This window comes from Haplochromis burtoni, unplaced genomic scaffold, assembly GCF_018398535.1.
Source record: "Haplochromis burtoni strain Fernald_Lab_line unplaced genomic scaffold, NCSU_Asbu1 Contig_58, whole genome shotgun sequence".
Taxonomy (NCBI): domain Eukaryota; kingdom Metazoa; phylum Chordata; class Actinopteri; order Cichliformes; family Cichlidae; genus Haplochromis; species Haplochromis burtoni.
This window is the reverse complement of record NW_024582419.1, coordinates 818698-890196: the sequence shown is the minus strand read 5'-3', so window position 1 is coordinate 890196 and position 71499 is coordinate 818698. Positions and strand designations below refer to the sequence as shown.

At 40.2% G+C, this 71499-nt stretch overlaps 3 protein-coding genes across 4 annotated transcripts in view; 2 read left to right on the top strand and 1 right to left on the bottom strand.

The window, feature by feature from the left end:
• prpf4bb (pre-mRNA processing factor 4Bb) overlaps positions 1 to 8253 on the bottom strand; it is a 9230-nt gene extending 977 nt beyond the window's left edge. The window contains exons 1-16 of one of the 2 annotated variants that reach the window (XM_014333660.2): positions 8124 to 8253; positions 6851 to 6941; positions 5445 to 6577; positions 4979 to 5152; positions 4582 to 4737; positions 4156 to 4237; positions 3851 to 4052; positions 2120 to 2193; positions 1879 to 1969; positions 1553 to 1700; positions 1315 to 1452; positions 1054 to 1207; positions 848 to 962; positions 607 to 758; positions 392 to 478; positions 1 to 281 (exon numbers count right to left, since the gene is read on the bottom strand). The exon at positions 1 to 281 is cut by the window's left edge and continues 977 nt beyond it. In XM_014333660.2, the coding sequence (XP_014189146.1) occupies positions 78 to 281; positions 392 to 478; positions 607 to 758; positions 848 to 962; positions 1054 to 1207; positions 1315 to 1452; positions 1553 to 1700; positions 1879 to 1969; positions 2120 to 2193; positions 3851 to 4052; positions 4156 to 4237; positions 4582 to 4737; positions 4979 to 5152; positions 5445 to 6577; positions 6851 to 6941; positions 8124 to 8182 (3060 nt within the window). In that variant the 5' untranslated portion in view covers positions 8183 to 8253 and the 3' untranslated portion in view covers positions 1 to 77. The remainder of the gene's footprint in view (positions 282 to 391; positions 479 to 606; positions 759 to 847; positions 963 to 1053; positions 1208 to 1314; positions 1453 to 1552; positions 1701 to 1878; positions 1970 to 2119; positions 2194 to 3850; positions 4053 to 4155; positions 4238 to 4581; positions 4738 to 4978; positions 5153 to 5444; positions 6578 to 6850; positions 6942 to 8123) is intronic. The other variant, XM_005922578.3, reaches the window with a different exon arrangement.
• A 9564-nt stretch (positions 8254 to 17817) lies between these two features.
• pxdc1b (PX domain containing 1b) lies at positions 17818 to 28866 on the top strand. Its single transcript, XM_005922579.3, has 5 exons — positions 17818 to 18407; positions 26271 to 26362; positions 26453 to 26570; positions 26666 to 26777; positions 27285 to 28866. Exons 1-5 carry the CDS (start codon positions 18152 to 18154, stop codon positions 27406 to 27408), a joined length of 702 nt encoding a protein of 233 aa, XP_005922641.1. The 5' UTR covers positions 17818 to 18151; the 3' UTR covers positions 27409 to 28866.
• A 2146-nt stretch (positions 28867 to 31012) lies between these two features.
• On the top strand, positions 31013 to 67268 carry tmx3b (thioredoxin related transmembrane protein 3b). Its single transcript, XM_005922580.3, has 16 exons — positions 31013 to 31122; positions 31388 to 31445; positions 32107 to 32146; positions 35127 to 35250; positions 35771 to 35816; positions 38622 to 38702; positions 39156 to 39255; positions 39456 to 39533; positions 39818 to 39884; positions 45009 to 45107; positions 50361 to 50418; positions 50622 to 50675; positions 54617 to 54673; positions 58753 to 58882; positions 60435 to 60503; positions 65127 to 67268. Exons 1-16 carry the CDS (start codon positions 31089 to 31091, stop codon positions 65388 to 65390), a joined length of 1359 nt encoding a protein of 452 aa, XP_005922642.1. The 5' UTR covers positions 31013 to 31088; the 3' UTR covers positions 65391 to 67268.
• The last annotated feature ends 4231 nt before the right edge of the window (positions 67269 to 71499 follow it).

Below are 71499 nucleotides of genomic sequence, written 5' to 3'. Positions count from 1 at the left end.
CTGCAAAGTTCCCGTCAGAGCAGGTTTAGTGGTTGGCTCTGTCTGTGTTGCTCAGGGAGTGTATGGTGTTCAGCGTTTCAGATCTTCTCCTGGATAAAGGGGTGCTGCAGAGCCTGGTTGATACTGATGCGCTTGGCTGGGTCCAGCATCAGCGTTCCATCCAGCAGGTCCTTCAGCTGCATTACCTTCTTCCTCTGGTCCTCAGGCAGCCGCTGGCCTCCTATCATGTCTGCCAGCAGGTCTTTGGTGGGGTTGATGGTGCTCATCACTGTCACCTTCTCCTAAAGGCGTTGAGCAACAAAAATATAAAACTTTTAAAACTTCCATTAAAATAGAGGGACATGTAAAAAAAAGAAAAAGAATGGTTTAGAGGCAAGAAAGAACACCTTACCCTTTCAGTCACTTTGTCTACTTCAATGTACAAGAAGTTCAAATTCTGATCGAAGTGCTGGTCTTTGAACAATCCTTTACGGATCATCTGTGGAAAGAATCCAAAACATTGCATCAGTCTTCTTGAACAGTGCACAGTAGAGCAACACATCTCCCTTCATCTAGAAAAGGGGAAACAATCACTAAAGGAACTGAAATTATATGATGCAATTTCACCTTGTTGGGCATCTTGCCCTTGAGGTCCATAGCCAGCTTGAGCATGTGATTGTTGGAAGATCCGGGAAGCAGGATTTTGCCTGTGTAAAGCTCGTACAGAGTGCAGCCGACGGACCACATGTCGATGCCATAGTCGTACGGCTTTCCTATGACTGAGGAAGAAATTATGAGCAAACTTCAAATTTAAAACGAGCTGATTAATGGTGAACATTTAAAGAAAAGAATAAGTAGTGGTACTTACTAATTTCTGGAGCCCTGTAAAATCTGCTGACCAGATATGGTGTGATGTCATTGTCAGCAACATGTGACGCCGAACCAAAGTCACACAGCTTCAGGATGGTCTTTGACTCATTCACCTTTTAAAGACATGAATAGAAATCACACGTGGCACACCTACTTTGGTCATTCTGTGAGCCGATTTAAGATGACTGAGCATTTGAGTCATACCAGGATATTATCTGGCTTGATGTCGGCGTGGAGGATGTTGCATCGTTTGAGCAGCTTGAGAGCCAAGAAGAGCTGCTGGCTGTAGGAACGCACAGCTTTGATGTGAAGCCCAACATCTTTACCGTACTTCTTCAGCACCTCTCGCAAATTCATGCTACAAATGAAAAATTTACAAACTCATGAATTATGCTGAGGTAATTAATGAAAAGCACACCTTTCAAAATATGATGAAAATGAATGTGATGTCCTCTCTCTGAGTACCTTAGAGGCTCAAACACCAAACAAAGATGCTGCTTGTGGTAAAAGTGCCTGAAAAGGCGCAGGCAGTGGAACTTGTCATCGGGATCAGCGTCATTCAGCTTCTTGAGGAATTCCAGCTCTTTTAATCCGGTCTTGTGCCTGTTCAAACATACATCTTGTCAGGAGTGAAGCCATTACGGTATTTAAACAGATCAATAACTTTCACATATGAAATGCTGGCATTCATGGGAAGACTCACATGAGCTCGTTGTTTCGGATGATCTTGATTGCCACCTCCTGGCCGGCTCTGGCAGTGTCTCTGGCTCTGATCACATTGCTGAACACACCTTGTCCAGTGTAGCCATACACGTCGTAACGTTTGTCCAGCGTCTCCCCGATGTTCACTCCTAAACAACAACACAATTTACAAATGTGTAAAATGACTGAGACGAAGTCTCTCGTTGCACTTAAAAACAAACTTTGATGTGCGACGAACGCAAACAGGCTACAACCTTCATTCCTGGTGACATTAAACAAGCATAAAATGTCACCTTAACCTACAATTAACAGAAAGGAAACACTTACGGTAGTAACCCTCAGCATCAGTCCAGTTGTCCCTGAGGTTGGGGTTCTCCTTGAAGTCCTTTCCTACACCTGCTGCTCTCATCCTGGCACTCTGCAGAAACAGCATGAACAAAACAGAGGTCAGTAATTCACTGGTGTGCCTCAATAATTTACACTCTTCTGAAGAACGACACAAAGACACAAATTAAAAATAAGTGAAGATTTTAAGATGCCCTACTGAGCTCAGTATTTAAATACTTACGTCAAAGTCTGCAGCAAACATGTCATCTGACTCGGTAAACATGTCTGGAGCTGAAGGCTTCTTCGGGTTAGATCCTGAGACACACAACAACAACAACAACAAATTATACCAGCAAAAGATGAGTTTCTGCTCATTCAGCATGTTGTAAAAAACAGTATATCTGGAACTTGTGTTTGATTCACATACTCTGCAGAGATCAAAACATGCTGCAGGTGGCAGAGACACCAGGCTTTGGATTACAAGCCAGCAACTGAATGAACACATGACAGAAAGAAACAAAATTAAAATCCCTGCATCACAAAACGCTGCATTTCTCACACAAACGAGACACTAAATACCCTTTTAGACATGTGTACTTCCTGTACTGGACGTTTTTTAACATGCCCCTGTGTTAAAATGAAAATACCAAATTGTTCCAAACTGCAGGGAAGCAATATTAATGCAGCGTCCTAGCTCCAATTTCAAGTAATGTAAAAACGCTTTTTAATCACATTTCACATTTATAAACTTGATTTGATTCATTTCTGCTTAACGGACCGTGACAAAACCAAGAGAGGAAAAAAAACAAAACAAAACTGAAAAGTGCCATTTTGCTTTCAACAAAAATCACAGCCAGAAAACTGGGAACAGGCTGTCCAAAAGATTGCCATCTCTGACAGAAGGAGCTTTTAACTGTTAGGTTTCATCTCTCCGCCATGCTCACAGAAGACTGTGCTCTTCAGTGATCAAGTGGGCACAGGCAGCGACTCAAATCTCTTTTCAGAAAAATTTCAAAGGCTTAAGTGAGGGGTGGAAGTAAAGGAAGGACAGCGCAGAACAGTCTGTCGTTACCTGGGTCAAGCTGTCTCCTTTTTGCTAAGATAACACATGAAGGCACGTTTGTATTTGGCCTAAAACTGACCATTTTAAACGAGCTCTGTGTTTGTTATGTGTTTTCAGCGGTCACTGGTATTTAAATTTGGATTCTTCCGCTTCATATGCAAAACAAAAAACAAACAGTCGCAAAGACCAAATGCATCGATTTAAACTGGTGGGAAATGCAATGCATTTCATATGTTAGCTATGGCAGAATCAAAACAATACAGACGGGGTCTCCCACTTTTAATTCATTCATTCCGCCTGTTTAACTTTATAATAAAATTCAGGAGCGCATAAAGGAAGAGAGTATACTTTGTAGGATGTCAGGTCAGTATGCAGTGATGTAGTATGGCCAAGGACACATCAAAGAACACGCTGCTAAAAACAAGTGGCTCTAACACACCCAGACTTCCTGCAGTTCAAGCAATCAGACATTACTGTGTCCTGAATGCATTCACTTCTGTGCTTAAGCTGTCCACTTATGCTCAGATCAGCCAAAACACCTGCCAGTGTCAGGTGCGAAAAAGTAGATTTCAACCTCTGCAGTAGTTCTGGAAATAACATTTCAGCTAAAAAACATAAATAAAATACTAATAACAATTAAAAAAAAAAAAAAACTCTCAAAGGCTTCTGCTTGCTCTTATTGTGACAAGCAGGTAATAGGGTAACATACAAGAGTCTTTAAGAGATTCAAGTCCTTCTCCATGCTAACAAGGAGAAGGAAAAGAACATATCTGCATCCTCCTATAATCCATTAGACTATTTTAAAGAGATCCCCTGAATTTGCAGACAACCAGGATGCTCACAGCTGACAGTGTGGTTCATTCAGTTGGCCTTGTATGCTAACAGTCATCATTCTGACTGAAACATTACCATCTTTCTCCTGGGCGATGAGGTTGTGCTTGGCTTTGATGCTGGCCTCGAAGGTGTTAACGTTCTCGCGCTCGTACTCCTTCACGTCTGCGGCTACTCGCTCCAAGATGTCATCGGGTGAGGGCGAACGGCTACGCGTGCTGCTCTGGGGGCTGCTGGGCTCTGACGTCTGATTGGTGTCCTCGTTCACGATTTTGTACTTCTGTAAAGTGGAAAGAACAGCTGATGTAAGAAGGTCACTCATCAAATCCACTTATAGAAGTTACAAAAATGCCAGACATGAATTAGCGTGGGTATAAACAGACCTGGACGATGGCCATGCGCTGTTGGCGGCGCTGCTCAATGAGAGCTTCTTCATCTATCTCCTCACCATCAAAATCCTCCAAACTGCAAAAACATGCCAGAAATTAAAATTACAAAGGAAACACTTTCCTGTTAACGACTAAGCAACAAATCGTGCCCTGATGCATTAATGTGAAACAGGATATGATATCAGCTACAGATCATGGACGTCCTCAAAGACGAGATGGTAAAAATTGTCTTATTTCTAATCAATATCTACAAATGCTAAGGACTCAACTTTGTTTTGATTCATTAGTGCCAGCATTAATTCACCAAAAGCGGTTGATATGAATGGCTGCAGAGACGTTGTACCACACCGTTTCACAGCAAATTTGAACTCTGTATGGCGAACCCGATCGGATCTTAGTTTTTATATCACTTTTACTTACACTTCTTCCTCTGAGGACTCCTGATCGACTTTCATGCCTTCTGAGAGACTTCCCTTGAACTTGTCTTCATCTCTGTTGCGTCGTCTTCTTTCCCGATCGCGGGACATTGAGCGTCGATACTGTCGGAGTCGACCATATCGGTCTCTCTCCCCAGACCTGTGAGGCACAGACGTGATGACAGGAATCATTATTTACTTCAAAAAGAAAAGAGGGGGGAAAGGTACTAGCAGACAGGGATATAAACAGAATTCATATCTAAACAACTGTTGAACCACCAAAAACTAATTAGAGAAACACAAGAGTTCTCCAGCGACTTTTGAGAACTGCTTTGTTGTGACTTGGGATAATGTCTTCTGTCACATGTAGACAAGTTGAGTGAAAAGTGAGCGGCCATCACCTCCGTCTCAGTGGAGACCTGCTCCGTCTGCGGGGGGAAGAGCGGGAGCGGCGGCGCGGCGATGGGGACCGTCGTCTTAGAGGCGAGCGACTCATCCTGCGGCGAGACGATGATCTCGGACTGGTATCACGCGATCGGTCTCTGCCTGGTCCAACATCTGCCCGAGAGCGCTTCCTGGAAGAACATAAAAAAATAATATTTCAAAATCTGTCATAACTTTACTTTTGTGCCTTCAAGACTTTTTTTTTCTCCGCAACTTTGGATCAGCATTTAAACTAAGTTAAATATATCATTATCTTCCAGTTTAAAAAAAATAAAAAATCTTTAGCTTTTATAAATGAACACTCAAATATTTTACATTTTTGCAAACTCACTTTTATTCATCTGAAACTGAAAGGCAATTCTGTCATCTGTCACAATCAGCTTATTATGGGAAACGTTGGAAAAGCCAGAGGTGTGCACTAACCTCAGTGGTGACTCCTGTCTCTCAGCATCTCGCCTCCTGACCTCTAGTGAGCGGCTACGGCGTCTCTGGGGCGAGAACCTAGTTCTGGATGGAGAGTGGCTCTGTTTTGATATCCTTTCTGAGGCACTAGCCGAAGGGTAGCGGGCATCTCTATGGCGAGGGGAAGCGCTGCGTTTCCTTGCAGGGCTGTGAGCCCCTCGTCTATGAGGGGAGCGGTTTTCCTTTCCTAAAGAAGTGTCCTTGGATGGTGACTTGGCTGGCCGTTTGTCCCGGTCAGCGTCTGAGCGACTTGGCCGTTCTCGTCCAGGCGATCTGGACCGTCGGCTCACTCTTTCCTGGTTGGGTCTGTCATCCCGCTGCGGAGTGGACCGTTTATCAGTGCGGCCGACTTTCTGCTCTCCCCTGAAGCTGGAAGGAGAGTTGGACTTCCTTCTCTCCTTGGACCTATCAGTGCTGTGTGAACCCTTCCTGTCTTTTGACCTGCTCCTTCCTCGCCCTCTGTCTTTTACACCTGTGTCCTTGGTGCTTTTGGTCACCTTGTCCTGCTTAGACTCCTTGGCTAGCTTGTCTGCAGACTTACTCCGACTACGGCGTTTGGAGCTAGACTTACTGCCCTCTGTTGAGTCCCGTCTAGATTTGCCACTTTTCCCTCTGGGTGATATAGGTTTACCTGAGCTGCCCCTTTGTCGTGGTTCTCCATTTCTGAACCTTGCATCTCCATCCTCTTCAGATCCAGAGTTATACCCCTGAAGGATCAAACCCATGCCAGACTGAACTTTTCCCTCCATCAACTGGCTGTCAAGTTCAGCTTTGATCATGGCCCTCTGTTTCTCCAAATCCTCCAGCAAGGCCCTGTCATCCAGACTTGGATTTCCAGAAGAAGGAGAAGATTCAACTTTTCTATGAGTAGAGGAGCCAAAGAGGACAGCGGCAGAGGGAGAGGAGCCCTCTTTGCGTTTGTGTTTCCTATGTTTGTGACGATGCTTGCGTTTGCGGTCCTTGTCCTCATCAGAGGCATGTTTGTGCTTTTTGTGCTTACTGCGATGCTTGTGTTTTTTCCGCTTGTGTTTACCGCTACTGCTGTGATGTTTGGACCCCTCCTCTGTCTTCTCGCCATTAGTTTCAGCCTCCTCCTAGGATGTGAACATACCAGGATAACAATCAATTTAGTTGACAGATGATCTCTGTAATTCTTAGTTATGGTGTAAACAGATATAATCTCGTTTTCTTTGAGTTTTTACCACCTAACCAACCTAGACTGTATTCAGAATGACTGATGTAGACAAAAAGTGTTACTAAATTTTGGTAAAAGTTGATCCTACAGCAAGTTACAGTAGCACAGTTTGGTATAGTCTGAGTTTTGTGTTAAAAGAGATGACACCACTTGATGGCATTTAGGTCCTCACATTGTCAAGCCCTACCTCCTCCTCCTCCTCTTCAGATATGTCGCCGCTGTCCTCATTTCCACTTCGTTCATGGCTTTCCAGATCTTGCTTCCTGTTTCAAAAAAAGAATATTTAATTGCTTTAGTGCTAAATTATTTGGCTGACTGAAGTCAAAAGGAAACAAAGGTCTAAAACATAGACACAACTGTGTCAAATATTGTTTTTGGACTGGTAGTAGGAACACACGGCCATAGCAATGCCTGACCCTGAATGCAACTGATAACATCCCATAAAATGAGACGCACAGAGTTCTGCCATCTGTCCAAAATACTGACAGGTGCTTAAGTTTAAGTGTCTGGGATATAAAACACTATGATAATCAACTAAAAATTTCAGTTACACATCAAATCTTCTTGTGGCACTATTATTTTTTCCCCCTTTAAATCTGGAAAAATAGGAAACTCTGTCCAATTATTATTTCTTTAATACACAATGAAGTGAACACGATTTACAGTAACAAACATCATACAACGTGATCAGTAGTTTTAATTGTAATACATGTACATAAAAAGATCATAAAGATAGCTATTCTTTCCTCGAGGTAACTTGCAGTCATTGTGAACATTTAGTCTAAAAATCAGTTCATAGCTTACACAACATTCATTTCCGAGTTTAACCCATCATCGCCCGAAGTGTACCATTTTAGGTAAGCGTAAGGTGTTTAACATCGGGCATACCGGGATTATATAACGTGGTCAGTTTAGCATGAAGCTGTAGAAACACTGATCAGAATCGCTCGTTGATGAGAGAGTGACACTCGGTAAATCCCCGTGTAACCTTCACTTGCTCCCTCGTTCTCCGAGCGAGACCGCCAAGATGATTTTCACTCATTAGCTCTGACATGCTAACCGTCTTTAGCAAAGTTAGTGCTAAGCAGCTACATCCACTGAATAATTTTTGCTATGCTAACTTACATTACATGATAGCTGCTTGGGAGCGAGTACAAACCTTACACTGCGTGTGGCTTAGCAGGTACACTTTATTGAGGCAAATACACACAAAAGCGGATGAGGTACACTTCTACATGCTATCACCGAAACTTAGTGCTAGCCGCGCTGAAGAACATTAGCTAGCTAGCCAAGAACGTTAGCCTATCGTGAGCATGCCCCGGCAACAACGTGAACTTGCTACTCCGTTAGCCCCGGCAATGATAACACTTCCCTTCGTATTCGACCTGAAAGAGGCCTATAACTTACTGCCACAAACTTTAAGTATCTGTAATTTAATAACTTACACGTGCTCGTTGCCATTATTCATTCTCCTGGACGAGATCTCCATCTCAACGTCGGCCATTTTCCTCAGCTGAGGGGGCTTTTTCTTCTTCGGCTACTTTTCTCCACATGGGTACAATGATATCAAAATACTGACACGTTCCTCTGGTGTTTTGGCGGCGCATCGCAGTCAGAATTTGTGCACTGAAGTCTGTTCTTTGTCCACTAGAGTGTGTGCTTGTGTAACTTGAAATTTTCATATTAGCCACTTACGTCTTGATGCATGCTCAATCATCCAGGTAAGTAACGTTTACCTAAGTAAGTGACTTCTTCGAAACTTGTGACTTCTTCGAAGAAGTCACTTGGATGAGTGACGAAACGTTTCTCCCACAAAACGCTACGTCCAGATGAACAGAATCAACTTTTGGAGATTAGCCACTTACATTACACACAGACACCCCCTGCCCGAACAACTGCCAAATTAAAATTTTTGTAAATTTTTGGTAATTATGTCAAATTTTTCACCTACTAAGTATCTCGAAATTTCAAATTATTTCTGAGTGAAAAAATTGTAATAAGCAATTTGAAATGTAAAATTATTAACCAAAGTTTTTAAGTTGCAAATGTTGAAATTTCGTGTTATTATCTCAAAATGTCGAAATGCTAATGTACAAATGGAAAAATTGCAGAGTAAGATAGTGTTCTGAGATACGCAATTCAAGATATTAAGTCATTAACCAGAAATATTAAGGTGCGTTACTCTAAATTTATATTTAGCCTACTGTTTGTGTACTGTATGTGTTGTCCTGTATGTATATTTAAAGCGAGAGAATAGCTCTTTTAGCCAGTGTGACTGTTTTTAATGTGGCTTTTAATGATCTGGTGTTTTGTATTATTCACACGTTTGTGCTCACTTGTCTGTATGCAATATAGTATTTTACTTGTTATATTATTATGTGTCGTATTAGCTTTTGCTGCCCTATTGGTCAGGCCTTTCTTGGAAATTAGATTTAAATCTCACCTGGATAAACAAAGGATAATAAAGACAAATGTATAATAAATACCCCACGATGTCCTTGATCTTATTTGAATTTTCGTATTTTTTCTGTATAAATAGATGGGCGACCTGAAGACTTGGATACAGGATTTTAAATGACCACATTGGCTATAGAAAGACTGAAAACATAGTCGTGCAAAGGACATGCTGTTGGAGCCTGTTCGGTCTGCTTTTACCACACGATGGCTCACGAGGTTAATTACAGGTGGATCATCTGTAGTGGGTCATGTGGTTGCTGAAAACCCCTCGTGCGCATCATGATTGCGCACCTCAGTGTGCGCCAATATTCAACAGAATGACACATGAATGATTACAGTTTTATCTCCAGTGCAACATTTTAACAGCAATGATTTTGCGGAAGTTACTTAGTATTATTGTGGTAAAAATAGAACAAGTAAAAGCGTGTCACTGTGTGATACTTGAGTTCTTTGCCTGAACTTCATTGCCTTTTATTTACAGTATCCTCAGGTCATTGGTCAGGTTCTTGTACCTTAGAGGAATGTGCTTTTTGTGTGAGCTTGTTAAGCCACTTAACACTGACCTATGAATCATCCAAACATAAAAAGACACATAGTACAAGGGATGAACCAGTATAGTGCCTACACATGACAGACAACTCCATACATCCTAGCAAACAATACAGAAATGTTCAGCGGTTCAACACTTCTACACACTTCTATAAATAGCCTTTTTCTTATGGTAGTCAGCAGACCTGCAAAAACAAGAACAAGTCCAGTATCAGAAAGTGGTAATCCTTCTGAAAAGGGGGAAAAAAACAAGGGAACCCGAAAAAAAAAGTAAAAAAAAACACCAAACACCACATCTGCTTTATCGTGTTGCCTCATACAAAATGCAAAATAAGGTCAGACAGATCTGAGACATCATGTTCGCAACACAAAAAGTTGCGAGCTGTTCGGCGCACAGCTCTGTGAAACCGCATGACTTTCACGGATGCAAGCGCATTCAAGGGCTGGGCATTATCCACTTGTGACAGTTTTATATCAAGCAGTAAATTGTGGTATTGTGAGACACCTGTGGCTGCTCCACAACAGTGACGAAGTAATGGAAGCATGAAGACATAACGGCATTAATGCTGACATCATGGCAGATGGGATGAGATTTTCTGGCAAATGATGATACTGCAGATGGTACTATTATCATCATGTGTTTGATGACATCTTGATTTGTGTATGCTTGAGTACTCTGAGATTTTGTTTACAAGTACAACAAGCATATACCGAAAAATACCCAACGCGACTTGAGTTTTGCTGGAACCCCTCTCACGTAAATCCACACTGTATGTACAGAGTATAAACACACAGAGCCTCGGGATGTAACTCACAGCCTGGGCCTTCTGCCGTGCAGCCTATCTCAGATTTATATGGTAAAGTTGCAAGCTGGAGGTCTCACAACTGATTAAAGTCTCTTTCACAGAGACATTAGATATTCCATTAGTTCACAGCCCCATCCCAGTGTGCCCAGTAAATCATGGCAGCATACAGTACGAGGCAAATGTTGTATACTCCATTCTGCCGTGCAATCTAAAGACCAGTCTGTCTTACATTGTACGATTTATGAGGTGTGTAACTACTTATATTGTGTAAAGCTTGAAGTTCTTGCCTAAAATAATTTCTGACACCTGCGTTTCATCAATATCATTTAACTTTTTTTTTACTGCATTCATTTGACTTAACAAAGCAGCTTAAGAACATTTAGTTTTAAGATACCAGAGTGTCCATAAAACTGTGTTGTCAGGCCTTGTTCAGATGCAGGAAACTTTATTTTAACATTTCCTATTTCCTTATTTTAGGTTAAAAATCTGTTTAAATTTTTACATCTGTACAACTGTAAATCTAGAATAAATCTGACTTTAATGAGAGCATATAGAACATATAATGTACCGTTTCACTGTTTGGCACAAGTGTCGAATAATAGCAGCAGTAAGCTGTAATGCTAGAAGTATAAGTAATGATTATATACTTTGAGAGAAGGTGCTGATCTCAAGATCCTGTTTCAAGTCGAGAAAGTCCGAAGCGTCCTGGCGATTGCTGCTATATTTCGATCCATACCCATAAATGATGAGACCCTTAATCAGAACATTTGTCACAGAGTTGGAGCCAGATTGGATAGGGCTGTGAACATGCCAGCTACCCAGAGGCAAAGCCAAGATATTGTGAATGTTCCCCAGTGGCTAGCTGCAGTATATGTCAAAATCCTAAGAACCTAAGTTGAACCAGTTCATTTATACCAAATTTGTTTTCCTTCATATTTAGTGATTATGTCTTTTAAAGCTTCAGTCTTCATTTTTCTAGGGATGCTTTTGATTAGCATTTTGATGCTATTTGATCAGCATCATTGTGATTACAGAGAACAACATATGCAAAACAAGCTGCTGATGAAAAATGTGTTTCATCTTGTGAGAATACTTGTTTAAAAGGTCATAATGCACATATGGGCTGATCAACCACATACTGATACATGGACGTGTTGTTACCTGTATTATTCTCTGGCTCTCTTCCACAGCCTGTCTTTATCCTGTCTTCCTTCTCTCACTTCAGCCGCTCACAGCAGATGGCCCCCCCCTCCCTGAGCCTGGTTCTGCCGGAGGTTTCTTCCTGTTAAAAGGGAGTTTTTCCTTCCCACTGTCGCCAAAGTGCTGCTCATAGGGGGTCATATGATTGTTGGGTTTTTCTCTGTATGTATTATTGTAGGGTCTACCTTACAATACCTTGAAGCAACTTTTGTGATTTCACGCTGTATAAATAAAATTGAATTGAATTGTTAGCATGGGTAAAAACTGCACCTTTGCACAGTTATACAATCACTGTGCTTTAAGATCTGCAGCCACATTACTGATGAATGGACATTTCACAAATAAAGGCACACTGACACAGTAGATCTGATTCATGACTGCAACTCGCATTTCCCTGAGAAAAAAACCCCAAGCAGACATTAAGTCTACCTTGACTTTTCAGCTCTCTGCTCGTTGGGCTTTACTGGAGACACAATAAGGACGGAGCCATAAAACATGGGGTCCAACAGATGCTCGCTGAAGACAACCACAGTCCATTATAGAGCCTGTTAAAGACACTCAGGCAGTTTGCTAACCCGCTGTCACCCTAGCCTCTGCACTCTTCACTGGGTTTTGTCTGCTGCTGCTGCAGACAAAGATAGAGTTATAGCTCAGAATGACTTCCTCAATGTGAAGCTTAGGCAGCTCTTCTAAATAAAAGAAGAACGCCTGCTCCTATCAAGCAGATGTCATTTGTTGCCTGACAGATGTATCCATATTTTTTCTTTCTCTTGTCTTCTTAACAGTTTTGCTTTACGAGCCTCTGTTGTTTACTTTTCTGAGAGAATAAGGGCTGACATGCAATTTACAAGGGCAAAGAAGTGGGTTTGGGAGTATGAGCTAAGCATATGGCCAGACTCCCTGAATCAGGGGGATTCAGTTGATGTTTGCTTTAAGGAAAGGATGAGAACAACCAGAAAACCTCCTTCTGAAATCAAAAACAGCTCAGACCAGTTGGGGCAATGGACATTAGGTGTGTTCCACTGTGTACTGCAAATGCCTGATCAGTACTGGGATCTGGGAATCTTGGAATCAGATTTTTTGTGCTGTTTTGGGTGGAGTGCCATTTCCATGGTGTGGGGTGCTTACTTTGCAGTGTTTAGGTGGGTGGCACGTGTCAAAAAGACATCCACATGAATACCAGGAGCCTACTGAATTGAAACAGAAGGAACAGTGTTATTCGTCATTGGTTTCATTTTTAGGTTTATACTAATTTAAATTAAAATCAAGAAAGTCTTGTACCTTCAGCCAGACTGGGCGGTGACTTGAAGTTAATTGTGGACGTTAAGACCATCAGTGTGGGTGCAGGGTGTGGCAGAGAGGAGAATGTCTGTGAATGGCTAACAAATTAGAAAACAGGAGTTGCAGAAACCCTTAATTTTACTCCTCTCAAGTGCTTAGTCAAGCATAGCTGTAAAATTGCATATGGGTGACAGTCAAAGCCTGTAATGGCGATATTTAAGCAGTGCTGTAGGTCCAACAGCTGCGTCACAAAATAAACAGTGTAAAACCACCCAGGTTACAAAGTGGAACTAGTGTATTGTATCTTATAATACTGCCTAATTCATGTGAATTATTTTGAACCTAAACTTGTATTTATTGGGTGTGATCATCATTTAAGAAGGTTGCAATCACAAGCTCCTTTTCATTAAGGGCGCGTACACGCATTAGATACAACACAGACATGGTAAAACTAAAGTACACCCTCAGATCAATCGATTACACCATGTCATTATTTATTAAACCAAAACCAAGCCAAATGAAGCAGAGCGTGAAAAATAACGTCTTTGTTCACCTCAGGTTGAAAATAGCTAATTTCAAAGCTTTGACAGTTTTTTATGCCCTCGTTTGCAAAATCTTAGAGCTGACAAATGATGCTCTTTGTTTTTACCGTGTAGTTTTAAACTGTTAAAAACACTGAGATGACCTTGTATAATCATTGCTACTGTCTCCCTAGATCAGACTGGAAGCAAAGAGAAACAGAAAGCCAGGCTTTAACCAGAATTAACATAGTGTGGACAGACTAGTTGATTCCCTATCACTGTTTCCTGGCTCCAGCTATAATTACACTGTGATTATATTTAATGGAGCGATTTCATCTCAATATTCTTGTCTAAATGATTTCAAGAAAGGAAAAATAAAACAGCTTTGTTCAAACCTTTTTGTCCTGTGAGGACACTGAAACACAAACATACCGATGACATGTCATTCATGCATCAGACCAGGGGTCCCCAACTCCAGGCCTCGAGGGCCGGTGTCCTGCAGGTTTTAGATCTCACCCTGGGTCTACACACCTGAATCAAATGATTAGTTCATTACCAGGCTTCTGGAGAACTTCAAGACATGTTGAGGAGGTCATTTAGCCATTTGAATCAGCTGTGTTGGATCAGGGACACATCTAAAAACTGCAGGACATTGGCCCTTGAGGCCTGCAGTTGGGGACCCATGCATCAGACAAACCAAAGCTGATCAATCCCTCCTGCTCTCCTGCTTCTTCTCCTCACAGAGCTTTGGCATTCTCATGACTGTAATGGGAGACAAATGTGCTAGAACGTGGCTTAAACGATCTGTAAGAGTGAGTAGGCAAATATCTATTTTTCCATTTAAAGTTTATGCTTTCAGAGGAATTTCGTATATTGGAGCGAGGTATTGGGGTAGAATGTGCTGACTCTATAAATGTGGCCAAACCACAGATTGAAGCCCTGCTCAAAACAGACGTATCCCATTATTACACAAGGGGAGAAGGGGCTTTCTGATTATACCGAGGTGGTTTATTCAAGTAATATAATCATTCGTGCTTAAAATGAAATATGTAGCTCGTAGCATCTCCACACTTGGCTTATAGCTGAGAAAAGAAACCCCCAAACTCTTTTTCAGTAGGAAACTCTTGACACAATTGCAGCACAGCGAGTTGTTTTCTAACAAATTAAAAGTCTGACATGTTCTGATTTTTAACTTTGGAAATGACTAAAAACAGAAAATGTTTCAATCTTAATAGGTTGGGCTATTTGCTAAGAATATATTTTTAGCTAATTTGCAATAGTAAAAGGCAAAACAGCCCAGTTGAACCTGGTTTAGGTGCTCAACATTCATCCCAAATGAAGTTAAAATGCTAAACTGTGATGAGCATCCTAACTTGCATCTTAGCATATAGGTGTTTTTGCATTTGGATGTGAAAGAACTGCTGGCTTGTCTGCAGACTCTTGTTTTACTGCAACTCACTTTTGGTTTTGTATAGAAGTAATCAAAGCAAAAAATGATAAAAATGATGGACAAAAATATGAAATGGTTTTTAAAAATGGCAAAAAAAAGTTAATATCACTAAACCAACTAATGAAAATGTAAAAAGTGGGTTAACATTCAAGGGGACAGAATGTATCTACTTGAAATACCACCCAGGCTAATAGGTGAAATGTTCCTCTCACCTTTCACCTCTGCTGTCCACTGGTTATCAGCAATGACAACTTGGCTCTTATTGGTTCCTGTGTGTTTTGCATGTGTCATTCTGACACAAGGTAACCCCGTCTGTGGATAGATTTCTGCAACACAATAGTGCTGTAGTCATGCAAAACACAAACTCCCTTCATAATAAAGACTGGGATCTGCTGATGGGTCTGTCCTATGAGCACAGAGTAAAGGAGGCCAAGAGCGTGTGTGTGGGTTTTTTATTTTCTTTATTTTTATTTTTATTTTTTAAATTTCCCTCTGTTTCATGTTTATTTGGTGGGTGAGCGTGAATTTAGACACGTCTGGTTATTTAAACACGATCAGACATTAGAGGTGTGCAACATAACCTTCATATTAATGTCTGGCCTCTAAAAAGCTAAAGAGATGGCTAACTGAGAATGTTACATTTCAGGATGCCTTTGCGAACACTTATAGATGAAACAACATGGCACGCCTCCACGTGACAATTCAACATCCAGTGCTTGTCAGAGCGACTATGATATTAAATGAGTCATTTTCTTTCCACTCTGTAATTTCGGCTACAGCTATGATGCAGGTTAACGGTTGGTACTGTGTGAATAGCAATCTGAGAGAACAGTGTTTTATCCCAGTTCTTGGCGTAAACAACCAGTGAAGCAAGCGATCATCTAATTTTGTATGCCTTGTGCGATCCTCCGTAACATTTCTAATGCTTTCTTTTGGACATGTAATATGTTTCCATACCAGATGTATGGAGGGATGTGCAGTTGTACAAACAAAACAAAGTACTATGAGGATCCAAGTACCCCAAAAAGCATCTGAATCATAGTGGAAAACTGAAATAAGGTTTAAACCAGGTTAGTTTCAGTCTTTATATTATTTTAAACAATATTCTTACAAATCAATAATTGGCCACTTCTATAGGACACTTGTTGGCTACCCAGTATTATACATTATAAGGAGATTACAGCGTCTTTATGACCAGGGACTGTAACTCTGCTACTTACTTTCAAAGAGACGGCTATTCGTATTTGTGGAAATCACTTTCAGTAAGTAGGCTTCAAGATAATAAAACTGTAAATTAGAGGGGAAAAACGTTTCATGGGAAGTGCAAAATGAAATTCTATCTGTGGTTGACAATGTTGGACCTCCAGTGAAGTGGGAATCCCTCGAGTCTTTTTCCATAGCAGCCTTTCTGTGCAGACAGTATGATAATGAAGAGTGCTCACTGGCAGCGAGGAACTATGAAACAGCTTGATATTAAACTGTTAAATATGAAGGGATCCTCTTCGGACAGCTTCAATGTGGCAAATTGAAACTTTATACTTTCACGACTGGCTCGATTTCCTTGTTGGGAGTGCTCGTGTTTGCCATTATGATCCTAAGTCACTCACAAAGGTACAATTGTGAGCAACAAAGGCGGACTCTGCACCAACCACCTGCTCTGTCTCATAAAACGTGATGTGCACATTACACATCTCAGAATTTCTTTCACCAATCTCAACAGAGCAATTCTCATTTTTTCTGTAATGATTCCTGTTACGTGTGCAGGTGCAATTGTGTTCCTGTACTGTAAGGGGTGTTTTACAGCTTGCTTTTACCAGCTATTAACATGCTATTTCCTGCGTGGAATTTTTATGAATTGCTTACCAGAAGTGTTTGCAGACAGTCCTTTCCCCCACTGTCTTTTAGTACAGCTGATTCGCCACTTTTTGACTTCCTGCAAAGCCTCTTTTAACCAGTCTCGCCACTCAGCTAAACATCAGTGAGCAATGCAGAGAAAATCAGCTCTTTAGGTTATTCTCTCCCAAGATCAACATCATGGAGCAGCGCACCATTTTGCTGTGGTTACATATTGGCAAAAAATATCAGTACTTTGTGAAGACGGGAGTTATAAAATAGTTTGAAATGAAGAATCTTGGAGAAGCACAATTTCATTGCCCTCCTGTGTTTTTGCCTGCTTCACTAGATTCAGACAGTAAGGGCTTGTTCTCTATGTAATGTAATCAAATGACTGCAGAGAGGAGCGTAAAATGAAAAGAGACACAAACTTTTTGCAGACAGATGCAAAATGACCACAGAAATACAAACCAGTTCCCCAAAGCCATAACAGGACCTCATGGAGATGCAAAGACCACAAAGACACACAAACAACTGCAAGAAAACACACAAAGTTTCTCACTGCCAAGAACTAGGACCTTTAGTCCATTCAAAAGTTGTTTTTGGACTCCTTTCTGGGCATTTTTCTCCCTGTGGTTCATTCCAAACATCTCATTTCAAGCTTAGAGTGCTGATTTTTATGGAAATACACAGCAGCGACCTCACATGCAGGTCACCAATAACTAGTTGAGAGTGTGCAAAAGAAAATGAATGATTGAACCTGTCGATCCCGATTATACACAAGGAGATGGACAGTTTTGTCCTCACAGCCCTTTGCATTCCCTGCATAATAATAGCCTGTTGTCAAGGAGGGAGGAAGGAAGAAAGGAGGAAGGAGAGGGGAGGAAACTGCGCTGAAAGAAAAGCAACTGCTGATCCAAGTGTGAGGTTAAATGCTCTGGAAGCGCAAAGAGGGAGGGAGCAGTATCTTATTCTGAGAGGTGTGGGTTTAGTGTTGGATCTTTTCTTTTTCTTTTTTCTTTTTTTTTTTTTTTTTTTTTTTGTCAATAATTGACGAAAAAAACCCGCAGTTGGATCAATATTACCAAATCAGTTTTTCAGGGGCGTTATCTCTGGCTCTAAAGTCTATTTTTTTTTTTTTCTAAGTCATGCCACGTTTGAGATTACGCCTGTGATGGGCTGAGCCATCATCCTCCTCTCGCTCACACTCTGCTGCCGCTCAGACTGTGCCGCTCAGACACAGAGGCTGGTCGAAAAGTTACCAAAGTTGCCTTGCCTTCTTTTATTTGTTTATTTATTTGACATTGTCATCGCGAACACCTCATTCTGCTGTTCACCGGGCCCGCCGCAGCATGCTGGACTGACGGCCTGTAGGAATGGCATCGGCTGTGTTTGAAGGGACGTCCCTGGTCAACATGTTCGTCCGGGACTGCTGGGTTAACGGGATCCGGAGACTTATTATCAGTCAGAGCGGAGAGGAAGAGGAGTTTTTCGAGATCAGGACCGAGTGGTCTGACAGGAACATTTTATACTTGCATCGCAGTTACTCTGATCTCGGGCGGCTGTTTAGGAGACTGGTGGAGTCTTTTCCGGAGGACAGACGAGATCTGTCCAAATCTCCACTGATAGAAGGTTGGTGTGACAGCGGATAACATGTGACAGTTACTAATCTACAAGGCAGGAAGCGATGATCGAGCAGTATCAGAAATAACTCATTTCTATTATTATATTCCCGTTCAGGAGCGTAGCTATTGCATTTATACTGTAAGTGTAGGAAGGAAGTTGGACACCCTGTCCTCTTTAGCACTACGAGTTTCAAATTCCAGAAGAGAAATATTTACTCTGAAGTCCCGAAACAAAGAAAACAAACTAATTTTGGCATTTCAAGCAATTAAACTTGCAGATGGCATTTCTATGTAATTAGTCAAATAATTGAAGCTCAGTTTTCTACTATTTACCAGACTTTTGCAGCATTTTTCAGCAATATGAAGCTACCTCGAACTAAATCAGCACTGACCACTTTTTTTTTTTTTAACTAATTGAAAAGTTTGTCTTTGAGTTTGCGGTGGACTCCCTAAAGGAAATCCTCCAGCAGATTATATTCCTGTTTACATTTTGCAAGAGATGGTACAGAAGTTGTTGTCTTTGTGCATTGCAGTCAGATCCAGATCCGCAAATGATCCATTGACACCATAGGGCTGATTAAAGTGCTGGTGATTAACAAAGCAGAATACACGAAGAAAAATATAGAGCTTAATCAGCAAAGGCTTGGTTCTAATTTGAAAGGCTTCAGAGCCTTGGAGGTTAATAATCAACATTGTGCTCTTTAGGATGTCACATCAATAGAACTATCACATAGTCTGTGCTGACAGCATGTTTCTAATCTATGTCAATATTTAGGACCTAAAAGACTGGACACACTATGTGTAAGATTTGTTGCCATGACTCTGTGGGAGCTGGATTCCCTATGGGGATCCTTAAGTACCAACGCAGACTTTCAGTGTGGAAATCTGTTCTTTACATCTTACATCACAAGCTTGCTGCTGGAGCAAGTCTTTTCTGGTAGCTTAAAACTTGGATCAAAGGCCATGGTAAAAATATTTCTATTGCTTATGCACATTTTTTTATTATGAGGGATAAAAATACACAGTTTTGCAGAAGATGGGTGTTGAAATGTAAACTTGTTGAGATATAAACAGTTAGTCCAGATGGTAGCATTTTAGGTTAACATCAGTTATTTGACACACTATTTTATACACACTATTTATTTCTTTTAAAGATATGAAAGTGAAGGTTTTTCCTTCAAAAGCAAGCGGGGTATTCAAGTTAAAGCTTGGCTTTACTGTGTCTGAGCATCCAACCAAAGCATACTGTTTATGTTGTCTTTGACCATGTTGCAATATTTGCCTTTCACAGTCACTTTCAACCACCTGTGTCTGGCTTAATCCAGGGGTCTTTTTAGTGGTTTTCCCGCACTCTTTTCCACTTTCTATTTTTTTTTTTTTTTTAAATGTAAGTGCGGGAGAGCCATCCAGCCACAAACTACTGCAGAAATAACATGTTTGTTTGTTTGTTTGTTTTTAAATTACAGTGGTTCTGGTTTACTTCACTTAATTTTGAATAAATATAAGTAAAACGTTCGTCGGAAACTGAATGTGAAAGATTTTGTGCTACTGATATCAGGTAATTTAAACAGTAAAATATAAGGCAGTGCTTTGCAGAGGGCAGTCTTTTGGTATACTATGTGTGAACCTCCAGCATTCAGGATTTGGATACCCCACAACTGTCACAAATTTGGCAAAGCTCCCAGCCTCTCCTGTGTGAGAGAAGACCCCCCCCCCCCCTCCTTGGCACTTTGCTTTCGTGTCTACTTGCTGAGCTTATACCAGTGTTTTGGAGACATCCCTTTAGCTGGGACTGGAAAGGCTGGCTTCCTGCTCAGGCACTAAAATAGCTGACAGAGTTGTTGACAGCTAGCTGCTTCGCCTCAGCCAGTGCAGTGTGGAATGCATTTTGGGACGACACGTTTTTGATCTCATGACTCACTTTTCACTTCTTTATTCCGTCTGTCACTCTCATGCTGATTATAGCTCAATGATAAATGAAGCTGAAGGAGACATCAGGACCATTTTAGTGTTTGAAACTGGTTTGAGCATTTCATTGACGAATTGTGAGCCACGGGGTTAAAAAAGAATTGAGGAATTCAGGAATTCCTATCCCTTTTTAATATTTCCTTTGCATCCCATCTAATCGCTGCGCTGATTGAAGATCTTGAGGGGGGGAAAAAAAAAAAAAACATAGGTCTGCCCTTTCTCAGTCCATTTTGCCACAATTTCTGGCTCTGGTCATGTTTTCCTGTTTCTGTGCTGCGTCTAGGCAACAAGGAAGGCGTGCAGAGCTTTTCAGACTTATGTCATGATGAGAAAGAGGGCGACTGCGGAGGAGTGGACTTCCCATATTTAGTACCGCTGGTCTGCCAGGGCCTCATCACACTTACCTTACATGTGACCCCATGAGCATACAGACAGCGAGCGATTGCTCACATTCCATGTGAGCTAGATATGATCAAGGAATGTAGACGCAGACAGCGTTGAAATCACTCTTACAAACTGTCAGCTTCTGTTGCCTACTCAAGCAGTTTCTCTATTTTAGGCTTTTTTTTTTTTTTTAAACAGTAATATATGAATGCTAAACAATATAATACAACCTCAATTTTTACTCTGTAGGCAGCAAAGGTGACACTTTGACACTGTGGAGAGACTATTAAATTGGCAGACTACCTATAATGCACTGTATAATAAAAAAGGAATATATGCACATCACTTTCATGCAATTTGACATTTAAAATGGGATGTACATGCATTGTCTGTTCAAAATTTGCATGAGATGAGAGTGAAGAAAATGGGCAATCTGATCATTAATGTGCTCAGAATGGCTACAGACAGAATTCACCTAACCTAGCACCTTTCAAAGGTACACGATCTGCTCTCATGTCATCTGTAAACGTCGCTATTTAACATAGTTGTTTAATCTAATCAAGAAAAATCAATACAAAACAACATTGCTGCATTTATCAATGATCTCGGAGGGGCAGGTGAGCTTTGTGGACGTGCAACACTATCAACATCAAGCATAACTCAAGAAACGAAATTCCTCGAAATGCCAAAGTCTTCCTTTAACTTCCAGCTTAACGACAGCTGAATCAAGCTGAGCCATTTCAGCTTTTCACAAAGCAGCTTTGTGAAACCAAACAAATGGCAGCATACACGTAGCGGCTGCAAATAGAGATTTTACAGGAAATATAGTGTGCATGTGTAAAGATTAAAATGGCCTGCAGCAACAACTTGGTGCAACTTCTTGCTAATAAAAGTAACATCTTCTTTCTGACCATGCCTGGGGCTTGATGACTGAAGTATTCGGGAATAATGTGTTGACAAACTGTGGCATGTTAGTGGTTGAATGATTAAGTACTGTGCTGCTGACTGCAGCTTATCAGATCCCTGCAGAAGATAACTGTGAAATGTGGCTCTTACAACATAGGATGACTAGATAATGTGCATGAGGAAGACGTGGGGACGGCTGAGTTCCTGTTATACACATGCTTCTATTTTTTGTAATATTACAGAGCTTCTCGTCACCATGGCATTTTATAATAAGCTACCTTTATAATGACTACAATTAGTGCTACTGATTACTGATCACATTTTACCAACTAGCAGCCCCAGGTAAATAAACACAGTCACATGTTCTTCTTAAAAATAGAAGTACAGTAATCAAAAGTGAAAGCTACTAAGAGACAACTAAAAAGAGCCAAAATGGCTGGTTGTGAGGTCACTGTAGGGTAAAGTGAAAATAGTTTCACTGTAGAATAATTTGCTCTATACCACCAATGACAGCGTTGTTTAATTATTTATAGTGCATGGACCACTGTAACCAGAAAGTCTAAGCAGAAAAATCAGTTTACAACCATGTAATTCTAGCCGACACAGAAAATTAGACATCCTGGGTTAAACTCATGAGACACATGTCAGTAATCTAGCGAAGCACTCTAATATTGATGTAAAGATTGATGTGTTAGAGTGATTTCCAAAGCTATGGCACAAAATCCGCTCCCAAAAAATCCCCAAACTTTCTTTAATGAATATTTTTTCTCATCCAAAAGTTTTGCTGTGTGATTAAAATGAACATTAATCAGTATTTGTCATCTACAATAACATGCTTACACGACATTGGGCCTTATGACTGATTAACACCGTATGAAGCCAACTGATAGCAGCAGTTGCGTGCTGAAATTTGCACTCTCTAATTAGACACATAATCAAGCTACACACACCAGATTAACAGTGGTTACAACTTGCACAACTGGCAGAAACACACACAAACACTTCTCTTTGGCACAACACACATTTGAGTCTTGGTGTCTTCCACATTATGCAGTGAAAAACTTCCCATCGTTGTCACCCCTACCCACTAGTTCCCACTTTGAAAATATTTATGTGCAAAGACACAGCCAAGATCAGACTCTGAAGAAAAGAACAGCAATTTGTGAGCTTGATCGCTCCAAATCTCTAAGATTAAATGCTTATGATTTATTCCTCATAATTCATTCCTTGATGGACTACGTGCATGCATGCAATAAAGTGTACTTCTTTTCATTTAATTTATAACATTACTGCACTACATTAGTGTACACAAACTTTGAAATCTGTCCCCGAGGATAACAACTAACAAGACAGGGTGTGGTTTGAAGTCTCCGCAGTGACGCTGTCATCCAGGCTTTGTTTCCGTTTAAGATGTTAACTGCTGACTCACACTTGAAACCTCCCGAGGTTTTGAATTAATATGAACAACTGTAACACAACCTAATGAACTTTATGGACACATTTCCAACATTGTGAAGTTTGTCTTGTTTAATCCAAGAGGTTATTTTCTGACTTCAGCTACATATTTTAAACAATTTTTACTTGCTCTCCATACAGCTGCTTTTATTTACTGACACTACTCCCTGATTTTTCTGGTCGAGTGGACCAATCTGTAACACATTTATCTAATTTTTGCATGTTTACAACACTGAATATTGACACAAACCTATCACTAGTTTTAGTAGTAAAACATCTTAAAGTGCCTAAAACACGGGTGTCAAACATAAGGCCCAGGGACCAGAATCAGCCTGTGAAAGACAGCAGTGTTCATTTTGACAGTAAATTTTGATTTATTTTAATCAGACTTTTGACTAAAATATGAATTAGTTTTGGTCCTAATTTAGGGATCTAAATTTGTAATATGTCTATTTGTCTACTTTTAACGTTGACATTTTGTCACGTTTTCATGAGAAACGGGGAGCACGGGAGTTAGCTGAACCCCTGTTCCCGCCCTGTTTCCCGGGGCCAGATCAAATTGCGTGTGTCTAACCTAACTGCATAAGGAGTTTACTTCTGATTGAATCACTTCCAAACTTGCCCCGCCTTTCTACACATCTTAATTAGTTCTGGTTGGATCTTGTCTCTCTTGAACATTATCTACACTTTTGTCAAATAAAAAGAAAAACTTCGTCATTGCTTTTTCCTTGTGCGTTAGTACTTATTTAGGTATCGTCTTGTTTTTATCAAGAACAAAAAAGATCGTTGAAGAAAACTATGAAGAAAATTAGTGAACTAAAATGTGAAGAACACATTTTAACTCTACTTAAAAAGAACACCCCTATGGCCATTCATACCATACCAATGTAACTAAGTGAGAAACAATTAAATGGCCGATGTGTCTATTTACAACAGAAATTTCTGTTTTAGTTTAAAATAACTTTCTGTGAATTAGCAAAAACTTTCTGTTTTATAATCACAAGTCAGGCTGGGCAATGCACTACCAGAATTTTTCTGTATTATTGCACATTTATTTCTTACAATTTGAGTCCAAAGATGCCAGATGACAGATTTTGTTTGCATTTCATTATCGCGAAGAAAAATTGAGACGTAGGATTGAAATTGTACTTCACTTCCTTATATTGAGATATTTCAGAGAATAAATGTGTAATTAAGCTTCTTTACACTAACAGAAACAGGAGTTTCATTACTCAGGATCAAAGTGGGCTGTACGATATAAAATGAGTTTGACATCCTTCGCCTAAAACTCGTACCTGTTCTTGCACCGCGCTCTGGCAAACGGATATCGAAAGGACTTTGCAAGTTAAACAGAAGGAGGGCACAACACAAGCTTCAGATTGGGCACCTAGTCATGATTCAACTGCCACATCACTCTTCACATCCCCCAGGATGTGATGTCATCACTGTGGGTCATTATAAATGGATGAGCCTGTGAGTGTGCATAGAGGTCGTCTTACTCAGTGCTTCCATGTAACCACTGTGTGACTACATTTCATCTGTCCCAGTCAGTTCAGACAGAGCCACATCCCTGTGGCTGCAGTCTTCATCATTATTCTCCTCACCACATCCCTTTGTCAGCAGGCTGGCTGTAAATGATGCTCTGCTGACTTGCTCACTCATATCAGTGGTAGCCTTCTATTACCAAATGTGCTGATTTTACGCTCCCACTGCCTCTTAAATTGCATTCCTAGTTTTATGCAGGATTAGCGTGCTATCACAGACATTGTTCTGCAGCCACTCCACCACCTATTATTACTTTCCTCTGTTATTACTGCTGTTATACAAATGCCAGCAATTGCGGTGGCAGTTTTACAGTGTTAGTGTGCACCCTGCTCTTCCTCTAAGGACAATGGTATGTGGTCTGTTTTTCTCTCCTCCTACGAGAGGTAAATATCATGGGGCATTGTGAGGAAAAAGGTTACCGAAATAAAAAGGACTCTTGCATTTGAGCCAGTCTTTTTCAAGAGTTGGGATGAATTAAAATCTGTCTGGCTTTTGTGTTTTGACCTACAGAAAGCTAACACAGTGATGGCTGTAAAGGTCGTAGAGCTTGCCCTCTTTCATTTTCTAGGTGCAGAAATAGTTACACTTGGCCTTTTCATGGAGGGAAAGTTTCTTTGTACATCCGTCTCTATGTACAAATGATAAGGGCTCACCAAAAACATCTATACTAAAGGCACCGCTGCGTCAAATTTCACTGTGTCTTAGAGTTGTTGCGATACACTTTTTACAACATTAAAAAGACTGACAGGTGAAGTGAGTAACATTGAATAGGTCATAATAATGTAATGCTTTTAAGGAAAATGTTTGACCCCAAAGGAAGCTCAAAGGCTAAAAGCAAGACTATTTATCATCCAGGGCTCTTGAACTGTCATGGTTCTGTGTCATTTTGACCCAGTATTTTCAGTTTCTTGTATTTTGGTGTTTTTTCTGTATTATGATTTGTTTTCTGATTCTTTAGTTGTCCTGTTTTGAATATTATAATCCTAAGTTTCAGTGTTATTCTGGTTAAGAGTTTGTTCTTAGGTTTAGTTCAGTGTCTAGTCTGTACCTGTCATGTTTCCTGTTTTACTTTGAAGGTCCGTGTCTCATGTTAGTGTGTCCGGTGTAATTCTCCCCTGTGTTGTCATTATGTTTCATTCGAGTCAGCTGTGTCCTCATGTGTCTCCACTTCTCCTGATCACCTCATGTGTGTATTTAAGTCCTCAGTCTTCCTGTGTTCAGCGTCGTGTTGTCTGTGTTTCTTACCCCATGTCTGATCATAGTTTATTGTTGCAGTTTAAGTTGTAGTTCTAGGTCTTATTTGACTCAGTATTTTCTCAGTTAACTCTGTTGTATGTTATCACCTGCAACTAGCAAAATAAAGGTTATTTTTGGGCTTTAAAGTTTCATCCCCTCGCCTCGGTCTCCTCCTGGGTCCTCAACGCTAACCCACACATGGTTTGCCTCGGCGGCCTGTGACATGAACGGATGTAAAACACTTCATGGAGATCCAGTGGATGGTTTTAAATCGAAGGAATCAAGTTAATAGAGTTTTATTTCACTGACAGGAATTCAAATCAGCAGCCAAATCCAGCGTACCGCAATCATTTAGAGATCTTTTTGTTTCTTTCAGGGCTGGTGAAAATCAAAGAAGCGACCGACATCGAGGAGAAATTAAACGAAGTGGAAAGGCTACTGAAGAATGCAATCAACATGCCATGCAAGGTTGGTATTTCATCTGATGGCATGTCATATAGACTCATAAAAGCTTCTTACATGAGAACATAAGCTCTGTACTCAAAAACCTTTCTTTAGTATTCCAGATCAGAGGTGATGCTGACTTTCTTTGAGCGGTCGCCCCTGGATCAGGTGCTAAGGAACGACAAAGTCCACAGAATCCAGCCATGCTTTGACAGTCCAATCAAGATATCAGGTTCATATACTTATTTAATGTGAATATAACTACATTTCAGTTATTTTTCATGATTTCTTTAAGGATGATGTAATATTCCTCTCTGCATTTTCCAGAAATCATGCGGTCCAATGGATTTTGTCTGGCCAACACAGAAACCATCGTGTTCGATCACAGTATCCCCGAAGAAAAAGAGAGACCTTCATCGACCGACTCTGTAGAACATACGTGAGTATAAGGATCGCTCAGTCATTATTATATCTGCCTTTGCATATGTTACTGAGCAAGAAAGCTGTTTAAAATCACATTAAGGGCCAGAGTGAGTTTAACACAGTTGTAGGTTTGAAGGCCACTTCAGAGTAAGAAACTACCTACTTGCCTTCTCACAAATGTGAGGATTTCCTTGCCTTTGAGTGTATACAATAAATGCTTTGGTGAGTAAAGAGGTCCTAGAATGTGAACCTACCCCAGGACCCTCCACCCGCTTCACATAGCACAGGAAGTGTGTCTGTGCAGCTCTTCCTTCCCTGGGTGTGTGTGTAGAAAGCAAAAGAGGAACACATTCCTCTCGGTACTTCACAGAAACACAAAAACAATGTAAATCACCCATAAATGGCAGCGCAGTTCTAAGGTTTTGTCAGTGTTTTGATGTTGACACTTACATCACACCTTTGATTCCTGGGGTAAACTGCACAGGCCTGGGTTAACCCAGTATGTCTTTCATTTTATTGCCAGGTATGAAGATGGAACAGAGTTTTTGCCATTGGAAACAGATGTGTGTGATGAAGAAACAGAAGCATATGTCACCAACCTCTCCTACTACCATCTGGTCCCATTTGAAACAGACATCCTGGAATGAGCATTGATCTACCAGATGCTTGTCGATGATGGCTTGTCACGCTGTAATATGTAGTCCTCAGTGGAACTCAACTATGCAATGCTGCACACCACGTAGCTGCTGCTTATTCCAGCGACTTTAAGAACTTTTTAAATAAGCATTGGTCATTTTGGAGTTGGCTGGGTGTACAGTTTGCACAGTAGTATTAGAGGAGCGCTACAGCAGCACGCCTTTGTTTTCATCCACTTTATGTGACATCACCGATGTGCCTCATCCAGAGCCTTACTTTTTTTTCCCACTTCAAAAGGCTTTCAGATGATGTACCTGAGGCAGCCACACAGTATAGATCCTCAGTGACACTTTTAACGTGCTATTTGGCAACTTAAAAGAACTAAAATCTGTAGGTTGGGGTGTGATTGTAGTGGCGACTACGCAACAGTGGAAATTAGGAAGCAAAAGTAATTTATGGAAACATTCATGATTTTCTCTCATGGACCTAAGAGATGGATCTTTAAGGTTTATCGTGTTCTCTGATTCCTGAAGTGATGCCACTTAGGAAAAAAGACAAAAACAAAAAACAGTTAAGGAGATTTTTATAGGATTTTTTTTTTTGTGTGGTGCAGTTTCCACCTGCATTAAGTTTTTGTAAAAGCTTAAAACTCACAGGAAAACTCTGATTTTGTTGCTGTGTCGTGCAGCAGGATCTTTGGTATGACAGTACACTGAAAGCTGAATGAAACTAGAAAACATGGGCTCTGATGATAGACACTTGTGGAATTTAGCTAGTCTTGGAGATGTTACCTGTGACAAATTGTTGCAATTGCTAAATTAAAGGCACTGAAGTGTGCGCAGTGCTTTTTGAGTCCTATTTGACCAGTCAAAGCAAACACCAGTCCACAAACTGGGGGGCAAGGTTTTCAATTTTGCATCTGTCCCAGGACTGAACCACAGAGGTTTTGATTATGATGGTGAATTGAGCAAGAATTATGTTATCTTATCCTCCAGCAGCATAAACATCAGCAGGAGATTCCTTTTCATGTTTCAGTTGGGCCTTGGACTGCTGTCAGTTAAAATAATATAAAGAAAATACAAAGTTTGGTTGTTATGTTGTTGCTTTGTGTTCAGATAAATGCTGCAGAGTTTGATGTTGATGAGACGTTTTTTGTATTAGTTTTGTCTGAATTATGAATTGTGATGTTAGACATGTAGCTTCATAAAAATGCTCATTTTTTTTTGCCCATAAAGGAATAATTTGGTGTCAAGAGTGAGTGTAGCCTGTGGAAAACAGAATCATGTCTCTGCTGTTGTTGTTTTCTGATGAGTGATAAAATGGGGCAAAGAAAGCTTTGTTTAAAGGCTCCATTGAGGTCACTTTTGTAAGATGACATGAGTGGGTTCAGTCAGACAGCTGAGTGTGGGAGTCTACAGAACAAGTCCTCTCTTTATGTAAAGAAGACAAACAACTTTGCTGTACTACAAGTTTCTATAGGAAAAGTTGTGAAGAAAGGCAAACAATTGGTTAAAATTCACGCCTTTGTATGTTTGTACTATAAGGAGGGCACTTTTACTTCTGAAACTGAGAACTCAGTGGTGCATTGCAGATGCTTTGAATGTGACCCAAATGCTAAAAATGTATATTTGTGTTGTGTTAGCTGTCTTTGCTTCAGCGGTTTTGTCACCGCGGGAGTCACCGTGGCCTTACAATGTAACTTAACAGCTTGTGTCCAGGTTCCTGCCCTTCCAAATACAAAGGCATTCAGCCCTCCACAAACTTGGCACATGAGCCGTCAGCATGGCGATCCTCCACATGAATCTGTTTAGTAACACAGTCATGATCACCATTCACCCCGTGAGAAAGTACAGCTCTTTCACAGGATACAAAAGTATTTCATGCTTTCTCTTCTTGTTTTTTGAACAAGAATGACGTGCTGATTTTGTATATAAGCATTTCTGTCTAAGGTGCAAAAAAAAAACTGGAATTTCCCACTAAAATTTCTGGACCAAGATTTTGTTCTACATGAAATTGCTGATATTGATGAACGAGCATAGGCGTTCATATTTAATAATGAAAACTCCAGCAAGACCTCTGCCTTCTTTACGACTCTTTTGCAAGCTTATGGCATTCAGTTTATTTTGAATATGAAGTTCTGAAATGGTACTCAATGCATTCAATGCAATGAGGAAAAACACAACACAACGCTGGTACTCCAGTGCCAGTGAAACTCTGAAACAAAGCTACATGCCTGGTGTGCCAGCCAGAGGTTTGAAGAGAGACAAGTGAAGACAATAGGAAAATAAAGTTACACAAAATATTCTTATTTATTTTGTAAATTTCAGCCACATTCTGTGAAGCCAACCATTCTATGCCTTGTAATGTATTGTATATTTACTTGTGTGCGTCATACGTGAGATGAACCTTTGGTTTGTAAATATGAATCTTAATTATAAACTTCTAAGATGAAGTTTATGTGCAAACATATTTGATAACCTTAAAGATATTCAGTATTGGTTACAAATTATTATTCAAAAAACCTTCTCAAAACAAATAAATGTTTTCAATAAAACAAATGGTCCTGTGATGTCTTTTGTGCACAAAGTGATTGGACCTTAGGGTCATAGAACGGCAGATGTAGACTGTGGGTAACTTGAGAAGCAAGGTGGCTACAATCATTAGTGTTGGATATGAGATTCAGAGGCATTCAGTGATAAGTGCACAATACTCATCCACAAACTCAAAGAAGTGGAGAATATTTGGTTGGGAAATCATGATTTGTAAATATGAATATCAGAAGCAAATATTCCAAGTCGCTGGATCCTTATTGGAAGCAGTGCACAAATTTGGACGGCAATCACTGGCAAATTCTCTTATTCTGGTAGTATTTTAATGTTTATGTATTTAAGATGCTACTAAAAACAAACAAAGTGAAGACAGAGAGATGTATGGTAATATTGATGATATTTATTGTATATGATCACTTTATTCTATGGAAGTACACAGGCATTGAGGTGCTTGGCCCGCTGCCCGTTATCTTAGAGCGACACCTGATGGTGGGTACAGGTAGTCATCATCAGTGTCGCTTCTTCAAAATTCAGTACAGTTAAAAGGTTGCTGATTTAAAAAAAAAAAGGGGGAAAACTGTAAAATAAGAAACAGCAACAAGATGAAGTAAGTAAATAATTACAGCAACCAGGCCCCCCGTAACAAACAAACAGACCAACATCAGTACCTTGTGTTGTCTTCATTAGATAATCTTTCTTATTCTATTTAACTGTGGAAAAAATGTTCTATCAACGGAATGTAAAAATAAAAAACTAAATTGAACATAACACAATAAATATTCATTAATTATTTGTTATTAACCACCTCTGTTTATTAGGACGACCTGCATCACAAACCTTGACTTGCAGTTTCATCAGTATAAATACTTATATTTTTGCATTTGTGTACGTTCATAAAGTGGAAAAAATAGACCGTAAACATGGCGTAAACGTCGATGAAAATCTTCTGTAAAAACTGTAGTAAGTGGTACAGATCAAAAGTGATTTAAATACTATTAAAACAAAATTAAACTAAAAAAAAAAAAGGTAAAGGAGGAACCGTTTTGTTTGGTAACCCCTTCAGGAGGCTGCGCAACCCGGCGCATGCGCGGAGGGAGGTCGATTTAGCGGTTGTTTCCTGCTTGCTGTTTCCACTCGAAGCAATGGCAGAAGTAAAAGCTTCCCTGGCTTGTGGAGGTATGTTCAGCTTTTGTATTTCCTGTATGAATAACAGTGGACCACACACGCTATCCCAGCATCAGTTTAAAGGCCCCTTGCAGCTGCCGTTGGTGAAAATGCGGCTCAAACTGAAGCACAGTTAGCCGGAGGGGCGACAGCTTTAGCTGGTGATGCTTCAGTCATGAGGTTTAATGCTGGGGAGGAAAAGAAACCCTAAAGCTGTAAAGCTTCACATTGAGATAAACACCTTGTCTGATTTCAGTGTTTTCTTTTACCGTCACAGTTATAGCGGCTTTCCTGAGTTCAGCGGTGCTTGCATTTGTTGAAGACCTAGATGACACGTAAGTGATGCACTACTATGTGCTTTTCCCCCTTCACTGATTCACCAATTCAGCTTCCTGCTACGGCAACTTCCGAGTTTAGAAATCATGCTCCGTGTGGATCCAAAGTGGCTCACTGCTCCTACTTCCTGTACTTTAGCAATGCTCTAAATCCTGTATGGTAAAAAGTGCCCACATTGCAGTTGTTGCATTAGCAGAAAAAAAATACATGGTGGTAATGCTGATTTCCTCTCTTTCTAGTTGCACAGTGCTTTATTTTTTTTAATTGGATGCCTGTGGTGAAAAGTCTCTGTAGATTATCTCTCTTGTGTGTAATAAGCCTGTCTTTGTATTGGAACATTTTTCATGATTTTGCCAATGACAATTTAAACATTAGCTCATCAATGGGCAGAGAGTAGTCTGCACGCCACAGGCTTTAATTGATTTTTTCAGGCCCCCAGATGTCAGCAGTTTAAATGTGAGAATATGATTCTTACGTTAAATATGAGTTTGGATTGCTGTGGCGAGATTTACCCATATGGTATACTCACAGTCTTTTGTGGTATTTCATTTGATTTTATTATTCATTAATTGTAATGTGATTTATTTGATTGGCAGAACTTGTCATTTCTGTCTAGTCTCAGCTGAATGGTTACAACTATGTTTTTTCTCTATTCCATAGATTTAAAGACACCAGAGTGAATGACGTCTGGCTGGTTGATGTGAGTTTGACATTATGGACCCACACAAACACACACTCTAATCTGGGTCCATTGAGCTATGGTTTACTTCATATCCAGCACGCCACTGTCTGAATCATCCCTTGCGGAAGCAATGGGAGTCTGGGTGGGATGTCATAAGGGAGGGGGTCGTGCAAACAGTCCCCTGTGATTAGTGAATGAGAAGTCATGCATGCACGGCAAAGCCGGGGGGCTCTGAGAGCTTTAAAGCAGGGTTTGTGTCGACACCCAAAGTAGCAAAAGTTGCTTTTGCTGCGCGTTATGGGCTCCATGGTGAATTGTGACATTAGTTTTATTTTTGTGTTGTTTTCTTATACTGATGAAATTGTTATATGTTGTGTAATTTGTGGAAACTAAGCTCCTAAAAAGAAATTCAAACAAACCAGACAATCACTGGAGCAAAAGGCTTTTACGTAAAATTAGTCAACAAGTTCTGCTTAACACTGAATCTTTGTCTTTTATTGCCATAATAACTGTTTTGTAATCCTTTTGGCTTTCGGTGGAGAAAGACCACTGTAACTGTTACCCATGGTCACATGTTAGGTTAGCCATTAAATCAACAATAAAGCACCAATGTGTAAAATTAGTACAGGAAAAATATGGTGTAACCGAAAAAGCCATAAAAATAACTTGCACAAGAGAGCAGATACAAACCAGTGTTTTAAGTATACAAAGAATCGTAACCAGTTACATAAGACATGTAATAGTCACACATATAATATAATAGACTTGTAATAACATTTCAATAAAGATGATGATTAAAAAACAGACAAAAACCAAACACTAAACGAGACCAGATAAAACAAGCCTTTAATACACTACTTTTTGTTATTCATAAATTCAGACATACTTAACGTCCACTGATAAAGACAAACACGGTGTGTCATACCGGCTTCATAACTGCCTAACTTGTAAAATGCAATGGTACCTTAAATGGCCCTCTGGTTAAAGTGATGATTAAGAGCATGGGGAATCATACTTTCTCATGCTACTATCTCACCTCTGTGTGAAGATCTTTTTGTGGTGGTGGAATAAGACGTGACGTGCAACCTTTTGTTCTAAAGAGCATGTCGTTATTTTGTGCATGCCTGTCTGTTAAACCCTACGTTTAGTGCTGCCGGCGTGCTCTGGAATGATGGTCTGGCACTTTTTCCTCCAAGTGAGGAAATGGAACACAGTCTGACTTAAAGTCAGTCATTGCTGAAGTGTATTTCATGCAAAAGATGCAAAAAGGCAAATTAAATGGTCAAAAGCTGACATGACCTAACACTGACAACATAGATGTCACAGTTTTCTCCTTCATTCACATGAACTCTGTTTCATCTTACAGTACCTGTCTTTTAGTTATCCTAAATGGCCTTTTATTCTCTTTGTTTGGTAAGCATAGTGTGCCATGTTAGTATTTTATTTTCTCTTGTCCTGTGAAACTTACTTCATTACGTTATGTCTGTGTAGGTTCTCAGTTGTCCAGGTCATGGTAGCCTCAGGAGCTTGACAAAAGAAGTCCAGTGGCCTTCTTTTCAAGCTCTTAAGACTTCATTACATTGTTCACATAAACTCAACCTTTCCTCAATCAATTAAATTAAAAGTCCTGTACCTTTGCATATATTTTACTTTGACATATTTCTATAAATGTGCTGAAAATGTTAGAACAGCTTTTATTTTGAAGACATATGGGTACATAAGGATTATCTGTGGATATTTCATTAACCCAAGATGTATTATAAATCTTACCAGCAAACAGACAGATATTAAAAAAGAGAGAGTTTAACATTTAATTATAGTCTCCCTTAGAGGTAGCTAATGTGTCGTCATGGCAAAAAGAAAGTTAGACCTTTTGTCAATTCTACATTTTTTATATTGGGACATAATAGAAGTAATGCTCTCCTTACAAAGTCTTAAAATTTGGTAAATATAACCTTAGATGGACAGCAGCACGTGACATATCACACAGTGTCATTATCAGTAAATCATGAAAATGCAGAAGCAGTTTGTGGAAAAATTAAGTACACCCCAGTGTCTACTGATTTACTAGCTTGTAGAACGACTAGCCATACTTCAGCCTGTTAACTAATGTTAAGATCTAAGATGCTAACTGAGGCCTGTAGAGTCTGAGATGCTCTGGGGGTGAACTTGCCGCGATGTCCACTTCTGGCAAGATTAACAATTGTCTTGAATTTTCCATGTTCTCACTGTAGAATGATGCACTTTTAATTATTTGGAAATGGTCATATAGCCTCTCCAACACAGATGGACAGCAGCTTTTCCTTCTCTAAGAACAGTTAGACACTGCATTGCAGATGTCGTTCCTTCCTGGCAAACAAGTGTCAGTGCTCCAGACAGGAAAAACGTCTGTTTCTATGGCAGTGCTCACATTTGCTAATGACCAGTGCATTTGATTAGTAAAAGCAGGGTGTGCCTTATTTTTACCACAACTCTGCCTTTGTTTTGCCCCGGTACTAAAGACACTGCATCTGTACTGTTAATGTGACATCATGAAGTTCAGACTTCTGCAATGTAGAAAATATGAAAATATACTAGCGTCCCAAACCCTGATAAATGGGAGGGATGGATCAGGAAGGACTGCCGACATAAAATCTGTGTCAAATCAAATATGCGGATCCATCCTCTGTGGTGAACTGTTGGGAAATAAAGGACCAGCTGAATGCACCTTCTCTTTTCTCTGTTTTTTGAAAACGGGATGACATGAGTACAGTTCTTGAACCACTATTTCAAGCTTAGCTTAAAATTAAACAACTGCAATTGTTCTTCCTTTTTTATCTGCTGTTAATTACCAATAATGCTTTAACTCAGCTGTATTTGTCCTTGCAACAATGGGGTGAATCTTGACAGCACAATATTAAGGTCGCTATTAATATAGTTTATGATTATATGAAAGACTTCACAGTAGGTTGTACATGATCTAAAGAATGCTTTCTTTTATTCTTGTGGTCTCTTTCAGTTCTATGCTCCGTGGTGCGGCTATTGTAAAAAACTAGAGCCAATATGGCATGAGGTAGGAGCTGAGCTGAAGAGCTCAGGGTCGCCGGTTCGTGTGGGAAAGATGGATGCTACGGCTTACTCTGGTGAGTAAATCATGTAGCAGTTTAATGTCTTCCCCTGGAGCTTGCGTGCTCCCAGGTGATTACTTTATGTGCTAGAGACAACATTTCTCTGTAATGGACCATGTTGTTCAACATCATGATGCTTTCAATACAAACATTAGAGTATTAATGCCAGTTACTGTGACATTTGTGTGACGTGTAGGGATGTTGGTACAGCAATATTACAAGTGTGTTAGAGTAAAAATTATACCTCTACAAATGCAACAGTTCTGTGTCTTATTAAGCAGCTGCTAACTGCAAGATTAATCTATGGACACGTATTCTCCAGCCACAGGAAAGCGTCTTTCTTTTTGAATCTGTAATGCTTCAGAGAGATATACTTAATTTTTGCAGTGAGATTAAATTAGGAGAGCATTTGAATCCTTTAAGAAGATTACAAGAGGGTATTAAAATCTTTCAAAGAGAGAGAAGTCTTTCAAGATGTGGAGATTAAGCCTTTCAAAAAAAGCAAGTATGATTTGTATTGTTTTCTGTGTTGCAGGAATGGCATCAGAGTTTGGTGTTCGTGGTTACCCCACAATAAAACTGTAAGTACCACTCTTTAGTTTGGTATAGATGCAAGATGAAGTTAAATGATTTGAATATATCCCACACTCATTATAGACTTTATGGGAAGTAATACCAAGCAGTTTTTTAAAAACAAGTTATTATACTTGAGCACTTAGAAAAAGTCATATGCTATTAAAAGGTTAATTAAATTTGAACACAATATTTAATTATTCCATTAAAGTTGTTTTGCAGGTAACACTGTCTTTGTGAAGCTTCAGTAATTTTCCTTTCACTATTTAATCAGAGGAGCGTTTTTTTTCACCAACATGTAGTAATTTTGGACTGTAATTTGTTATGTGGCTGTTGCATTATTTATATTTTATACTCTAGCTATTGCTTCAGCCACCCCACCCCCACTGTAACCTCCTGTATCTAAGTGTACCTGCGTGTATTTTGTGTCATTATAAAGATGCTTTTTCCCTTGTTGCCTTGCCTTTGGAGATGCCCTTAGATAAATTATTCAAGAGGGAATAAGGTGTTGTTGCTTTCTCCTTAAGGCATAACCAAGTAACAAAGTCAGTTCACACATTTTGAAAAAAAATTATATTAGTTTGGCACTTCAGAGTGCTGTTAATTACACATTTCTTGTGGGATGATTGTGCAAAACTCCCTTTAATCATTGGAATTAGCAATAGCTTCTTGATTTCACTCGTATGCCTTTATTACAGTATATCTGAGTGTACCTGTGAAACTACAAATGCAGTTGTCCAAATGTTTTAGCGCATACTTTCCATTTAATTTATTTCAAATCATTTCTTAAAATTCAAGTGCCATTTTTTTTTATTATAAAATGAATGAATTTAGGTAGACACCAGCTGCTTAACGGCAGGGCTCATGTTGACATGAGATAAATGATCTTGCAACTTAGCAGAGTTCCCTCCATTTATATGAAGCTGAATCATTTATCAGCACACTAACATAATGGGCTCCCCATTTAGTTTCATCAAGCTCATTTGGGAAAGTGCCACAAGATCACTGCAGGGTTCATAACATTAAACCAAGCAAGTGATGAAACATCCATCGAAGAACACGAGATACCTCCCTTGGTGACAGAAGGAGACTTGATTTAGAGTTCTGTTTCCCCCTGAGTTCATTAAGCGCCGTGGGCTGATGCAACCTTAGCAATCCTTAATGCATTTTGCTTGTTGTAAGAGCTCGACTTGAGCAGTTTTCTCGGCTGGAACTCAATTAGGTAAAGTCATTTGTCTTTTTTTTTTCCCCTATTGGAGGTGTAATGATTTAGATTAAGTTGACCTTTGCGGTGAACAGGGTTTTCCTGGTAGGTGCTGTTTCACCAGAACATGCTGTTTGTATGACAGGTTGTTGTTTTTAAGTTCAGATGTTGGTCACAGACTTTTAAGTGAGATAATTTGCTTTTTATTGTTAAAGGCATTCATTTCATATGTAAAGGTATGATGTTAATATAAAACATGGGCAGAGTTTCAAAATTATGATGTAAACGTCTGTAAAAGAAAAGCTTAATCTGGCATTAAATTCTAGGTTTTCAATTTGTTTTCTTTTCACATCATATACCACATATCTTATATTCAATGTATAACATATGAGACACCTATAACATGAAAGGGAACAGGTGGATTTATAAAACTGCTTATTGCGATGGTTTCTCAAAAATTGCTAACTCCTGTTAACTTACAATAGCTGTCTCCATAGTTTACAAAATTAGATATAAAAAACAAAAACATCCAGTGATGGGCTGTTCTTGTCAATGACAGAGGTCAGAGGAGAACTGCTAGATTGGTTAAGGCCCCCCCCCCCCAAAAAAAGAAAAGTGACTGCAACTATTTTGAGCATGATTGCTTTGCACATCAGTATCTCAGTATGCGTAACATGCTGAAACTTGATTGGCCAGACCAAACCAGGCTTCACTCCCTGTGACTCACCAAAACTGAAGTGTGGAAAAGCATGTCTTGGTACGATGACTTTAGATTTCTGCTGTAATGCGCAGATGGTAGGGTCACGATTTGGCATCCAGCTGCCTTGTGTCAACGCTTCAGGCTGGGTTAGTGGTAAAATTGCGTGGGGAATGCTTTTCCCTGGCGCATATTAAGGCCCTTAATACCAACTGAACATCATTCGAATGCCACTGCCGAGCCGAGTATTGATGCTGACCGTGTGCATCTCTTGATAGCCACTGCCAGCAGGGTAAGGCGCCATTTCACAAAGCACACATGATCTGAAGCCGGTTCCATCGACATGCCAGCGGGTTTTGTATGTTCCATTCGCCTCGGCTCTCGACCAAAACCCCCTTTGGGATGAGGTTGAAAGGGAGAGCCGTACAGCCAGCAATTCAGTAGCATCGTGTACTGGTTTTATATGAACATGGTAAACAATCTGTAAGGAATGTTTCCAATATTATACTGAATCTATGCCACCAATTAATTTAGGATTTTTTAAGTGGGCAAAGGTGGGTCCAACACTACATTAGAAAAGCATACAAAAAATTGGCACCTGCTATATAAAATGAGGAAGAACCAGTAGAAGGAAAAAAATATTTGTGTTGCTTAAACAGCAAAAAGAATCTACTCTAAAATGTCAAAAGAGCGGTCCAATCAGAAAATTTAGTTCGACGTACACCTCTTGCATAATATTCTTTTTTCATACAAATCCTGAATGCATGAATGCCAAGCAGTTAATTCCCGTTTTATTCAGTTTCACATAAATATGCAAGCGGTGTCATTCTATTGGCACAAAACAGTGAAAGGTGTTGAATGGGTTTTCAATGAAATATTCAGTCTTTCACTATTTTTTCTTATTATTTTCAGGTTAAAGGGTGATCTTGCCTACAATTACAAGGGACCGAGGACAAAAGATGATATTGTAGAGTTTGCCAACAGGGTGGCAGGGTAAGTTACAGGGTTCAAACAACACTTGGAAATCAACATGAGGAGAAACTGAGAGCCGAGTAGAACTTCCCTTATTTCACAGGAAGACATGCCAAGCTAAATGAAAAGCATCTAAGGCAGCTTATCAACCCAGGCCATATTTGTTTCATAGCTCAATGGATTTCTGCCTCTGATGCTCCACTTTAAACCACTGTATCAAGTGAGCCTGACAGATTTCTCCCCTCCTTGAGGGAAATCAAACTAGATCCGTGACAGAGGGGCTGATCAAAAGCTTGGCTCGGAGACGGGTTGAGGACTGCAGTGGTTTTTTGAACTGCCACTGGGTGGTGCTAGCAGCACAGAAACCAAGATTAGGACATTACACATCACTGTTGTACTCTGTGAGGTTTAAATACTTATCAAAATGAACTCCTGTGTATGTTTTGTTTGTTTGTTTGTTCTTTATTCCATCAGACCAGCCGTCCGAGCCCTTCCCAGCAAGCAGATGTTTGAGCACATGATGAAACGGCACGATGTGCTTTTTGTGTATGTTGGTGGGGATTCTCCTCTCAAAGTAAGCAACATACATCAATACACTTTCATTCTTTTATTCTTTAGCAACCACACAAAAGTCTGCATGATAGGGGCAATGCTATGCTGCAGCATTGACATAATATAAGAAAGAATTCATTCTATGCAATACCTTCAAGTGATCATTTACAATCTTTGAATACCGAAAGCCTTTTTTTTTTCCTTCTTTTTTTGCTATTGCAGGAGAAGTACAACGACGCTGCCTCTGAGCTCATCGTCTATACTTACTTCTTCTCTGCTTCAGAGGAAGCCTTGCCAGAGGTAATGCTTTGAATAGGCGATCATCTTTCGTCTTTAGAAAGTATGAAATTAATTTCACAAAGATACACTCACAAACATGTCATTAATGCACTTGGGAATGACACATGCAGTTATATTTTCCTAGTTTGAGATAATGTATTTAGATTCTTTGAGCATGTCTCTTGCCCTGGGATTGCACACGTTACAAGCTCTGATGTTTTTTTTCCCCAGTACAAAGAGTTTTTCACATATTTTATATGATTTATGGATCTTTGTCTAAAGTGGTGTTTTTGTGTTTTCAACAGTCAGTATCTTTGCCAGAGCTTCCTGCTGTCGTAGTCTTTAAAGATGGAGGCTACTTTACCTATGATGGTAAGTATTTTATTTGCTTTAGGCTTTGTCCACTACTGTTGTCTTGTTTTTTTTTCCGATTGGTTTAGTTTAATAACTTAACTAGAGGGCAGTAGGGTGCCATGCTGTCTCCTGCTCCCGCCTGCTATTCCCTCCTCCTTCTCGCCTCTCACATAAACTTTGTAACCAGAGCTGTCTTCATGTAGTTTTCCCGTTCCTGCCGCTGCTCTTTCATCCTCACCACACTGAGTTATGGTGTGCCTGGCCCATCATAAAGCACCCCAGGCTCTGCCCACTATTGTGTGTGTGGTTAGGCCAGTGATGTTGTGGCGGTTTGTCTCTGGGCGGACATACATAGCAGGCCAGGGTGGATGAACTGGCTTGAGTGGGCGTGCGAGACCGCAGATTCGACCAAAGAAGAGCGCAGAGCTGGTAGTGTGTATACAGTCAAAGCCAAGAGGTGAATCGCTGCATCAGCCATCGAGTCAAAGCAGACAAAAAAGAAAATCACATTTGCGATGCGTAAAAGCTTTAGAGGATTTGCTTTTTCGGGTCATAATTGAAAGCTTTCAGCGCAGTAACATGAGTTCACCGCATTCCTCCATGATCTCTTGTATTTCTCTGCCGCTTTGGGCCCGAGTTGGCAGGCGGAACCGGAAGCGAAGAGCGTCGAGGCACAGCGACAACACAAACGGACCCCAGTAGTGGCTGTTAGGGAGGTCAGGCGCACGGTGTGTGACCCGGAGAACAAAATCCATCTGCGTTGCGGTCTGCGCGTTTGCATCCATCTGCTCCACCTGACCATTTCGGAAGGCGGGCTTCACGCACCAGAATCTGAGCAGAAGAGGCTCACCACAGTAGATGTTAACCACAAAAACTCCACACTCTGCAGAGTCCTCTAGGACCCTGATACGGAGGATGTGATGAATCTGTAGCATTGCCATGGTGACGGTGTGTTAAACTTGTCAAGGACTGAGGAGAGGAGCAGCATGGCAAAATGACATGGTTGTGTCCTTTCTTTCTTTGTCCTTTTCAGTCGTTCGGAAACTGCAGAAGAAAAAAACTTTGATTATTTAGTATAGTAGCACAGAAACTGAGTCATTAAGCATTAGACACTTACCTCAAGTGATAGCAAAAGAGAAATTTAAGAAAGTGGTTTGCCTCGCTTTTTTAAAGACTCATAGCCTTCAGCCTCGGCTTTCTGTCCATCTGCTGTAGTATGCTTCTAGTCTCCCTGAAGGTCTGCTGGCTAAATGTTGGATGAAGGAATAAATGAGTCAACCACACCTCATATGGTTTGCTGTTGCCCTCACTTTGCATGGTGTTCAGTCAGAAAATTTTATATGGCTAAACTTATGAGCCCATTTGCATAGGCACCTAGTGACACTGTTTTATGGCAGGCTGTGACGTTTAGTCAAGCGTGTGAGTATTATACTGTGAAACTGACACGTTCTTTTTTTGCTGCATTGTTGTTTATCTTCTAGCTTTAGAGGCCGACAGCTGCCAAGATATTCTAACGACTTTGATCATGCCCCCCCGCCAACTATTTGCTTTCATATGTATTTTCCAAATACGCAGATTCAAAGTACTCATTAGAAATTCACTGCACACTTGCTGTTCTTGCTGTGCACTCTTGTTTTTAAAGAACGGGTCCCACTGAGCACAACCACACTGTCCAAACACAAGCTCTCGCTTTGTGTAAAATGATATTTGACATGTTATTGTTTAGCTTTGATTGCTTTAGTGCGCATCACAAATAGCGGCATCCCTTTTGAAGAGCACTGTTAAGATATAGTAGAACACAGAAGCTCATACATATTTAATTATCCAAATCCTCTGTTTCATACAGTTATACAGGTCTGCTCTGCTATTGTGCTTCAAAGGCCAAGTGGTTTTGATCATTGTGTAGCTGCATTGAAAGCTACTGGGGAACATGTAAGAAAGTAGAAAAATATAATTAGCATATATGTCAGCATGCACAGTACGGCATTTGTAACTGTTTCACTTGCCAACAGTCTTCAGACACATTTTTGGGTCTTTGAGTCCTCCTAATGCTCAGAGCTCCACATAAGGCTTCCTGTTAATCTGACTCAGTGGTTAATGGTTTGGCCTTTCCACTCCTTGTATGGAAACATTCATAATGCTGCCAGCTGTGAGGCCGAATGTGTTTGCATATGTTTATTGGGATCATGTAAATGACAGGATGATTAACAGTTTGTGAATGTGATGACAGAAAAGATCACACTTAAACAGGTGATAACACAATGATGACATTTTGGTACAGCGCACACGGTCAGCCTTCATTTCACTGGTTATTGCAATCTGCAGTGTTGGCAAGGTCAGCGTGAATGACATTGATGGAAACTGGTTGTTGTTTTTACTTTGTTTGGACAGAGGAGTGGTGGGTGGGAGATGGGGTATGAAGTGCAAAAAAGGCAGAGATGCTGCATGTAAATTGTGACCGTGGATTTTACGATCTTATTTTGGATAATTGTTTTTGGAAAGTGGACAAAAGTATTTCGACATGATTAACATAAGTCAAATGTTTAATTATTGTCAAATTATTAGGTCAAAATGATCAAATTATTGTTCCAGCTGCTGGTGTAATGTTTAATTACTAATTTATTGCTGAGCTATAAGTACATAATGTAGAGTGGAACCCCGACTTACGAAATTAATTCGTTCCCAAGGGTCTTTCGTAAGTCGAAAATTTTCTTAAGTCGAAGCACCCATCGCGCCTTTTGAGTGACCGATAGGCTATTGGATAATTGCTAACTGCAACAACAATACACCGTTTAAATGGAATAGCGAAGCGCAAGTACGAAAGCCAAGGGGGTTGTCACAATGAGACACAAGGCATTGTGGGCATTGTAGGCATTCTGGGCTCAGCCAATCAGAGCCAGCGGATTTCGTTATGCGGGAATGTTGCCGTAACACGGGCAGAAATATTGCCATTAAGTGCCTACATAACTTGAATTTTTCGTTAAATGGGGTGTTCGTAAGTCGGGGTTCCACATTCTGCAGTTGCATGCAAATTACAGTGGAGTAATTAAAGTAGGAATACAGTGAAGTACTTCAGTGAATTTACTTTAGTAGTAAGTCTACTTACTACATGGCTCTTGTCAACTTTTCTATATTTTTGTATTTATGTGGCATTTGTCACCAACAGTGGCTTCTTCTTCACTATAAATAATATAACTAACTATAACCGATATAGCTTTGTTTGATTTGATTGCTCAAGCATTACCTTACATGAATATGAGCTGCTAGCTACTGACAGCATCATTTTTTTTCTTTATCTTTACCCGATCCTATAACTGAGCAATACATAAAATATTTTTATATCACACTCTTTTTATTTGTTGTTGTATTCCTATTTCCTTTTAGCAGTTGAGCCAAAGCATCTTCTTTGTTAAACCTTATGTGTTCTTTTTTATAATAGCAAATTACCCTTGCTTTCTCATCATTACACCGAGCTTTGTGTCACATTTCAACACGTCAGTCTCCTGGATCGTACGCTGTCTGAGTTATCTTTGATGAAGCAGCTTCCTCCCCTCTCTATGCGTTTCCCCCTGTGGTTCTGTTTCTACACTTTTTGCATTGTCTTGGAGGTCTTCTGTGCCATTAACCTTCATCCTTGAAATGTGTCAGAGCTGCCTCCTCCCTCTGCTCCAAACTCTGACACTGAATCATCCTCACTCCACCCACTGTCTGTTTATATTCCCCCTCATCTTTCTCTCTCACCTCCCACTGTGTGAACTCTGGGCTGAAGGGCTCCTGTAGGGCAGTATGGAGATTGTGAGGGTGGCGCCCGGGAAGAAAGCAGCTCTAATTTGTTTCAAGGTGAAGCAGGTTCAGTCGGTGTAGAGGTGGATCAGGCTGTACAACCCCAGTATGGGGCCTCCGAGCTTTCTTTTGCTTCTGGGGTAAAGTTGGGAAGCTGCATGCTGTCTGTAAAGCCAGAACATCTGTGGAAAGAACTCTCTGGAATGTCTGCCCTATCCACTGACTCAGCAGTCTTAACAGCAAGGCTCCGCTCCCTTTGCACAGTATAATCACTGAGGAATAGTTTCTAATACTACTGTAAGCTACGACCTTGGGGGGGGGGGTTTAAAAGTGTGTTCCAGGTTTTAGCTTGTCATGTTTAGTATTATGCTTCCAGCTCACTTGGAGCCCTGCAGGATGAGAATCATGTTAAAAGTCATCAGTGTTCTTGTAATTACTATGATGGTAGCGAAAGGTCACGGTAACTTATTAACGTGTCATAATAAGGTCCCGGCTACATTTGACATCAATTATGAGCGTCCTGTAGCCTCTCAGCTGGAGAAAACGGTGTTGTTTAAGCAGCTTCGTTACACCCTATTTATACCCTCCAGGGACATTCTCTGCTTCCTGTTTGCGTGTTGCCTCCAGATGTTAGAGGAGCAACAACATGTGGCTCGCATTCAGGAAGTAATTTTTTATTTTTCTGTCTTTATTTTTTTTTATTTATATGGTGCATTTGATAGGATTTTTTTTTCTTCTCTTGTTGCATCTGTTGAATTATACATTTGCTCCAGATGTGTTAAAAATAAATGTATGGTTGCAGAATCATTTACAAACCAAATGTGATGTTTTTCTTTCCTTAGCTGTGAAAATTAGGTCAGGTTAGCCAGCATTTTGGGGGAAAAGGCATCAATTGTGAATGAAAATTACAGTATTTTTCTCTTAATGTTCTTGACAGCCATCTATTTGATAAATAGTAATTAATCTGGAAATGTGACTGTGAACAGTCAAGGCTAAACAAACTGTTATTTGATTTATGACTTGGCCATCTGTTGCGTTTGATTGTTTACATCTCCATCGATTGCCAATCTGTTCGCTCTGAGTCATAGATCATTGTGCTGCTTCAGATCTTGAATACCCTGCCTGACTGTTAAGCCAGAGGCAGCTGGCTGTCACAACAGTTTCTGGTCATTGTTTATCTGACCTATGGCTGTGACTGCTCAGCTTCTGTCTTGCTCTTTGTTCCCCAAGAATGCATACAGGTGGCAAACACTGATCTTCTTACATTCCAGCCATCAATACACTCTTCTGCTTTCCCTTTTTATTATAGGCAGTCTGTGTGCTTCTGTTTCTGAAAGATTTTACCTGTCTGTGTTGCAGAGTACGAGGACAGTAGCTTATCATTGTGGGTGAACAAGGAGCGCTTCCAAGGATACCTTCAGATTGATGGCTTTACGTTGTATGAGCTGGGGGAAACAGGTGGCGTATGCTCTTTTTCAATATATAACGGATTTATTCCTGAATTTCAGTTTCCTTTGCACATTGTTTTTACTTTAGTTAGGGTTTATAATAGAATACTGTCCAAAAGGCTTGAGCCACCCCTAATTTCTTTAGATTTTGCTAAGAAAATGAGAAATAGATGCAGTGATCTGTTGAAACCTGTGAAGATAATGAAAATTCCCTGCCAAGTTAACTGTCATATGTAGACCCTTGAGTTAGGTGGCCTTTTTATGCCTGAATTATTTATATGTTAGGGCTTTGAGCTTTAACAAAATTATTCCTCTGAATAATTGTTACGACCTGGCTCAAAAGCCGCAACATAAAAAAGGAGACGAATACCAGCGTGTAGGTGAAAAGAGGTTTTTATCTTAAAATGGACTATCAGGTTGGCTAAAATGGCTGGTGCCACCAAGGCAAAGACTAGTGAGCTCCCTGGGAAGCTTGCCTCAGGTATGCTTTTATCCACACCTGATTAGGTGTGGCCAATTAGCACCAGCTGAACACACTGAGCAGATTAGAGGCTGCAGAGGGACGTAACACCTCCTCCCTTAAAAGGGTTCCTCTAGGACCCCTAAATTTATTAAAAGCCCCTCTGAAGCCTTCAGTTCCTTGACCCACAAACCTGGAATAAGAGTTAGAGCTAACAGAAGCACAGTGTTCACATTATAGTTGGCATCTCTAAGCATGGATGGGCATGAGGATTTGAAGTTGCCACACTGAACACACAAAAAGTAACATGCGACCAACAAAGGAGCACAACAGTCAAACCCAAAATGATTACCTGATCTGCTACAACACAAAACCAAAAGTAGCAACAAATAATCACAAGTGATCTGTTGTCTCCACCACACAAACAGTCACATACAGTGGCCCCATACCACAACAAGTTACTTTAATCCACAAAGTTCAGTAAATCAAGCACACTAGTGACCAACCACTAAATGGAGAGCTATGGCCACACAATGATCACATCAAGGGTGGCTCAGCACCCCACAGTGTTAATGCCATCACCTGGCCAACAACACTCAAAAGTGATCCAACAAAATAGCCATATTCCCCACAACACTAAGGTCACAGCACAAAACACTCACCTCGTGAGGATCTCATTAGCATCCATCAACACTGACATATGCACACACATGGTGTACACACAATGCCAACTTAAAAACAGCCTACCTGCCTCAGCTACAGACCATAATCATGAATGGTCTCAAACCCCCTACCAAGTTTGGTGCCACTGATTTACTATGTGCAACTCCCAGCCTAAAACACTAAAAACAACAAAACCCTAACTTTACCTATCTAGTCTTCAGTGGTGTACCAGGCTCGAGGCAACTTTAAATGCGTACTCGAGAGCAGGCAGCAGACCAGAGATATAGTCTCCTACCAAACTCTGAAGCGTACCCCCACCCAGGATAGCCACCAAACACAACAAATTAAAACAAAGCAAAACAACAAACAAGTGCTTCGCTGGAAGGGCAGCACAGCCACCCAGCTGAAACACACTTACTAAAAGGGAGTTTGCTCAATTACAGTGAACACCATCACTCACCCACTTAAAAGCAAAACAAACTGACATTCAGTCTCCATTAAAATGTCCAAATATCCCAGACGAGCCCCCACTTATGTTACGACCCGGCTCAAAAGCCGCAACATAAAAAAGGAGATGAATACCAGAGTGTAGGTGAAAAGAGGTTTTATCTTAAAATGGCCTATCAGGTTGGCTAAAACGGCTGGTGCCACCAAGGCAAAGACTTGTGAGCTCCCTGGGAAGCTTGCCTCACTTATGCTTTTATCCACACCTGATTAGGTGTGGCCAATTAGCACCAGCTGAACACACTGAGCAGATTAGAGGCTGCAGAGGGACGTAACAATAATAATCAGAAAACCTGAAGGACTATTGCATGAGAGGACTTTAAACCTGATTTGGAGAAAGTCTGGCTCCTTAGAAGCAAAGTTTACAAAAATGATAGGTGCCTCAAGACTTTTGCACAGTACTGTAATATCCTGCTTCAAAATGTATGGTATCGTGAGTTTCTGGGTCTAGTTTCATTTGTTTTTTTGGTTAGTAGATTAATTGCTGAAATTTCACTGAGAAATAGAAGAATGAACCGAAAACCTCAAAATATTCAGTTTCCTTTCATGGAAAACAAGACATACAGCCAATGATCACTTTTAAAAACCCAGCACTGGGACATTTTATGTCTTTGCTTTATTATCAGAATAGATACAGATCAATTTTCTGCAGAATGACTGTTTTTTAAAGGGCTGTATTTTGTTAATTGTGAGCCTAAGATGTGGGACTTTTAATGTGTTTTTTTTATGTGTGTGTCCTTTTTAATCTTTATGACTGTGGAACCAAAGTGATTACAGATTGAATACCAGCTTATATCATTTGAACTGCATCAGCACTTTATACATGGCTTTGCTCAGACTGCCTGCCTCATTTTATTACATTGTAAAACCCCTTAATATTTTAGAATCTCTAAACATGTCTTCCACTTAACAACTTTATATTTAAGAATCAAACAACATAGAGCTGCTGTTTTTAAAAAATCCAGTAAAAATATCCAGGGCTAAGGTAGCAAAGAGTATCCCTTCCCTCCAGATATAGCCCATGTTCTGCTTGTTTAAATGTACATACACTTCTCCTCTAAAAGGAAATTTAAGCTCAAGAGTGAAATACAAACTGCCTCTTAAACGGCAGTAAATTGATGGTCTGTGCAGAGAAAGCTGTGCTTTCTAATATTAGATACAGTGTTTTCCTCCTTTATGCTGATGTTGCTGAGATCAGTGATGCTCAACAGTTGAATGTTGCTTAAATGTGTTACTGTGTGCAGTTTTAGTTTCTGGCCCATCCATATAGCAGGCTTTCCAGTTAGTTTTAACAGTTCTGCATATAACACGGTCTCCATAGCATCTTAATTGGATAAACACTGTAACTGATTAAAGGCTACATTGTTAAGTTTGATGTGTATCTGTGAATTTGCCAGCCTTGTCTTTGAAGCCTTTTCAACAAAGCATCAGATTTCACGCTCTTGGGCTCAGCGGAGCTGTAGGAGTGACATTTCATGCTGTAAAATCCCTGCTCCAACACATCGTAAGTCACACTGACACAGAACTTGGTACCCGCGACAGCCCCAGTGTGACCAAACCATTGAAAAGTTTGAAACTGTAATTTATGGGCTAAGATTTAGAGCACATGAGACCTATATTGGTAGCATACTGAAAGCAAAAAAACATGCAACACATGGATTTTAAAATTAAAAGGCAGCAGTTTGGATTTCTTTGCGGTGTAAAGAAACATTGAAGGTTTTTCTTTGGGGATAGAAGATAAATAGTAAGCAAGCGCTTTCATAGCGCGGTTAATTTGCAGATTTTCTAATTTAACCCATTAGAATCCAACTTGCTTCACACGTTATTGGATTGAGGCAGTGAACTAGTGAATAAACAACTTCTGCAGGTCAAACATGAATAGAAACCTGATAGAAATGTAATACGACATTTTAGAATATGTGAATTCTTTTTTTTAAAGCTATTATTACAAAATCTTGGAATTTAAAGGACTTGAGACTTGAGCAGTAAGGGATTCAGAAATGCTGTCTACATGTAAGCCATGAAAAATATCTTTTCTATGCTTTGATCTTTTTGCTTGGAGATTGTTTAAAAGATATAATAACAACCCTATGATCACAGAGCTTGGAAGTATTGGATGTCGAAGCTGTAGAAAATAACACCAGTGGTTCTTCATTTCATCTGTGGGTCAAAAATTACAACTAAATTCACAGAACGAGGGGCTTTGATGCCAGAGGGTAGCAGGCTGAGAAACATCAGTGGTTTCAAAAAGTGGTTGAATAAATAACGACACAGTGCAAACACGGTAAATATAATGTTCGATGGGTGTGCCGGTTGTAAGTTTTCACTAATAAGTTTATTAATATTAGATCTATTTAATGCATTCTGGATCAATTATGAGTAGGTCACAAGCTCAGCTTTTTTAAGTTGCCAGGTTGTGAAAAACCCACCTTTCACATAGAATTAGTCTTTTTAGCTCTTTAATTAACCCCACAGACCCTTTCAGATAATCTGATGTTTGACATCTGATCCTCTGGAAAGAGCCGCAAGGCTTCTGAACCAAAAGTCAATTTATTAACTGTTTTCCTTTTAAATCTGCAGACTTGATATTTATGTGAAGAAATCCCTCATTAATCACTTGAATGCACTCACTTTTATAATTGCACTTACTACACCTTGTTGTCACCTTCATAGAAAATAAGAAGCCTATGATGCTTATCAGCATATGTAACTAGTGAAATTGCCACATGTAGAGGATTGAAAAACAAAGAGGTTTTGAACACTGCTGCACTTGAGTGGCTTTATTTGCCATAGTAAATTATTATTAAATTGGCTACATTGTTAAAAATACTCCATAAATGTCTAAATAATACTTGCATGGTAGTGCAATTTTATTGTAAAACTTAATTTGTCCTTTTCCAACTTGAGTTGTGCAGAATCCATCTAATCTTCCTGGAAATACACAGATGAATGATGCTGCTGTGCTCATGCTCAAACACAGCACAGAGTTAATTATACACATTTCCACAGGTTGTATTCCCATGAAGAATAAAAACACCAACTGAACCACAAATTAACATTTTTTCCTCTCTGATTTTCTGTTTTCACCAGCAGTTACAGAAAATCCGCAATCAAAGTTATTTAGATATACAGTATAATTTCACTGAATATACATGTTAAATATTATTCCTTCTCCTGATGCAAAGCTTGACACTTTCTTTATATAGCCTCATTCTTGGCATCTAATCAACATGAGTGACCACCAGGGGGCAGGCTGGCACTCTCACCCAAGCAGCAAGGGACGTGTAGCATCAAAGCATATCAGGCCGAGTAACAAACCTTTAAAGTTGTGTAACAGTTTTTTGTTGTGCTTTTTAAGCAGATCTATTTGTTGTGGGTTTGGGTTTTGAATGGCACTGAAATAGCTCTCCCACCACAAAGTGACCACTTGTTTCCTATTCAGCCGAGCAGAAAGCCTAAGCTAGCTTAATGTTTGAGTGATGAATGAGCAAAGTGCTCGCCGTGTCCCTTCCTTTCTTCTTCCCCTATTGAGAGGTGATAGATCTCCTCCGGAACCTCTTACCCTCCCACCATTGTCTTTTCACCGTCCTTTTTGTGTGTCTGACTGTGATTTGTAATCCTTGTCTTCCACCTCAGGCAAACTGGTGGCAATTGCAATCATCGATGAGAAGGACCCCACAGAGGAGAGTGGCAGGTACAAAAGAACACTGAAATTAAAAAGCATGACTCTTATAAATTACTCCCACTCTCACCACAATAATTGAGCTTAAGTGCATGGCTTTCAAATACAGATAAGACCATTATTGTTTGCATCTGCCCACAAATTGCAGCCAACAGCTAAAAAAAGGTTAGACTCCAACTCGTGTGGTATTTCTCTGTCTTCTAATTTGCTTTTAGATTAAAGACCTTGATGCAGAGGGTGGCAAAGGAATACCGGGAACACTTTAACAGGTAAGGCACGGGTAAATGATGAGGTCAAAGACGGAGATCCAATTTATACATTTATTCTAGGATGTTGCGCTCACTGGGGAACGCTGCCTGTCTACTCACAAGCAAGTTATACCTTTGTCAGGGCACGTCTGTTTTTGTTGAGGTTCAGTAGGAACGTAATTATGCAAAATGTCAGATTCCAAATATAGGTGTTCTTTTCAGCTGTCACTCAGAAACACAACTCGGCTTGTATTAATGCATAATTTTCTGTTTTCTCTGGCTCCAATTGTGCGATAACAACTGGAGATGGGGTATTTATGTTACGCGCTGCGCTGCTCGACCTGTTCTTTTACAGGAGAGGAGCCAGCGTAACAAGGCAAATGAAAGGATAAAAAAACACTTGAATGCATAATTTCACACTGCCACTATTGTTACTTTTGCTCAAGTGCGCTATAGTTGGCAGGTCATCCTTCCCCTACAGCACCCAGGTGGAAGCAAACGGGGGTTTTTGCTGAAGTGGCTTCAGGTAAAATGAGCTCAAAGGTTGCTGTTCTTTATGTGACCCTCATTTCTGATCACTGTCAGCAGGGAGTCAGTCACCAGGTGGATTACCACAAAAGATTAATAAAAAAAAAAAAAGTCCAATACATTTGCATAATGATGCAGTGCTTTAGTTCCTCGCTGTGTCCTGTCATTGACTGCGTTGCTTCATCAGATACATTTCTGCTTTTGAATGAAGAGGTGTGTCTCAAACCGTAATGATAAAAGTGCTTCTCACTCTGCAGGCATGCCCATTAAGACTGATTGAATTACACAGATCCCTATCATCTGTTATACTACTGTCTGCCACACTACTCAGCGCTGTTTTTGAAGGCTTCAGAGTCTGAGATCCCTACTGAGATCAGAGCTGCCTGCGGCATTCAGACACACCTAAACGGTACTTGTAATTACAAGCTGCCGAGTGTTGCCCCTGTTAGTGGGTGGAGCCAGCATACAGAGTCAACAGAGCATAGGGGGTGACTGACATTTGAATGAGTTGATGCCGTTTGATGTAGTATTAGTTCACCTTCAGTTTGTAGCATTTGCAGAAATGTTGGTGTGGGGCAGTGGAGGACTCGTGCCCACGTTTGTGTGGCGGAGTTTGATTTTTGTCACTTTGATGGGCGTGTAGGCTGGGTTGTCACTCTACACCAGTCATTGTGTATGTCTTTATATTTTACCGCACTCATGACAAGATGACAAGCAATGTCACAAAGTCTGCCTCAACTGGAGATTTTTATCCAAAAACGACTCTGTGCGCTCCTTTTTTTTTTTTTTTTTTTAAAGGAAACTTTTGCAACATTTCAAGAACCCCTGCCGTTAAAAAATAATGTGAAAATGACCAACTCTGAAGTGTCACTCTTTTGACTTTTGACTGTCACAAACCACAGCGACGTAGCACAAGTTATTTACAAGAAAGCGCAGAGCAGGATTTAGCTGCAGAAGAAACTAAAACGGAAGTAAGCATTGATCTTTAATTCACTAGGAGAGCAGAAACACATCCAGGTTAGTACTTATGAATAGTTGGTGTAAATAGGCAAAATTAAATTAATGCAAGTATTATGAATTTTTAAAAAAAGGTCTTCAAAAAAGACCATAGTAAACAGCAGTTCATCCTACCTCTTAAACCCTCATCTGAACTGAGAATGTAATGACAGATGAAAACATTTACTCATACACATTTAGTATAATCACATAATAAGAATGTATTAAAAGTGACCCTGTTATGCTCATTTGCAGCCTGTATTTTTATTATTTCATTCTACTAGAGTTGATTTGTGTGGCTTCTTTCAGCTGCTCCCTTATTCTTAAGGGGTCGCCACAGCGGGCAGCACTGCATGTTTGGTTTGGCACATTTTTATGCGGGATGTCCTTCCTGACAAAACCTCCAAGGGATTTGTGTCTCTTTTCTCAATCGAAATGGGGTCTTTTGCTTGTTAGGCGAACTATTCTGTTCAATAAGTAGGAATCAGTTGGAAGAAATTAACATGATTTTATTGAGATACAGAATTCAGTCAGACTGTTTGGCAATTAGACTATGATAGGAGTGAAGGACCCCTTGAAGTCTAGAAGCTGGTGGTGGTGAAGATGAAGATGGTGCAGGGTAAGGGGGAGATGGGGAGGAGGTGGGTTGTACAAAAGGCAGAAAGACATAAAAGCACAGAGATTTAAAGTACGCAAAATGCAGGCAAGAAGATGATTGGACAGCCTCGATGATGTCAGCATTAAGTTTGACAGCGTGAGAAAGTGGAAGTGATGTAAAGGAATAGACTAGCAGCCGAGTACCCGGGAAAGCAGGCGGCTGAGTGATTACAGATCTTCCTTCTTGAACTTGCACATACGCTTCATGGTAACAGTTGAAAATAATCCTTGTTGACCTTGCACTGGGTGTTGGTGCAGCACCTCAGTTCATCCACTCTCTGCAACAAGCTGTTTGAGCTCCCTTCCCCTTTCCTTTAAAGCCAGCTGTCTTCTGATTGGCTGCTCAAACAAGCAGAACGCTTTGAAGGTGGGTGGAGCTTCTGATCCAGAATGAATTCACTGTTGTTTGTTTTTTGTTTTTTAACCCTGACTTCTTGTCCCATCTTTTAATTTCAGCCCACAGAAACATTTTGTTTTTAAAGCATTTCTAAGAACTGTGTGCCATGAGATGACGGGGCCACAAGATTATTTTATGATTACTCATTACCTAGCATAAAAACACCCTCTGGGATTTGGCTCTAAGCATAATGATGGTCAGAATGAGTTTAGATAGGTGAAAAAATACGCCCACCCTACTTGGAATTTCTTTTTTTTTGGTTGTGCTCTGACTTTTGAAAATACTCAGTGAGAACTGCAGATAAAGTCAATATAGACAACCAGGATTTAAAAAAAAGTTTATTAGAAAACCTTGCCACAAAGGGAATATTTTATAAAAACGCAAACAGTTTGGACACACTTACCTTCAGTTTGTTCTACTTTCACATATACAAGGTTCTCGGTAGGTTACTCACTATTTTGGCCAGTGTGCTCCATGATTCCTCCAGCTGGGAGAGTCAGTGGAAAGATATACATACATGGTGAAGAGACTTGTAAATGTTTAATTTATCAGATCTGAAAAGTACTAATAATAGCAAAGTAAAACTGGAATGGAATTTAATTTAATATTTTCTGTGCCTCAGTCTCGTATCTCAGTGGTTGTTTTGCCAGTCTTTGAGATCTGGATCGTTTCCAACAGTGCCTGATCTGTGTCTTATAGCATTGAAGTTATAAGCTGACTTTTTGATGAGCTTTATTCCCAGTCAGGCCCACTATTGTCAGCAAGATTATCAGTAACCCAGACTGATTTTTATATTGCATCCAGTGGCTATATTATACAGTTCAGTTTCTTCATAATCATGTCAAGCACAAGCAGTATTGTTTAGCACCCAGGGGACCAATGCCCTAGATGTTGCTGTGATTCAGAATGAATATAATATATATCTAGAGGCCTCCACAATCAGTCATTCAGAGAAAGTTCCTAGTTTTCCTGGACTTGTGCAACCCCCTTTCCTAGTCTGCCCACAATACACTTTGCTCAGACATTGTGCAGCACAATGAGATACAAATTGAATTCCTCCTCCTACCTTATCGTTTAGATAAATCACCTGAGTCTTTTCTGTGCTAGAAAAGATGAGGAGAAACAGGAGATGGCACAGAATGGAGCTTTGGGGATATTCCCCCCCCTCCTCTGTTAAAGCGTTCTCCAGTTTCCAATAGCAAGAACATGTAATTTCATTCACCAAGTTTTCATAGCTGTATACTATTGTGCGTTGAAGTTTGTGTCCCAGTTTGTGCTAGTGTCATGCAGTCCACCGAGACAGGAAAAAGAGTTCATTTCACTCAGCTTTTTTTGGATGCAATGTTTCGCTTTCTCATGCCACTGATTTCTCTTGCATCTCCAGAGACTTCCAGTTTGGCCACATGGACGGAAATGACTACATTAACAGCCTCATTATGGGGTAAGTGTCTCACATTCAGCCTCCCTCTCTCTTCTCGTGTCATCCTCCTCGTTCTCAGCCTCATGTTACCTTCTGTCAGCTACTTATCCAGGTCTGCACTGACTTGTAATGCCAGCCTCTGCCATTAAAGATGCTCTCTTGTGGAGAAGTCAATTACGCAGACTGTCATTTCTTTTTTAGTGCTCTTGGAAACTTTAAACCCCCCTTTCCCCCCTCTACATCCAGCATACACCCAGGAAAAGCACAAAGATCCACAAGCTCATGCAAATCTGGTTGTGAAAGGGCAGCCTATTGAGATGAATATGTGAGGAGTTTAGGGATAGCGGGCTGTGCGTGGATTAAATCTATAGCGGTCATGTATTTTTCTAATAGCTTGCCAAAGAGCAACGCTAATGATGCAGTTAGACCCTTTGCTGCAGCAGCTTTGTGCCCAAGCTGAGGCTGGCTGTTAGGGTGTCATGCTTAGGGAGGCCTTGAAACTGACATCCCTTCCTTTTAATTAGGCAGAACCCCACTACGACCAGCATGGCCGTCGCAGTCGGCATGTCTGTTTTGTGTCTACTAACGTACAGCATCTAATTATGTGTGTCTGTATAATTTTGTGTGAGAATCTGCATGCGTAAAACGACCGCGGCAGGATGTTATTTTAATTTGAGCATGTTATTGTTTGTATGAGCAAGATTATAGCAGACATGGTGTCCCAAGTCCTGTGTAATTTAGTCAGTGTGTCACTGAGTACAGTAGAAGTTATGGCTTGAAATATAACTACATTGAACCAGCAGGCTTCTGGTGCACAGTTGAAAATAGGCGGTGTTTATATTTAAGGATAAAAGAGGTGATTAGCCTTCCTAATTTTGTATGAGCACATACAATATGTATTTTTCCTGGGTTTTAGGGGACTGAATTTAGCTGCTGTAGCGCAGGATTAATTGCCCTCCTTTGAGGAATAAAATCCTGGCCTGTCAATGTCCACTAATCCTTTCCCTTAGGAGGGCCATGGAAATAAATCTGATGGCTTTTTATTCCTCTTTCTGTCATCACAGCGATTACTGTGTTCTGGCAGCAGTCTGTCTGGCGTAAGGCTGCTTCTGCTTTCACCAGAGGCACACAAACACACTCAGGAATACACACATACCAGATGAGAACCACTCAAAGTCTGAGGTCGTCTTTGTTTCTGTTTAAATGTAGGATTATCTCTAACCCCTTATATGGGATGCATTGTAGGCTGTGAAAAACGTGAAAAGATGTGAGCTGACTGAAAACTGGCAATATCGAGGGAGGACTTGTAATCGGAATGGGAATGATTACGAAAGGCATTTCTCCAGTTGGACATCCAAATGAACGACCTCCTGATGTCAGCAAACATAATTTTCTGATAACTTTAAATTGATATTTATCCAGATTTTATGTTGGCACACATCCTAAATGTATATTCTGGACATACTGTGATAATGATTATCATAGTTTACAGCTGGGATTAGTAATTAGGCCTTCTTACAATAATTAATGCTCAGAAAATGCTTCTGGTAACAAAGCGCAAAAGGAAACTTTGAGAAAAATGAACTGATGAACTGTTGCTAATGAGTCCTGTTTAAAAAAAACTAAATAAAATAACATGAAGCCCTCAAATGTGTAAACTGCACATAATTTGTGCACAATTTGTTCACTTCTATTTTCATTTTTTAACACCAACAAACATTAGTGCATTAAAGTCAATATTTCAAAAATGTATTAATATATATGTTGTCCAATGTGCACAAAGGGTCAATGGGAAAGCACAAAACATGCCGAAAATTGCATAATTTAGAAATTGTGTAATCACATTGTGCCCAGCAGAGCAGCTTGAGCTGCAGCACATGTAGGCGAGTACATGCCAAAGCTGAGCAGACAGTTGTGAAGTCTTTGGTGTCTTCACAGTAAATTAATAACTAGTTTGTTAAAATTCATTTGTTGAATTTTTAATGAACAACAACCCTGTTCAGAATATAAAGAACATCTTCTGATAAATCAGTATTAGACAACTGTGTTGGTTAGTGGTTGCTGGAGGTTGGAGGTAGAAGTCATTGTTTAATTGATTGCTAAAGCTTTAATCAGGCAGGCATCGAGACTGGTCAGTCACCCCCAGCACTGAACAGCCTCCAGAGAAAGGAGGAATGACGAATAGTTGCTGGCAGTCGTAAAGAGGTACCAAAAACCTCCTTGTGATTGCTTTGGTTGTTAGCAGACTGCCTGTAGGGTGGCTCCAATACACTGACGAACAAAAAACTTGGCTCAAGTCTTCAAGATGGGACTCTCATGTAGTTAGGGATGGGTACCGGTATCGGCACCGGTTCTGACATAAACGGTAGTAACCAGACCGAAAAGCAGCGCACATTTCAGTGCTTTATTTCGGTGCTTTTTTTTCCTGAGATGTCATACACTTTGGATTCTAGCCAATCATTTTACCTTTCCAAGAATAGTAGGCGGGCCCAGGTACGTATGCTGTTTTAGAGCAGAGCTACAAATTAAAAATACCCAAGGCGAAGCGGCCAAAAGTCTGGCTGTACTTCACAGCAAAAGATGCAAACTCAGCAGCCTGCAACAAGTGCTTTAAGCTGATACTGTGCAAAGGAGGTAACACCTCGAATCTGATGAAACACCTGGCGACGCATAGCGTTTTTTTAAAAGCCGAGAAATCACCGTATTTGATAGCTTGCTGCAAGACCGAGCACCGAGCACATCTACCCATCCCTACATGTAGTCTGTGCTTCTTGTGTTAGTTCTAATGAATACCAATAGTTTCTCAGCTCCAGCTCCATAGTGAATCCAAAGACATGTAATGGTATCTTATCGTCTAACTTTCTATCTAATATGCAAATTCCCCCAAATCCCGAGTTATTACTTGAATAGTGAATTTTGGCTAGACTAGAAATGAGCTCACTATTACTTTAATTCCTTTAGCAGTTTGTACAGATCTTGTAGGATGGTACATAAAAGAAAAACAACAACAAAACCACTGGCCCTAATTGCATAGAAGCCATTTTTTGCAGTAGAAGAAGAATGTGTGCAAATGGTAGAATATATGACCCTTAATTATGGTGGCGAACCCCCAGTAGTCCCACTAACTGAGGCACCTAGGCTAATCCATATTTATTTTAAATGGGTGCCATCTGTTGGAGTAGGCTGGATGTCAGATGGAAATACCCATTCATAATGTGTGTGTGGTTGTGTGTGTGAGAGAGAGAGATTGCAGAACTCAGCTGGACAGAGTAGTGAGGCACTGATGACTCTACCGCACGGGCGTATATGTTTGCACTCCTGATTTCAGCTGGGTGGTGGATTGGGACAGTGATGGATATGCGTGCGTGTGTGCGCAATTTGTTGCTGGGTTGAGTAACACCGCGGGGATGTAAGGTGGCAGCGCCGTGATGGACTGTTTGTGCGCCTGTGTGCATGTGTGTATCTAAGCACAAGGATACCTTATCTAAGCCAGGCTTTGGTGTTGTGCGAGACGTGTGGAAGAGGGATCGGTTGTTTGTATGACCTTATTCCCTATCTCACTGAGTTTTGTAATTCCTCTGCTGATTTGTCGAAATGAGCCGGCTTGGCAGCGTACAGCGTGTCACTGTTTCTGTGTTTTCTGTTAAAACAAAGCCTGTAAGATCACGGGAGTAGTTAGTATATGTTTTGTACGTGTCTCGGTGTGGATGCAGAGCTGCCTTCCTCTGGACTCCCTGGGCTTCACTTGTCAGTTTTAGTTTGTAAAGGTCTCTTTAACTGTGACCGGCACAGACCCATAAAACCCCTGAGTTGCACACTCTTTGTATAAAAGATGGAAGAAATGCCACTCTGAAATGGGCCACACTGCATCGCCTTTTTCCTTGGGAAAGAAAAATTCTCTGTTTGAAAGAAAACCCATGGGAAAAGTTGGGTTGCTCAGAGTACAAAGGGTTTGTTTATCTCACTATTGTATTCTCTGTGTTGCAATTTATTCTTTAAGACTACAATTTGTTCCCATCTAATGATGCTCTTTGATAATGGCAGTCTGAGGTGTGGGGGTTAAGAAGATTAAAAGCCGTGTTTCCTGTTTTTTTCCTCAGCGAGGTGACAGTTCCCTCCGTTATCATCCTCAACACATCCAACGAGCAGTACTTCCTGCCCAGTGAGCCGATCGAAAGCATGGAGCAGCTGGTCCAATTCATCAGCAGTGTTCTGAACGGTTCTGCACAGGTCCAAATCCTTCCCTCTCCCCTCCCTTGCCTCCCTTTCCTGCTTTCTGTTTATGTATTCAGCCTGGTGTAGCCTTCGCTCCCCTTCACCTTATGTTGTACTGTTGTAATCACACCAAATCTTCATTAATCAAGCATGTTGCCTTGCATTTTAAGTCCCCCCCCTCAGAAAAATATTTTTTATCAGATGAGATATTTTTCCAATCTCCTTTTTGCATGTTTAGATGTCATATTGCATTCCCTTTTGAATAGATTATCTGCAATAATTCTATGTTCTGAGCCAAACACTGAGATTACTACATGACTTTGTATTGTAGTGTGCGCACTAATCTGGAAAATAAATGTCATCGTTCTCTCTACTCTACGCTAAAGTCACCAGATGTATGAAACCATAAGCCAAACACCCAAAGGTCTTTTTCCTTTTTCCGAGAATGGTCTGGGCTATTTTTCGCCTGGCAAAACAAACCACCCTCCCACCAAATACACAGCAACAGAAACCACCATGTTTCTGCAGTCCAGTTTTAGCCAAGCCCCGGACAGTTTCAGCCTCTACACGTCAGCCTCGTAATATCAGCCATGTGGTGTCTCAGGGCCCGTTTGTCCTTCATGTAGAAATGCACCAAATAAAGTTTTTGCCCCACAAAAAATGTTACCATAGAATAGAAGTGGATTTCAAGGATTTTCTTGTGGAGTGTAGGGAGCTTTTTTGCTCCAAGCATGATCAAGTTTTGTGAATCTTTAATGCTTTTTCAATGGAAGTATAAAAAACATGAAAACTGGGTGTGTTTTTTGTGGAATTCGCCTCCTGTGAAGCATGAACCAGCTTCAAGAACAGAGTTACCTTAGCAGTCTGTCACATTGCTACACCTGGTTTTCATGGAATAATTATTTTATTTTTTTAAACTCACTGCTGCCATATTTAAGTCCTCATTCCTTTGCTTCGTTTCAATTAAGAAGAAAAAGCTACAACTTCTTTATATGTTCTTTTTGCAAAAGGATGTCTGATACCTTGCATAGTTCTCATGCAATTTGTGCTTAGTCTGTTCAGCAGCTGCATCCACAAAGATTGTCTCATACCCCACCTTCAGCTCATTTCCAGAAGTCCTGCTTAGTTGGAGCTCACTAATTGGCCATCCTGATGAATTAGCATCAGGACAAATCACTCATTGGCTGCCCCGGTGCTTTTTGCCAATAAATGAGCTCAGATGGAGCAGAACTGCTGCACTGTGAGCAAACTAGAGTCAGGCACATTAGATAATTTTGTGCAAGGAAGCGGTTAATTAAACATTATTTAAAATGTCTGAAATGTACTAAGCACATGACTGGAGAACTGAAACCTGGATATTTCAGTCTGTGTATAGTATGTGTTGCTGTTTGCGAAGTTTTTATTGATTTATTGATTGTTTTGTGGTTTAGGGAATGCTTCCAGGTAACTGCATCAAATTGTTGTTGCCAAGCTGAAGAGTGCATGAAACCCTGCGCATGTCCTATAGAACTGGGATAGACTACACGTAGTAGCTTATCTGTGTCCATTAAACTCTGTCTTCCTGCAGGCATATGGAGGTGACGGCATCATTCAGAGGATCAAACGTGTTGCCTTTGATGCCAGGTCCACCATTATGGTAAGTTGGTGAGATTTCAATCAGAGAATATTGCCTAAGCAGGATGTAGCTCAAGTTCAAAGTGAAATGAAATACAAAACATCATCTAAGATTTCCACCAAAAAGCAATAAATATGTACAAAAGAGCGTAAAATAATTCAGTCTGCAGGATGTCTGCATCAAGTGTTCCTCAGGACTGAAGAAACAATATGACTAAAATTCAATCATGTCTTTTTTGTGCTCCGTTCATGAAGAATCAAGCTCCAAAACTATATTATTATTATTATTGTTGTTGTTGTTGTTGTTGTTGTTGTTGTTGTTATTATTTCGTTGCATAGTTGCATTCCTAAAAATGAATTTAAGTGGTTGAATGTTATGCTTCATTATTATGCTGACCTCTCAGAGGGACTCAGTATGCCGGCTGAAATTTGGGTATAAAAATGGTAATTCAGTTTATTTAATAAATAACAATACATTTCTGAGATTTAAACAACCTTTTGACAAATTTTCTCAGTTTTGACAGATGGTATCATAGATTTGTATTAAAGTTGACTTAGCATGCAGTGGCCAAAAGTTCAATATTTGCACTGCTTTGGTTCTGTTTTGGTCTCCACCACCTTCATGGGGAAATGTGTGTTTTTCTGTGTTCACCAGCTAATTGTAACTATTAACTAATGGCTTGTATACAGTTGGAACAATGTTCTGTGGGTTCTCACATTACATACAACACTTACTGTTTGTCAAATAAGAGTATTGCAGATGATTATCCAATCTAGCTTTCAAGCTAATATTACTTCAGGGTAATTTTACTATGCGACATACTACTCAGAGGACGCTCTCCTGTTTAAGGATACCAGGCTTCACCTCTACAATTAAAGCGCAGCATTATCGTGCTGCACAATATCAAATTGCCCCTGTTATGGAATAATATTCTTGCTGTGTTTCAAAATGTGCTTCACCTTGACTGCGTTTGCTAAATTAGGGTTAATGCTCTGTGTTCAAGCTGCTCTGCAACAATGTCAAACAAATGCCCCTGTGCACTCCACTTTTCCTCTTTGAGGATAAACAACATTTAGAGGACAAGATTGGATGTACAACTGAGAATATGCAGTACAGGCAGTAAACAGTCCATAGGGAGAGGGGGGGGAAAAAACAGCAGAGCAGATGGAGGTGGAGTGTTGAGGGAGGAGAGGGTCAGGCGGCTGAACTTCTCCTCCTTCTTTTACTCTAAGTAGTTGGTTCTTTTGGGAGAACTAGTGTTTATTTTACCAAGGGTGTGATAGGAATGTAAATACAGCTGTGAATAATACCTCTCAGCAGGCATGGTTGAACTTTAACCACGACTAACACTCTGCTCCGCCCATAACAGTGTCCTTAAAGCCATGTGGAGCATGTCTAAATGAGAATCGCATGCTTTAATGTTAGATTGAAGTAAAGGGTTTGACTTAAAGCTCAAACGAGAGCCTTTTAACAAGATATTAATTGAAGGTTTAATTCTTCGTGCGTCAGATCAGGCTTGACTCTCGGGTTATTAAATGAAATCAGTGATAAAGTAAGCCAGATGAGCAATGGGTAAATGTTTCAGAGCAAAAGAAAAGCTGTATTTCTTTGAGCTAAAAAAGCAACAATGCAGGATCTTTATTTGACTTCTTCTATTTGCTGCTTAAAAGTAAAAATCTTGTGTCAAGGGTCTGACTTACATCTGTAAGAGAAATGAAATGTGAGACTTGTGCTTTCCTAAATTTAGCAAGCTGGAAGTATCACCAGTCTAGTTTTGCTTACAGTGACATGATATAATATAGAGGAGATAGGCAACAGCCATCACCTTGCCCCTAGAGAGCCTATTTAAATTCATGTCTGACAGGAGCATGAAGAAGCAAGCGCATTAAGCCCAATGAGTCATAGCCAGCTGTGTTAGCATAGCATGCCCATCCTTTCCCTCATCCAGCATCACAGAGCACCGGCAATTACCATTCCTCTTCCTGTGGCAACGACTGAAGGGAACGTGAGTGTTTCTCTTCTTCTCAGCTCAGTGGCTGGCAGGAGTTGGGACCGAATGTGCCCTTTTAGGTGGATTCTCTCTGATGCAGTTTGCTACATTAAGATCATCTGAATTGTGCTTCACGTGTTCCTGAAAGAAAAAAAAAACAGGTTTAATTACACTGGAGTGCTTAAGAAATATTAGAAATAAATTGTATCAAAGTGGAAAACATGGATGTGAAATGAGGGGTGCCTTAATTATTACCAGAGAGCAACTTGTTGGCTCTGCGTGTTTACTTTGATTTTTCTCTTAAGTGATCCTCAAGGATAAATGTAGTTGTTATAAATGTGCAAATTTGTCACTAACGCTGGTTTAATTTAAAATGAAAAGGTTGTAATTAGGATGGAAAGCACAGTCTCGACAAATGTAGCGTCCACAGAGGTTTGCGTCACGTTCCTCCAGCAGCTTTTTGCTCATTTCCGTTTCATCTTCGTCTCATAAGCGAGATTAGCCAGCTTGTGACCTGTAGTTACCTATAGCATCATGCTCTGTGCAGGTCTGCAGAGATTTACATTCATATTCATGGAAGCATAATTTCAGCTTTAATGTGCTCGCACGCACTAAAGCCGAGGGAGGTGGGAGGTGAGCCCGTAATAAGCAGGGCAGTGTGTGTGCAGGCAGTATCTTCAGAAAGACTAGTGCGTAACGGTGGGCCTGTGCTCGTGTTTGACGTTTGATTTTTCTTTATTCATCTTAGTTGAGTTTGTAAAATGAGAAAGTAAAAGAAACATGAAGGATGTTCGATTGAAGGCCAACGCTCTCCAATATGGTCATTTGGTGTAAAACAAAACAAGCGGCACAGCAGACGATACATGTAGTGTATGGAAATGTTTCAAGACCAGCTTTTTAAAAACTTACACAACATGTAGTGTAAATGATAGAATACATGAATAAGTTACAAACTTGGCAAAAAAAGTGTTTTGATCTGCAGATCTGATTTGAATTTGCTTAACTTTCTGCAGCTAAAGGCAGGCTCTTTGCTACTACAAACACTGGTTATTGAGAGCAATGTGATGCTTTTATGGGACTGGACTGAACAGGCTGTGTTACAAGTAAGCAAGTCTCAGTGTGTGAATTTAAGAAACTGCAGCACTGACTCATCGTGGGACCTCTTGACCACAACTGAGCTTTAGGGTCTTATTTATCATATTTCCTCCCTTGTAGGCTCCGATAATGTGTGCACATGTCAAAGTACATGTGGCAGTTTCATTATATTTTGCCCCGAGCTCCTAAACTAACCATCACTCCTACTAGCTGTTAGTCGTGGTAGACAGACAATCGGAACGAATTGACATTTTGCTGGATATTGATTTAGCCTGACATTTACCTCTTGTTAGCAGATGTTTTGTCTTAAGCAGTCCTCATACTCACTTGACATCCCTTTTACTTTCCTTTTATTACCATTTGCTAGTAGTGTAGCTGGTTATTTCTGCGAATGACCTCAGATTACTGTGTACAGATGTATTCATTTTAATTTTTACTCCCCATTTTCTTGTCTGTGTCATGCGTGGATCTTGCTGAGAAGCTAGCTGGATTTCAGATTTTTTTTTCCCCATAGAAAGGAAAACAAAATTAATCCTGTGAACGATGATCAGTTAGTGAAGGAAGAAAAAATCAGATTTCTTGGATAATATTATTGTTTGCACATAAATGTTTTGACTGACAGACATACAGATAGATCAAGAGCACGGTGATGGATGAGACCATTAATGACAAGTCGTTCGCCAATGAGTGTGTAGATTTGAACCAAATCTACACACTAAAAATTAGTTTTTATTCAGCATGACCATAAATGGGTGACTGAAAGTGTTCACAGACATCAAGACAGATTTTTTTTTATATATAGACTTCTATAGGGCCAGGACTCTATTTGCAACCACAGCTGTCGCCATCTGGTGCACGTTCAAGACACTTCAGCATAATTTAATTTTCCATATTAACTTCACAATATATTAAACAACACTGGAAATAGCGATTGAGTAATTAGAAACCTATCTGGAAATAATTCTCACTCAAATTTTTAAATCAAATAACAAACAGTGATCACTTCCTCGTGGACTTCTGTTCTGTGAGACCTTTCGAAACCAGAGAGTTGCCCCCTCCTAGCTGTTAGAAACAATGCAAGGTTAAGGTACGCTGTATGGATACAAGTATTGGGCCACACCTCTAAATCACTGAATCCACTTGTTTTTTAGACCTGTTGCCACAGGGGTATAAAATCGAGCTCTTGGCCATGCTGTCTGCTTTTACAAACATTTGTGGAAGAAGGGTAATCCTAATGCGCTAACAGAGTTTGAGTGTGGTACCATAAGAGGATGCCACTATTGCGAAAAGTTATTTTGTGAACTTTCTTCCCTCATAGATATTCATCAATCTTTTATTTGCAGTTAATGGTGTTTAAAGTGGTGTTTGGTTGCTGAAAGATAAAACTAAGGTTATATATTTTTCTCTTTTGTATTTTCTCACTGGATTATTTCAGTGTTTTCCTCAAGTTACTGTATTAGTGTCTTTTACAAATTTGTCTCCCTATACTCTCCCTCACCCCTCGTGCTTCGCGTTCTTAATTTTCCTTTCATCTTTCGCTGTCTTCTTTCCCTCATCAGTCGGTGTTTCGCAGCTCTCCACTGCTGGGCTGCTTCCTGTTTGGCCTACCGCTGGGCGTAATTAGCCTGATGTGCTATGGCATCTGCACAGCTGAGTCTGATGACGGTTCGGATGACATAGATGCGCCGAAGAGAGAGGGCCTGACTGACGAGGAGGAGGAAGAGGAGGAGGAGGAGAGGCAACGTGCTGCGGCGCTGGAGAGCCCAGAAGAAGAGGATGAGGACGTTGGAGAGAAGGATCCTGAAGAGAAGAAAACCGATTAACACAGGGGCACCTGCTGGATAGAGGATCATAGGCCTAGTCAAATGCAGTGACATGAAACTCAAAGACATATCAATGTGTTACTGTTGTGCTTTGTTTTTCATCTCACTTCCCCTCAGAGCCCCTCTAGCACAGACTATTCTTCCATCTTTGAGTTCTTTGTCTGCGTGTAAGGTCGGCTGCTTGGCGAAGCCACTGAATTATGTTGAAAGCAAACAGCCTCTTTAATGATGGAGTGTAAACACTGTTCACATGAAGAAGGGATGGCTGCGAACCAAACATACCATCTTATTTATTATGATTCCAACCAACCAACCAGTGGTTAATTCCATGTGACGTGTGACACCCTGATTTCATAGGTCATTGTCTTGAAACCACTTTTTTTTTGTCGCATACCGAACTATTTTTCATTTTAATTCTCATTTTCTATATTATCCTACAGTAGTAGAAACTGATTGATGTTGCCTTTAAATTTGCCCAAAATCCATTGTGTAGGCTTGTGTATTGTTATTGACGCGTGTAGAATGAAAAAGAAGTGCCCAACAAGGAAAATCTGCCATCGTTGAAATGTGCAGTTTTTGTTTTTTGTTTTTAATTCTGTGTTATTGCCTAAAAATATTTCTTCTTATAAAGGGTTACAAAGTGCCCAGACAGTTCTGCACTTCACCGCATTTCTCTGTCAGCCATCTGCTGTCATTAAGAAAGACTGGGGACAATAATCGGGATCACTCGCTGTGATACCGACACACGGCAGATGGACATTTTTAACCCATTTCCTTCCAACATGACCAACTGGGTAAAAACAAATAAAAAATATCCTTATATAGACAGGTTGTACCTGTCTAGCAAAAGCCATAACATGCATCAGTAGCTCCTGTGGATCTTAACAAGTCATATTCCTCAGACAGACAAGCTCTGTCTGTTTCCATATTTCAGGCTATCCCCCATCACCGGTTTCTATATTCAATTCATTTGACATTTGAAGTTTACATCCCAATGCCCTGAGATGTACACAGAGCATGTAGAACATTAGGATTGTCTTTATGCTGCTGAGTTGTTGTTGTTGTTCTTTTTTTTTTTTCTTTGTTGGTCTCAAGGCATAGAGATCCTGTATACCCTCTCCTTGTGACTAAAGTGTGTGTAATAGCTGAAATCAAGTAGGGATAATGGATTCCTCCTTAATTCACCAGACCAATCTATTTCATAAAAAGACAGAGTGTTCCCAAAATCCTCTACACCCAGTGTAATAACATTTTCATGAAAATTCCACAGTACAGTGCACCTTACTGGATTTAGGGTGCAATGAGGCAGAGACCTCAAAGCATCTGAAAACACAACTTGAATATCTGTAAAATAGATTCTTACTCTCAGCTGGTACGGCGAGTTACGTGGCATCCACCTTTTCCAATAAAGATCAATTTTCTTCAATATAAGATTTTCTTTAATGTTCTTTTCTTTTCTTGTTTTTTGCCAAGAGTTAGAGGACATGGTTGATGCTGCTGACATGTGTCTACGTCAACAGGTAGGCAGCTTATAGCATAAAGACGAAGCTGGGGCCGCGCTCGCCCGGCTCTGTCCAAAGAGCTGCCTCAGAGCTCCTTTAAAAAGCAGAAATAACAGTAACTTCACCATTTGGTTCTAGTTCAGTAACCCATTCGACTCAATATAAGCACACCTTTTCTCTTTTAAAAGAAAATTGTTATTATCTGTGGTTTACTGTGAAGCTGCGCTAAAGGAGCCATGCCCTCGCCTTGCCTTCTGGTCTGTAGTTGCCTACCACTATCTGCCAAACTTCCTGTTAGGGTTTGAATTGAGTTTGTCACATTTTATTACAGGTTTGAAAGATTGAAATAAAGATGGTCGTCTTTTTTTCTTGCTCATTGGAATTTCTTTCTTTTTTTCATCATGTAATGTCGGGTTGTTAGGTTTCCTTTTTTGTTTGTTCTTTTAGGTCTGTCAATCTTCCAGCTACCGTGCTGTGCAAAAGTCTCGAGCCGGTCCTCATATCTTTGTTTTACTTCCAAGCGCCAGAGTTACTTTAAAATTTTAAAAAGTGGTTGTGAGCAGTAGTTCTCTGGGCTTTTTGAAGATCTTGGACATGATGCCTTTTCCCCTCAGCAGTGTGGGTAGGCGGCGTGGACATTGAGTTTGTGAATTTGGTAACTCGAGAATGAGGTGAAATAGGAGCTTCAAGTTGATACCAAAGGTGTATCTACTAAAAGCCTTGGACAGGATTAAAACTCCGTGACCTAGACCTCAAAGTCAGAGGTAAATTTCACTGAGAACACAGTAAGATTTTCAGTTAATGCCATTGGTGAATGTCCTAAAAATTTTGGATGTGTCTCAGGGACCTTGATCTGAAAGCAAAAGTAAGTTTTCTGACCATCTTGTGTATGCAATAACAAGATGATGTAGGATTTTGTAATTGATACTATAGGTGGCTGAGGGGTAGCAATATCACAGTATTTCAGTATAATGATTTTGTTTGGTAAGCTATGTAACAGTGACCTGTTACGGTTAACAAGGCTCCTAACTCAAAGAATGAACCAGTGCCAGGTCTACACCAACACATACCAGACAAAAAAACAGTTGTAGGTGCTTTGTTAGTAGCAGGTTGTCAGAAAAACACACTGAATATCTTTAGCTGCATGTATGAAAAATGCCAAAGATGACAGAATCTGACAGACATAAAATAGTAATTTTGTACAAACAAAGTGATTCCCAAAGAGTTATTAATCAACAACTGGCAAATCACAACACATCTATGCTGAAAAAGAATCAGAAGCAGGTGTTGCTTCTGACTTTAAACCCTGGTAGAATAATACAAACTCCTTATGTGCTGTATTTCTTTCTGTACTAATGAATAAATCACTGCACGTATTTTCATTTTTCTTTGAAAAACATAAAGAAATGAAGGCTGCTTCAAGACTTTTGCACACTATAGTTCTCTGCCAAGCTTCAATTATCACACAGACAAATGTGTTTTTTTTTTCTTCCCCCCACTTCCACCATTATAATCCTTGGCAGAGGTGTGTACTCACATATGGCGGATATAATCACATTTTTGGAGATCTAGGTTTAACCAGGGCTGATTGCTTTCCTTGATGTGAAACTCATTTATTTCTTCTCTTTAGGGAAAGACGACGTTCTCAAGTCAAACTCAGAAACGTGACTTTACATAATGAAAAAGCACACCGTCAGCATACTTCCCTCACATGATTTGAGAGGGGGAAAAAAAGTGTTGCTTTTCGTAAAGTTTGATTGGTTGTTTTCAAGTCTGATAAAGTCAGAGAATTTTCCAGCGGATGTCTTTTTGGGGACAAATTACCACATAGGGGGAGATAATATATTACTACATCAGAATCAGTGTCATTGAGTGGTGCTGATGCAAAAAGTAATTCATCGCTCAATTACCTCGCGCTATATTCTGAGAATGAGTTTCATCGTGTGCTAAATGAAGGAGGCCTGGTGTCTCTCTCTCTCTCTCTTTTTTTCCCAAAGTACCAACAGTCTGGCGCGCTAGACAAGGGCAATTACACACTGAAGCTCGTTCTGACGTCTGTCTTATGTTGGAATGGCAAATTAAGGCGAGATAGTAATCATCTCATTTCTGACTCACATGGGAGGTGTTTAATGGTTTAGGTTCACATGTAAGGTCAAAGCAAAAAATAAAAAAGAAGGAAAGATAGATGGTTATTTCCGTTAATGCTTCAACCCTCCATGTCGAGTGTAGTCTGAGCTCAGTTGGTGTCAATCAGTAGCAAGATGAGAAATAGCTGATTAACTTTGCTCACCATGGAAACCAGCCCACACTTGTTCTCTGTGAGTCTTTGCAGATCCTGTTAGAAACAAAAGTATTTTATTTATTTATTTATTTATTTTTGTATGGTTGATAGATGGCTGCAGCTGCCCGATTCCATCTGTTTGCTGCCACTATAGAAAAATACCTCAATGCCTAATTACACAAACAATGTAGGCAAATCTGCCCTTTTGAGATATCTCACCTCCTCTCAGTGAATCGGTGTATGTGTGTGTGTGTGCACGTTTATTTCGTTCAATCATCAGCTGTTACATCCCTTCTCATAGCCCTGTCTATGACTATTTTTGGGGATCCGACTTTACCTCAACAGTTCAACTGGGCTTAATAGGCACTTGTCAGCCTGTCAGTCGATAGACGGGGCTCGTTGCTGCCGTTTTCTTCTGTGCGCTCTGACAATTTGGCAAACTTTTCTTCAGGGCTTGTGTGAAAATGATTCTGCAAAGATGGTTGCTGCCCATCAACTCTGTTACAACTTCTCCTGCGTCAAAAAGCATCAAGTAGGCAAACTCCTGCAGGGGATGGTAACTGCAGATAGAAGCTGAGATAAGAACTCCGCATTAGAGCAGCAAACACACCCTGTTTTTGAAACACACAGTACGTGGTAAAGAAACTATGTATAGTTTGTGATGTCTGAACACTATTAGATCTCACCCATTATGGTACAGAATCATCACAAAGATTTCAACCTACTTATGCACGTGTGCCTTTTTCTTCCTTAAGTCCGTCTATTCCACATACTCTACACTTACTGGCCACTTCATTAGTTGCACCTTGTTATTGATGGATTGGAATCCTTTTTGAATTGAAACTGCTTTGTGGCATAGATTCAACAACATACTTCAAACATTCCTCTGAGGTTGATCTCACAGTCACAGCCACCAGGTTGCTGTCATGCTCAAGAAACTAGTTATAGATTATCCGAGCTTTGTGACACCATGCATTATCCTGCTGGAAGCAACCATCAGAAAATGAGTACACTGTGGTCTCAAAAGGGATAGATGTGGTCAGCAACAATACTCAGGTGGGTTGTGGTATTTAAAACATGCTTGAGGGGCCGAAAGCGTGCCAAGAAAATATCCTCAACACCAACAGCAGCGCTGGCATTTGCTCACACAAAGCCGGACGGTTCCATCCAGTTTCGAGATTCATCAGACCAGGCAATGTTTTTCTTCTATCAATCTTCTTTTGTTCAGTTCTGTGAGCCTGTGTGAAGCCTCGGTTTCATGTTCTTATCTGACAGGAGTGGCACTTGGTGTGGTCTTCTGCTGCTATAGCCCACTTGCTTCAATGTTCAGAGATGTTCTTCTGCATACCTTGGTTGTAACAAGTGATTATTTCAGTTACTGTTGCTTTTTTGTTGTTGCTCAAAGCAGTCTGGCCAGTCTACTTTAATCTCTTAAATAAGCAAGTTGCTTTTGTCCCCAGAGAACTGCAGCTCACTGGATATTTTCTTATTTTCAAACCATTCTCAGTAAAACCCAGGGATGGCTGTGCAGGAAAATCCCAGTAGATCAGCAGTTTCTGAAATAGTTAAACAGCTCATCTCGCACAAACAATAATGTCATATTCAAAGCCACTTAAAATTACCTTTGTTCTCATCTGAGATGCAGGTCATCCTCCAGACTACAGATATTTGCATTAACAAACAGTTGAACAGGTGTACAAGTATGCGTTGAAAGATCACAGAATGTTCTTGTACACAAACTATTTGAGAGCTGTATCAAAAACAGTACCCAAATAACTTTTAAACTACATTTATTATTATATTATTATTATTTCATGTTCAACCTGATGGACGCGTGTGCTACCTCTGCATCCTGTGCTCCACAAGCTCTGTTTTCTCTGCTCGGGTATTTATTTGTAATCTAAAATTTGGTATTTTATTGTTGCAGTCCATGAGGGTTGACTAAGAAGCATCTTCTGGAATAAAAAAAAGGTAGATCCATGGCTATGCAATAAACTACAGCTGGGGGCGGGGGTTGTATTATTTCATAAGTGATTCATTTGGACACTGGATTTAGATTCATGGTCACTTTGATTATTCAAATGTCCCATCAAAGGCTCCCATGTTCCTCAGTTCTTTATATGTGCCATCCTAAGGTTCCTATTCTCTCTAGCTAACAGGAAGCTAATAAACAAGGTGCTCTGTATGAAGTTAAAGTAGGTTATCAAGAACTAGAGTCAGTGTTTGGGTGTCCATCCCACAACAGATATTTTGATTTGCTATATTTCTTCAAAATCTATAAACAAAAACAACTTTAATTGTTTATTTTAACATTTTGAAGCCTCTA

What these genes read in the sequence shown, in the direction of transcription:
- pxdc1b (XM_005922579.3), top strand. Translation starts at nt 18,152, where the DNA reads ATGGCATCGGCTGTGTTTGAAGGGACGTCCCTGGTCAACATGTTCGTC. An exon ending in CAGTCCAATCAAGATATCAG is followed by an intron (nt 26,571 to 26,665) that starts GTTCATATACTT and finishes TGCATTTTCCAG; the next exon opens with AAATCATGCGGTCCAATGGA. An exon ending in ACCGACTCTGTAGAACATAC is followed by an intron (nt 26,778 to 27,284) that starts GTGAGTATAAGG and finishes TTTTATTGCCAG; the next exon opens with GTATGAAGATGGAACAGAGT.
- tmx3b (XM_005922580.3), top strand. Translation starts at nt 31,089, where the DNA reads ATGGCAGAAGTAAAAGCTTCCCTGGCTTGTGGAG. An exon ending in AGGCTACTTTACCTATGATG is followed by an intron (nt 39,885 to 45,008) that starts GTAAGTATTTTA and finishes TCTGTGTTGCAG; the next exon opens with AGTACGAGGACAGTAGCTTA. An exon ending in ATTAACAGCCTCATTATGGG is followed by an intron (nt 54,674 to 58,752) that starts GTAAGTGTCTCA and finishes TTTTTTCCTCAG; the next exon opens with CGAGGTGACAGTTCCCTCCG.